Source organism: Cryptomeria japonica, chromosome 3 (genome assembly GCF_030272615.1).
Source record: "Cryptomeria japonica chromosome 3, Sugi_1.0, whole genome shotgun sequence".
NCBI classification, from domain to species: Eukaryota; Viridiplantae; Streptophyta; class Pinopsida; order Cupressales; family Cupressaceae; genus Cryptomeria; species Cryptomeria japonica.
Genome location: NC_081407.1, coordinates 338,425,254 through 338,497,342, shown reverse-complemented (window position 1 = coordinate 338,497,342; position 72,089 = coordinate 338,425,254). Strand labels below are relative to the sequence as shown.

The following is a 72,089-nucleotide window of genomic DNA, read 5'->3' as shown; positions in this document are numbered from 1 at the left end:
TTGAGAACTTTGAGAAGGACAAGAACCTTGAACTGTGAAGAGGAGTTTATTAGGTGTTTCATTCACATGTATCAAATTTATTGAAGATGTTTTAGGAATATAAAAGGTGTCCTTATGAATTTTAGAAGAAGAATGGACAAGATTGTTGGAAGAATTTTTTATAGTCTCTTCTTGCACTATAATATTATCCTAGATAAGATCAATTTTATGAGGTAGACTAGGAGTAGGTATTGATGTTTAAGAAGGAAGATTATTAGTAGGAAAGGTCATATTATCCTCTATCATCAAAGGATTTGCATGGGTAATAGACTCTCTAGGACAAAGATAAACAATACTCTCTAAAGTTTCACCTTTGAGAGGGAGATCTTTGAAAGAAATGTTAACAGTCTCTTCTTGAACTAAGGTATCCTTATCAGTAGAACCTAGTTGGGGAGAAGGAGATTTCTTACCTTTAGAGGAAAAATGATTAAGATTCATGGAAGGTGAGATGCTATCAAGAGAGTATCAATCATGATTTCATCCTCTTTGGCTAGGGTTTTCTCATGGGGTAGAGAATAATCAACACCTTCTTCTAATTGTTCATCCCAAATAGTAAGGTCATTGAAGAAAGAATTAAAAATATCTTGCACAAAGATGTCCTTATTGTTATTTCCAATTTTGGGAGAAGGGATAACATTGTTCATTAATTCTTCATCCTTAGTAGGGAGAGCATCACTACATGTGTTTAAATAATCCTCTTGCCTCAAAGTGCATTCAATAGGATGTTTAGGGGAGAGAGAATTAAGGAAATTGATTATGATTTCACCTTCTTTTTCTAAGGAATCTTTATGGGTAAGACAAGCTTCAGGGAAAGGAGAAGCATTTCTCATTAATGAAACATCTCTAGTGGGAATTTTGTTGAAGTCAAAAGAGAAAATGCCATCACTAGGAAAAGTAGGGACAATACGATCTTCTTTCACATAATGATCCTCATGAGGGGAGTAATGCTTGGGCAGGAGATGAACATCATTCTCCAAAGATTCATGCTTAGGAAGGAGATCTTTGAAAGAATCTCATAACCTCTTGTTGCACTAACATGCCCCCATTGATAAGACTAAATTTAGGAGAAGATAAATCAATATCCGTCAATGACTTTTCACTTAGAGAGGCATAATGTAAAGAAGGTAAAGTAATACTAAGAAAGGTGTTTATGATATCATCTTCTTCCTCTCAGATAGCTAGATGGGAAGGGTACATTTTAGGAGAATTGTCAAGATCACTTTTCAAATATTCATCCCTAGAGAATGGGAGAGTTTTGAAGGGGTTGGTAAGAAATCTTTTAGGTACTAAAATGTTGTCATAGATAGGAGCAGGTTCTTTACGAGATGGAAAATTTTAAGAAAAGGAAGCTAACCCACTATCACATTTATGAAATGAATGCATCATGACAATAATTTTTCTCTTTCAAATGATAACATATGCAAAATAGAAGTAAAATGTTCAATTTTAACAAATGCAATCACTCTAAATATTGATTGAGAAAAAAAAAATTATGAGTGAAATGTGTTCATAAATCAGATCTGAAATTAATGATCCAAATTAAGCTATTCATAAGTTCAATGTTTGAATTAAAAAATTAGGTTTTTAAAGAAATTGACCTCTAAATTTTTGAAATTTGTAAGGAATAAAAAATTATAAATGTAAATAAATGAATTTGAAATAGAAAAAAGAACTCATATCTGAGAATATAAATTACAATTAAAGAAGAATGGATTTACATTAGGTTCGGCAAAATGTGTAGGGGAAAAAGCGAGACCAGGTGACTAGGACCTTATCCTACTTTTGCCAACACATTGGGAATACAAAAGAGCCTAGGGAGATAGATCACTTTGGCTACTTATTGTAAGAAAGAGGGAGCCAAGGATTATATCTTAGGGTTTCTATTCCTCTTGTTTTATATGAAAAGAAGATGTGAAAAATAGGGTGTGATTGATCAACTAGACTGTGCGATGAACAATGAAGCATATATGAATTGAAATTGCAAAAACTTGCAGATCTCAAATTGAGATTCTGAAAGAAGCAAAGGGAGGGGAAATTGGATATGTAACTAGTGTTGAAAAATTAGCTAAACTAACCTCGACAAGGGTGCCACGCCCTGGTCCTATTTTGTTTGATAGGAAGCTGCAACTCAAGATCTACAAACTTGAATTTTTGAGCCCTTAACTTGCCAAATTTCACCTGAAAGTGGGAGGACCAGGGTGCCACGCCCTTCTCCTAGGTAGGACCATGGCTCCACACCCCTATCCTTGATGATTTTAGGACATATTTGAGGCCTTAAGACAATCCTTGTGCCTTTTAGTAGTCTTTAAAGTCTTCCGAGTACCTGTACCTGCACCTGCAACTGAAAAATAGGGTTTTAGGTGGCTATATGGGGTTTTGCCTTAGTCAAACCCCTATTTTTCTGATTTACACCTCAACAAATAGCCAAATAATGTGTGTGGGAATCTTGTGTGTGTGCAAGACCCTAAAATGATGAATGCAAATAATCTAGAGTAACTCTATGTTTTAAAGAGTAAAACCTAAATGCTTGTAATTGACAAAGTAAATGCTCTAAACCAATGATGAAAATTCATCTAAAGAATGAATATAAATGTGTAAATTGATGTAATGAAGCTCATACAAAGACATGAAAACAACATGAAACCATAGCCAACCCCAAGGGAGGGGTACAAGCTAATCGTCAGTTGGTGATCTCCTATTGCTTTCCTACATCTTCAAAATCCCCCAGTTGATGAAAGAATGCTTGATGAATGATTGATAGGTGTTGTTGAATGTTGTTGAAGACTCCAAAATACCTACTCTTTCATTGGATAGAAGGCTCCTTATGATTACTAGAAAACTTTGCCAAAAGCTTTTCCTTCTTTTCTGCTTTCAAATGAAGAAATAGATCTCTTATGTATGAAACCCTAGATCTTAATTTTTTATTTAGGTCGACCTAGGATTTGAATTTTCTACCAATTTCTTGGGATTAAGCATTATAATATCATAGAATTATGCTCTCAAAATTATTGGAAAAATGTCGAGGACCGTGCATAACTTACACATGGTTCAACCAAATTTTCACCAAATTTTTAGGGCCATTAGATATGATAATATTAGAGTGAATCCCAAATTTATGTCTGATTTAGAGATGTTTTGATATATGAAATCGAGCCTTAAAGATCGAAATAAGACATAATTAGAGTTTATGATTTAATGATTTATTGGAGGAATAAAATAAAAAAGGAGCACACTTAGGGTAAAGGACCCAATTTTATGATGTGGGGAGTGATCAAATATGACTTTAGATTTAATTAAATTAACTAATTAAAATATTAAAGGGAAATTACAATGCAAGATGCAAACACACTAAGGCGTGTGCTAAACTAAGTGTAGAATTGTTCCACCCTTAGAAAGGGTGTGCAATTTACAATGCTACATTTAGCCCCCACTTTAGTGATCATATGACATTGCATGCATATGCAAGATAGAGTAAAGAAAATTCAACATTCATGAAAAAGGATATATTCAGAAGCTGTCGGATGAAACCCTCACCGGTATCTGCAATACAGAGTTATGAACCACACCCTACAAAACCACTTGTTAGATAAAATCACAAAATTATGTAAATGCTTACTAAGGAAGGTGATGAAAATTTGAGGGTAGCTATATGCCCCCTGTTTCGGCTTGCTAATTTAGTGAGTTGAAACAAGGTATCATGTTTACCACGTCAAATTGTGAAAGAAGATTGATGACAAATGACAAATACTCACAAGAAGATTTGATACAAACCCTAAATGCTTGTAATTGACAAAGTAAATGCTCTAAACAATTGATGAAAAGTGATCTAAAGCATAAATATAAATATGTAAATTTATGTAATGAAGCTCCTACAAAGACATTAAAATAACATGAAACCATACCCAACCCCAAGGGAGGGGTACAAGCTAATCATTAGTCAGCGATCTCCTATTGCTTTCCTACATCTTCTAAAGCCCCCAGTTGATGAAAGAATGTTTGATGAATGATTGATAGATGTTACATTGAATGTTGTTGAAGAATCCAAAATACCTACTCTTTGGCTATGGTTCTGTCATGGGGTAGAGAATAATCAACACCTTCTTCTAATTGTTCATCCCAAATAGTGAGGTCATTGAAAAATGTATTAGAAATATCTTCCACAAATATTTACTTATTGTTATTGCCAATTTTGGGAGAATGTATAACATTTTTCATTAATTGTTCATCCTTAGCAGGGAGAAAATCACTACATGCGTTTAAATCATCCTCTTGCCTCAAAATGTGTTCAATAGGATGTTTAGGGGAGAGAATTAAGGAAATTGATTATGATTTCATCTTCTTTTTGTAAGGCATCTTTATGGGTAAGACAAGCTTCCAAGCAAGGAGAAGCATTTCTCATTAATGTGTCATCTCTAGTGGGAATTTTGTTGAAGTCAAAAGAGGAAATGCTAGCACTAGGAAAAGTAGGGACAATACCATCTTCTTGCACAAAATGATCATCATGAGGGGATTATTCTTTAGGAGGGAGATGAAAATCTTTCTCCAAAGATTCATGTTTAGGAAGGAGATCTTTGAAATAAGTTCTGATAACCTCTTGTTGCACTAACATTCCGCCATTGGTAAGACCAAAATTATGAGAAGAAAATTCAATGTCCATCAATGCCTTTTCACTTAGAGAGGCATCATGTAAAGAAGGTAAAGTAACACTAAGAAAAGTGTTTATGATATCATCCTATTCCTCTAAGATAGCTATATGGGAAGGGCACATTTTAGGATAATTGTCAAGATCACTCTTCATATCTTCATCCTTAGAGCTGGGAGAGTTTTGATGGGGTTGGTAACAACTCTTTTAGGCACTTAAATCTTCTCAGAGATAGGAGGAGGTTCTTCAAGAGATGGAAATATTGAAGCAAGGGAATCTAACCCATTATCACATTTATAAAATAAATGCATCATAACAATAATTTTTCTCTTTCAAATGATAACATATGCAAAATAGAAGGAAATATTTAATTTTAACCAATGCAAGAACTCTAAATGTTGATTTAGAAAATAAAATCTATGAGTGAATGTGTTCCTAAATCAGATCTAAAATTAATGATCCAAATTAAACTATCCACAAGTTCAATTTTTGAATTGAAAAATTAGGGTTTAACAAAATTGACATCCCAATTATTTTTATTTGCAAGAAATCAAAACTTTTAAATGTAAATTTTAATTTGAAATAGAAAAAAATGCTAATATATGAGAACATAAATGAGTATCAAAGAATATTGGATCCACGTCGGGTTTTAAAAAATGTGGAGGGGAAAAAGTGAGACTGGGTGACTAGGACCTAATCCCACTTTTACCAACACATTGGGAATACGAAAGATCCTAGGGAGATAGCTCATTTTCGCTATTTCTTGTGAGAAAGTGAGAGCCAAGGATTATCACTTAGGGTTTCTAATTAGGGTTTCTATTCCCCTTTTTGTATATCAAGAGAAGATGTAAAAAATAGGGTGTGATTGATCAATTAGAATAGGCAATGAACAATGAAGCATATATGAACTAAAATTGCAAAAACTTGCAGATCTAAAACTGAGATTCTGAAAGTAGAGAAGGGAGAGGAAATTGGATGTGTACCTGGTGTTGAAAAATGAGCCAAACTATCCTGGATAGGAGAGCCACACCTTGGTCCTATTTCGTTTGACAGGATGCTACAACTGAGGGTCTAAAAACTTGATGTTTTGAGCCCTTAATCTACCCAATTTCACCTGAAAGTGGGGAGACTAGAGTGCCATGCCCCTATCCTAGGGAGGACTAGGGTTCCACATGCCTTTCCCTAATTATTTGGGAACAAATATGAGGCCTTAAGATAGTTCTTGTGCCTTTTAGTAGTCTTGAAAGTCTTTCGGGTACCTATACCTGCACCTACAACTGAAAAATAGGGTTTTGTGTGGCTATATGGGGTTTTACCTTAGTCAAACCCATATTTTGGTTATTTCCACCTCAACAAATAGATGAATAGTGTGTGCAGGAATCTTGTGTGTGTGCAAGACCCTAAAATGATGAAAGCAAACAATCTAGAGTCACCCTATGGTTTGAAGAGTAAACCCTAAATGCTTGTAATTGACAAAGTAAATGCTCTAAATCAATAATGCAAAGTGATCTACAAAATGAATGTAAATATGAAAATTGATGTAATGAAGCTCATACAAAGACATGAAAACAATATGAAACCATACCCAAACCTAAGGGAGGGGTACAAGCCAATCTTCAGTCTGTGATCTCCTATTGCTTTCCTACATCTTCAAAATCCCCCAGTTGATGAACAAATACATGATGAATGCTTGATAGATGTTGTTTAATGTTGTTAAAGACTCCAAAAGACTCATTCTTTCACTGTATAGAAGGCTCCTTATGATTGCTAGAAAACTTCGCCAAAATCTTTTCCTTCTTTTTTGCCTTCAAATGAAGAAAGAGAGCTCTTATGTTGGAAACCCTAGCTATTAATTTTATCTTCAAGCTGACCTAGGATTTGAATTTTTTATTGATTTCTTGGAGTTAAGCATTATAATATCATAGAATTATGCTCCCAAAATTTTGGGAAAAATGTCGAGGACCATGCATAACTTACACATAGTACTACCAACTTTTCACCAAATTTTTTGGGTTGTTAGATATGATGATATTAGATTGAATCCAAAAGTTACAATGGATTTCAAGATATTTTGATATGAAAAATTGGGCCTTAAAGGTCAAAAAAGGACATAATTAGGGTTTATAATTTAATGATTTATTGGAAGAATAAAATAAAAAGGGGTACATTTAGGATAAAGGGTCCAATTTTATGATGTGGTGAGTGATGAAGTGTGACTTTATATTTAATTAAATTAATTAATTAAATGCTTAAAGGGAAATGACAATGCAAGATGCAAACACTCTAAGCCAAGTGCTAAACTAACCATAGAATTGTATCACCCTAGCAAGGGTGTACAATTTTTGAGGCCACATTGGTTATCAAATGACTTCTTTCATTTTTATGTGGCTATTAAAAAAATCAATAGACTAAAGGTAGTGGAAAAGGTGAGGGCTAGAGCAGACAAATGGGTCATCAACTTAAAGGATAAATGTGTCTAGAAAGAAGCAAGCAATATGACTAAGAACCTCAAAAATTGAGAAAAGATGGAAGGGAAGATAAAGGAGCTCATAGATAAGGTGCTATAGAAGAAAAAAGATATGATGATTTTGGATTTAAGGGTAAATCAGGAGTTCTTGAAAGGAAAAATTGTAGAGATGTATAATCCAAGCCAAGAGATGGTTCTCAACAATCTAGTTTCCCTAAAATTTATATAGAACAAGACTGACCACATGAAAGCCAAACAAAAGAGACACACTCTTTCCCCTTTTGTGTCTACAAAGCCCCCTATGTTTGTGGTTAAAGAGAATTCTCATTCAAGTACCCCAATATCTACTAATGATTCCAACAAAAGTATCTTTTCTAATAAAGTTCTTAGTTTATGTAAGGATTGGGAAGAAGGTAATGCCTTCAACCAATAAGCCATTTCTTTGTGTCTATGTTAGTTGGCTAGTATTCATGTAGTTGTAGTTAGTTTTTCTTTTGGTTTTTGTCTCTAGTCCTTTTTGTGCATGGAGTTTTTCTGCTATTTTCTATTTTTTGGTCTCTTTCTTAGATAGATGTGCACTTCTCATGTGCCTTAGGTGGCAATTTTTTAGCAGATATGTAATGGTATGAGCCTACACTAATTTTTATTAATCAGAACAATATATAATTGTGTTGTTTAAAAATTAGTGTCAATTATACAAAACAACCGCATAGATGAGACAACAAATGAAATTAAGAAGAAAATGAAAAAATAAATAAAATAAAACCAATGGTCTCCTTTAAGATCTCACACCATCCTGTATTTTTGAGGACCTTGAAGGTGTATTTAGGTGGTTCTCAACAAGCAATGACCTTCAAAGTGACAACTAAAAAGATGAGTAGCTACATGGTCATGATTATGCAAATGCAGAAGGCGAGTATGATTTGATACAAGATTAGAAATAAGATGATTATACTACATGCTTGAAATAGAGACTAGATTATCATGATGAAAACTATGCTAAACGTGCTAGAATTCTTCTAATGATCAACTATTCTAAAATTCTCAAAAGGATGCAATTGACTATAAAAACTATGCAGAAAGCTAGATTGCAAGCATCCTTATTGGTCCAAAAAGGGATATTTATAGGAATTCCTAGGCCCAGGCTAAGGTGGCAAAAATTGATGGTCATGATTCTATCTGAAGATATCAAGGGTCAAGATTGAGGAAGTTGGAGAAGAGGTTGGAGGGAGGGATACATGTCATCTTTGTGGTGACAAGTGTCAAGGAATCCTCCTCATGAGAGGACAAGTGTCCAAGGGGAGAGGACATGTGGAAAAGGTGCCAAGTCTCTCCAAGAGGGATTATCCAACCTATAAGAGGTTAGGATAAGGAAGTTAGGAGGTGCAAGAAGGGATAGGGTTACTTAAATGCATGGTTGAATGGATGAGTTAGGTTAGGGAGTGGTTAGGCTAGGCGGTTAGAGGTTAGGAGCCATGTGACATATTTGAATTTAGAAATTCAAATAATTAGGAAAATGATAATTAAACTCAACAAGTTAATATTTTTTTCTTTAATTAAATGGATTAGAAGAATGAATTAAGTGGGGAAGAATTTAAATACACAAATTAATTAATTTGTATGTTTAATTGGGAAAATTTAAGAAAATGATTAAAGTGGGAAGAATAAGAATTAATGAACCATATAAAAAAATTATTGAATAAATTTATATAGTAGAGGAATAAAGGTCATATTAATTAAATAATTTTATATTTAATTAATTCTTTTTCGAGACAAATTTTTAGTGTATACAATAATATTTGATGTAAATTACATTAATGTGTTATTAATATGTTATAATAATAATCATAATATATTCAATGAAGTAAAATGTAAAATAATAATATTTTTTTATATAAATAATTATAATTTCAGATATTAAATTATTATTATATTTTTTAACTTTATATATTTATCTAATATTTCTTTTACTTTAATATAGCTACCCAAAAAAGGTTCTGTAGACAAAGTATCTTAAATATTCAATATGTTTTAATTTATTTACTTCATATTTATTAGAAAGAGGTTCCAATACATAATATTATGTATAATTTGTTCTAAAAATATTAAACTGGTAGAGGCTCGAGCCTTACATATTCATAGCAAACCATAGCAAAACTAAGGGATTAGGTGGAGTGAGAAACCACTACCAAAAAGTGGATCCAACAACAACCACCAAAAAGTGGTCCCGAAAAAAGAACATGTGCAAGTACCATGAAGAAGCAAAACCAAAGTAGGGACATTCAAGATATCAAGAGGACTGCTATGACAATGGAGCAATTGGACTTGGAAGCTGTTGAATTGATAAAGAAATTCACCTAGGCTTGGTTGTTCTTCTTTGCTTTTTCTGCTATCTTGGTGTTTAGTTTCTTTGTGGTGTGTCTTTCTGTTGTTGGCTTTTTGTTTTTGGCTAGTTGTCTTTTCTATGACTAGTATCTTTTGTTATTTTGGTGGACTCTAATGTCTATCTTTTGAATATTTGATGTAAAGGGTTTCAAGGGCCCTTCAAAACCTGTTTTCCCTAATCAAAAACACTAACAAACCCATAAAATGGAACTAGAAACTAGACACAACAAACAAAAGCAACAAACAAACAAAAACACTCTCCCAATGAAATCACGAACCAATAGCTTTCGAGTGGGAGAGAACTTCAAATTTCTTTCCAAGAAGATATCTTTACTTTTCTTAACCATGGACTCTTGTGTGACTTTCACCCTTGAAATTGATGCTTCAATCCCTATCATGGTTGAGGATTCTAGGTGTCTTCTTTTCTTGGCCTACCTCCTCACATTCCCATTTTGAATGTCATGAAGAGTAGTAGAGTTCTATATAATCTCCCTTTTTTGATCAAACATGCTCTCCATATTCCTCCTCATTTTGTATAGATAAGTTAAAAGTTTGTAAAATACAAACATAATCAAAATAAAGACCAATAATATCACTTCTAAATAAAAATTGTGAAAAATGTATATCTACAAAAGATTATAAAACACATTTTTTATATTTTAATTTCAATTATAATTTATCATAAAAAAAGAAAAAAGCTAAAACAAAAGATTGTGTATGTTGTTTTGGGTGCTTCTTATGTAGAAGTTTTGCTTTAAGTATTTTGTGGATAGTTTCTTGTGTAATTTATGTTTATGTTGTAACTTGGCTTGAATTTTTTTATTAAAATTTACCCAATTATTGTTTAAGACTCTAATTTTTTTACTCCTCAATCTTAATACATTTTAAAAAATATATTTTAATTTTTTATTTATTTATCAAATTAATATATATTCATTATTTAATAATATATTATAGCTTTTATTAAAACCAAATCAAATAAAATTAAAATTATTTCAAAACATTTAATTTTATGAAAAAAATAAATAAATAAATAAATAAATAAAAATAAAATAAAAATTAAGCTATCTATGAAAATATAATATATTTAAAAATTGGTTTAAACATTTTAATTTTTTATTATTTGATTATCTATTAAAGATTTAATAGTTAAAAACTAAAGCACCAAAAACTAATTTACTGCTCATCTGTAGTTTAATAATTAGAAAATCAAATGTAATCGACTATTGACATATAGAAGTACTAAAAAAATAAACTTGTTGGGCAATGCAAAAACACGGCGTGCTCTATTGTCACTAAGATAAAGATGAGGTACTGTAAAAAATAGTGAGGATGACATAAATAGTTATTTAATCAAGGGTTTGACCAATATTAGAAGTCACTAATGCATTGCGAATCTTGGGAGCTGAAGGAAACGGTCAAAAATATCGGAAGAAATGGAAGGAGAATTGGTTACAGCATTTGAAGGAGATCAAGAAGGAATTGGTATATCTAAGCTGCCTCATGATATGAAGGAATTGGTATTTGCAAAGCTTCTTTTTGAATCAATCGGCTGCTCTTGTATTGTCAGTAAGGAATGGAATTATATTTTGTCTTCTAACAGTTTTCTATCTTCATTGTCGACCCAAAATCCATGGCTTCTTATGAGTTGGCTATAAAACAATGGAAATTGGAACTGTGTGGCATACAGCTTTTCGACAAAAAAGTGGAGAACTTTGTCTCTCTTTTATCCCAAATCTACAATTATTTGTTTTTAATCTCTACTACGCAGCAAAGGTGGACACTCCCTCTTTCTTTTAAGGATTATAAAACATCGGGCAGGGATTACTGCTCTTTCGAGAAATTTTCACTAGACAATTAATTGTTTGCAATCCTCTTATCAGATCTTATGCAATGATAGAAATGGACGTTACTCCCCAATATATGCATATACTAAAGGGAGGAAACCAAGAGCCTTTTTCGGTAGTTTGGTCCAATTCTAAGTGTCAGTTTATAGGGGAAACACTAGAGTATAATATATTAGCTTAAGAAATGGTTGATTGCATTGGTATTCTTTTCTGGAGGGGAATCTTGGCTATGACTATTGTAGGTTACAATATCAAAGATGAGGGTTTCATTAAGCCTATTACAATAGGTCCATTACCCACCAAAACGGTTCAAGATCTCAATCTAAATGATCTATCGTTTAGGTTTTTATGGTTTCATATGTTTTCTTTGTTCTCGTGGTGGGGACCTTCCTAGACTCTCAAGAGTCCTCTTTAGGTACAATCAACATTGCCCCAATTCACCCATTGCTTGGTGGAATAATTGACAATATCAACCCAAGGAGGGGTATTGTTCTTTGGGATTTGTTTGAGAATGAGGAAGATGAATTGGTTTGGAAGTGGAAAGAGCTTACAAAAATGCCTCCACATTCGCTACCTCAATATGTTAATGAATGTTTCCATGAATATCGGTTGTATCCAAAGTGTGTTTGTGTGAGAGATTATATGTGCTTCAACAGTCTAAGTGTTGTTAAAACTCCAAAGTTGTTTGCATATAATTTGAAGGAAGGATTTTGGCAACGTCTTCCTCCACGTATAATTCAGTACAATATGCAGATGATGATCGGGAAAATATGGTCGTTTGAAAGGAAGCTTCATCATTATTAGTTTTTAGGAAAATCGAGAGAATGAGGGATTACATCATTATGGATGATAAGTACTCCTAAATCCCCCATTATGGATGATAAGTACTCCTGCTTCCACTGAAATGAATTGATACACAACAATCCACATCATGTTCATGTTAGTTTAAAAACGAGAAGAGAAAACACATAATAATGAACAAAAAACAACAGAAAGAACATTAGATACAACAAAGAACTCAATACACAAGATTAATGTTGTTCACCACTAAGTGGCTACATCCACCAGAAACGCAAGGAGAATTCTTATTAACCAATATCCAATTACATAGTACATCATGTATGAGCTGCACACATCTATTTACATTAACATATCAAATATGAAATGAAGAGTCTTCTGGGGAAGACAAACAATCATGTGACTATTGGGCTTCATATACCCAACAATCTCCCTTGTGAAGACATTCCTTGCATCTCCATTCCAAATCTCATACTACAACCAACTCTTGAGAAGATTTTAATATCACCAAACTCAGTTCATGAATAGTGCAAATTAATCTTCTCCAATTCAGATCAGAGTTAAAAATATATTCTCTAACTACTTCATCCGGTAATCCATAATCAGGAACACTACTATCAACAGATGCATAATACACTCCTCCTTCAAATTCTCTTGCTCTTGTGCTCCCCCGTAATAGAATATCTAGAAGATCACCATTATTAGATTTTAATACCCAAATATAAAACTCTCATACAAGTGTGAATAGCCTACAAACATCATTCCCAATTCTCATAGTTGCCTCACTACCCACATCTGGAACACACCAACTCTCATTCGGCCCCATGACATCCAACATAAACAAATAAAATGAATCATTACCACTACCATCAAACTAGCCAGATTGGAACCCATGTTCTCTCTTCATTTGACCAACACCGGATGCAATATTCTTATTCAATTGGGCTACCATGAGATCTGATTTTAAGCTTCCAGCTACAGACCTTGCACCAACGGGCTCCATATCAAATGAGTTTGTTGTATTTTGTGCAGAAACTTGTGCAGTACCTACAATCAATGCATTCCACTCCGCCTCTATTTCTGCAATCTAGAGCAATAAATCATCACTCTTTTGTTCTTTTTGAAATTCAATTTCCTCAAAGACCTTATCCTTAGCCTTTCCGAAGTCTTCTAGATCTTGCACAGCCTTGAGCCAGAGGCTCTCTACCACCTCTATGAGCTCTATAATCCCTATGCTCCTGGGATATTCAATCTCCAGGCACCCCAAATCCTCTTGTGGATTTTTTCCACCAAAGAAAGGCTTTCCTATCAACAAGGCATGCATTTTAGTGAGGAAAGAGTACTTTGTTAAGAGCTTCCCATCACTTTCCTCTTTCTCAAATACAGTCTCTTCAGAAAATCCCCATTCTTTCTCAAAGTTATCTTTTCCAATATTCATGATGCGACACAAAACCATCAACTTCCGGTCCATACAAATTAGTTTGTCGGTGAGTAGGAGATTCTCTTCCTACAACCTCATCAACATCATCCTCACTTGCTTCAACGTCCTCCTCTTCAGCATCATCTTCTTCAGTCGAATCAAGAAAATATTCAAACAATGAATACTTCGAATCCTCCTCTTCTTCAGCCAAAGTCTCCTCCTTTTTCCAGCCATCCCACCAATGAACATGGCATTTTGTTTTAAATTTTTCTTGCACAATTTTATTCTCCACTGAGTCTAAATTTGTAAGAAAATGTTTGATGATTGAATTGGTGTCTTCATCTTTTGGCTGCCTTTTAACCTTCTTGAGAAACCAACAATTTCTTTTTACGTGGCCTCACTTGCCACAATACTAGCAACTAATTTCTCTAACTTTGAACTTTTGCATCTTCTCGAGAATTTTCAATCCTTTATCTATCTACCTTTCCATCTCTACTCAATCACTTCACCTAAGCTCTAATACTAATTGTTAGTTAAAAAATGAGCAGACAAAACACATAAGATAAATAGAAAAGAGCAGAAAGAATAATAGATACAACAAAGAACTCAAGAAATAAGATTAACTTGGTTCACCACTAAGTGGCTATGTCCACCAGAAATGCAGGGAAAATTATTATTAACCAATATCCAATTACACAGTACATCATGTATGGGCTGCACATATCCATTTATATAAACATATCAAATATGAAATGAAGAGTCTTCAGGGGAAGACAAACATCCATGTGATTGTTGGGCTTCATATACCCAACAGTTTGATGGTCTCAAAGTTAGGGCTTGAGAGGGTTTGTAAGGAAGGTTTGTCATATGATGTATTATATACATTTATATTTTTATTACTTAGATATGATATTGATTATTTTATGTAATTGATACTGTAAATTATCCTTTTTACAAAGTGTTTACTTGTGTATCTGATGAAATTAGATAATTATTAAAAAAAAAATTAGCAAACTGTTGATTCATATTATTTTAAAAAAAATAACTGTTTCTTTAAAATTGTAATATGTATGCAAAAATATTTATTTAGTCTTATATTTATAATCAATTCAAAATTCAAAATAAATGCCCTAGTCCTAAATGCTCTATTAGACATGCATGTAAAATGTGGATGCATGCACAAAAGGACTGTGTTGAAATGGCCTCAGAAATTTTTATGCGAATGCAAAAATGGGTCCTTTAGAAGTAGGTATGAATATCCATAAAACCATAATCCACCAAATGGAATGTAATGAATTCTTTGGAAATGCCTTAGAATATGTAAGAAAATGCAATTGGGAGGTGTAAAGTTAGAAATACATTCTTGGATTAGGTGGGTTTCTTTGGTTATAGTTGTCTTTCATCATATATCCTCTGAGTTTATCTTCTAAAACCTAATAGTGGATTTCCTCTCAATTATTACAATTTGTTTGTGCATGGTACAATTTTAAGTGCAAACCTCCCTTTGAGAACCCAATCTAACCATTTTGCGGAGGTCAGCGCTGCCCATTTTGGGTTACACATGGCTAAAAGGGAAGATTTTAGAAAGGTTTGGCTGGAATTTGACTCACTCAACATTATCAATTGTTTGAATGGATGTACAAATCCTAGTTGGACTATCACCAACTTAATCAAAGATTGATGTGATATGATTATAGAGTTGGATGCATTCAAAACTTTTCACATTTTTCAGGAAGGCAATAAAGTGGTAGACTTATTGGCCAATATGGCGGTGGGCTACGTGGTGGCAAAATGGTGGAGCAATTGACACTCTTTCCAAAAAATCATGTGCAACCTGGCTTATAATGACACCATCCACTTGTGGTAACCATTGAAGAACAATCATGACTTGATCAATTTGTTAGGGAAATGGTTTCCTTTCAATTTCTCTATCCGAAGATCTAGAAACTTCCCTTGTGCCTCGATTTTCTATCTTCTTGTGCGGCCAATGTCTTGCTTCTGTTTGGAGACTTGTCTGGTGTGGCCCATTTCTTGTTTTTGTTTGGTGACCTAGACCATTATGGGTGGGGATAAGAATAGGCATCACTTTTGATAAATGGAAGAAAAATAAGGAAGTGTGGCAAGAAATTATTGATGGGGGAATGGTTCCCTTCTTGGAAAGACTCCATGGCCTTTCTCCTTTGCTCACAGAAACATTTGTCAATGGGTGGAAGAAAGGGGTTTTGAGGGCCTATGGTGCTGAATATCAACTGGATGAAACCCTGGTGGCTATGGTTATGGGTTTGTCTATGAATAGCAGAAGGTTTCATAGAGATAGAAAAACAGGGGAGGAAGACATGATGAATTTTTTTGATAAAGATAAGGAGCATCCAAGAGTTAATAAAATGGCTGATGGTGGCTACAATAGAAAGGATCTTATGGCTCCCTGGGTGGACATGGTCGAGTTCATCATGAGGTACATTACGCTTGATGGTAGATATGTCAGTATCTTTTATTATCATTTCACCATCTTGAATCACTTTAGGCATGGCAAAGTTATTTCGATTCCCTTCTATCTGGTTTCTTCTTTGGAGAATAGTCTTGAAAAACATGCTGAGAATCCCAATAATCCAGTCCTCATTATGGACTATGCCAAAGACCTTGAATTTGTGCCATCTCTCTCTAAGAAAGGCCAAATCCCTAATACTAATGTTCAAGATGTCTCTGATTCGGATATAGAGATGGAGGATAGTGGGTGCACCAAACCCCTTGTTGACCTTGATTATAAGCCGGTTGAAGAGGGTGAGATGTTGGTCACACCTAGAACCCATAGTAGCAAGAACCCCCCTAGATGGGTTGCAAGTAAATATAAATCGACTAGCAAGATGATTTCTAAAACTCAGCCTTATTCCAAAAAGAAGAAATTGGTTGCTAAAGACTATGCTCCCAATACCTTGGACCAGGAAATCAAATTGGACATTCCTCTTAATGTCCTGAAGGAGAAGTAGGGGACTCTACCTAAAGATGTGGATAGTCATTTACATAAGGATAGTTATCTGATGAATCTGGTGATGGAAGCGACTAGAAGCTAGGAGAATTGTTGTAAGTGGGTGGGGAACGAGATTGATACCCTCAAAGAGGGGATTAAGGAGATAATTGATATCTTCACTGATTCACCTCAAACTACAAAATTTGAGAAGCTCATGATCATGACCCAGAATCTTTCCCATGATGTCGAGGTTATGAAATGTAAACATGAGAAAAGAATTGAGAAGGTTGAGCAGTCTACGGAGAAGATCAAGAATAATCTTAATAATCTAGTTGACATAAGTAAGGAGGCCATGAATAATAGTATGGAAGGGATGGAAAAGATCAATGCCATGGTGGCGGAGTATAGATCCAATCTTATTCACAGTGACCTTGAAGATAGTAACAAAAAGAAAGATCAGGACAGTGAAGACTCTATTGTTGGTGGCAATTAAACTATGGGCCCTAGTTCTAGGACCAGAAGCAGGAGTAGCAATAAGGGTATGTCCAAGTTCATTATGGAAGAATTGGAGGCAATCAACAAGGCTACCATCCAGAAGAACAAGAAGTTGGTGCACTTGCTTAACTGAGTGTTTGTCTATGTTTTATTTTGTTGGTTGTTGTTTCAATTTTCTTTTGTGTTCGGTCTAGGGTGTTCCCCTATTTTGTTGTTGGTTTCTATTTTTTTCAAAAATAATTTTAAGTGCAAACTTTAAATTTTATTGTATAAGTATATTGTTTGAAAAAAATTATTTGTTGAAAAGACCCAATTAGAATTTTATTTTAAAGATATTGCATTTAATTGTGGTAAAAAAGTACACATAGAAAGATAATTGATTGTATTTGATTAAAAAATTGCAAAATAAAGTAAAAAAAGTATATTTATTTAATTAGCAAAATAATTTTGATTATCTAAAATTGAGAACTTTGTTTTTTTAGCAAATTGTATATTATTAATATCTTAAAAATAATCAAATTATATAGAATATTGATTTGATTTCCTTTTTTTGATATAACAAATTATAATATCATGGTCCATGGGAGAAGCTATTTTATAATGAAACTTAAGAAATATAAAAAGTTCAATAATTTTTTACGTTGTAAGATAATTATTATTTTTTAAATATGTTTAAATTTATTTATAAAATGGAATATATTATAATAACAAATTACATGATAAAGATTAATATAATAAAAAATATATTTGTTTAAATAATTTTTCTTTTTTAAAAAAGAATTTCAAGATATAAAATTGAGTTCTCTATCTTTTTATATTAATTTGTAATATTATTAATAATATTAGGGAAATAGTTAGATAAGAAAGAAGATAAATTCATTTATAAAATGCCTTGTTTGATAAGGATCATAAAGTTAGAATAATTCTAAATTATGAAGCTAGAAACAAATATCCTTAAATATAAGAAAAATAATATATTAAAAATTAATAATTAAAGAAAAACATATTGATAATATTATTTTCGTGAATTAATGATTTAGAGAGCGTTCATTGCTTTGTTGAATTTATTTGAAATAATGTGTTTTATTAAATTTGTGGTTTGAATATATTTTATTATCGACGTAATCATTGCACTTCCTTTTAATACTAATACTAAATAAATATTTATTTAATCAAGAGTTCGAACAATATTAGAAATCATTAATACATTGAGAAGCCTGAGAGCTGAAGGAAATCGTGAGAGAATTAGACAAAATGGAGGGAGAATCCATTACAGCATATCAACAACAACATGGTATATCTAAGCTGTCTCAGGATATGAAGGAATTGGTATTTTATCAGTTAGGTATGGATTATTTTATGTAATTGGTAAATTAAATAATTATCTTTTACTAGTGTTTGGTTATGTATTTGATGAATTTAGATAATTATATAGAATTTTTTTAAGCAAACTGTTCATTCATATTATTTTTCAGAAAAATAAAACTTTTAAAAAATCTCAATTTTTAATATGTATGTAAAGATAATTATTTAATCTTATATTTATTATTAATTTAAAAATATAAATAAATATTTTAATTAAATTAAAAATAATAAAAAGATACGTTTTAAATATTAAAATTAAAAAAAAATGTTGTAAATCTATCAATTCATAAATTTGAATCTCATTAAGGTCGTACATAAGATAAATGTAATATATCACACTTAAAAAGTTTGGAAATCGAGATATATCAAGATTTAGAAGTTGAAGATGATTTCTAACCTTAATCATTCTTCTATAAACATTTATACAGTAATTAAAATTATATATTATGTTTTTATTTTCATTGATAAGAAGATAATTTAATAATAAGAAGAAAATTATCCTTAGAGGAGGATACCTCTTTAAAAGTAAATGCTAACTATCCATATCCAAATGGTGATACTCTTAACATAAACTATCATAGGCAAGCACACCTCTACTCACAAGCACTTAAAGGTTCCAAAATTGTTGTTGGACATGACTAATAATACTAACTGCATAAGAAAGTAATCTAGAATGTATGTATTTATAAGGCTTCGATATTTTTTTTGGTAAATGAATTTTCTAAATTAAAAAATGTACATAAAAAATATTTTAGATTTTGGTTATTTATCAGGTAATTCTTCTATATTTTGGTAGCTTCTTTGATGAAGATGGTATACATAATATTTTATTTTATACTTTTTATCTACTTGATGGCATGTCTATTAGATCTTATTTTTATGGTTTGAATGGAATGAACATATTTTCTAATATTTTGAAAAATATGTTTTTAAGGTTTATTCTTAACATTCTCAACCAGTATTTTCCCATCCTTTTTATTTAAAAAACTTATCACAATACTAATTTCAGATTTGATTTATAGTTCTACACTTATACTAGTATAAATTCCTTCCTTTTATGTAACTCTTTTTAATTTGAAATTATACATTTTTATTAAGAATTGGCAACCTGAGAACATACCTTGAGATTGGATAGTACAAAATAAATGTGTTCTGAAAATATATATATAAGATAAACAAAAATTCTTCCTGCTTATATCAATAAATGTTTCAATCAAAATCCCATGCCTTCTTTACATCTTTCTGTTATAAATCTAGAACCACTCCTTACAACATCTTTGAACCTAATCATTCTCATATGACATAATATAATTCTAAGCTAAAGAAAATATTTCAATCACCGCTTTACTTTGCTGCCTCAACCAATCTAACCAAGGCTTAATCGCCATTCAAGGCACTATAAATAAGCCAAATTTGATAAAACTTGCAGGAAAGTGAAGTGGTAGGGTCTTTGCGGAATGATTTAATCTTATGTAGGTCGTTTGTTTCTCTTTTGTTTACCCGACACTTCTTTTCAAATATCTGTTTTATCATATTGTGAGTCGCAGCGCCTATGAAAATAATGGTGCCGAGGAATTGTATGGCGTTCAGATTTATAGTGGTGCCGAGGAATTGTATGGCGTTCAGATTTATAGTGGAAGTCTGATTAACCATGTTTATATATAGCATAGACATGGCAAAGTTGTTCAAGATGATCATCCGGCTACATTTTCCACTCTTTCATCAATTGTATAAATTGAAGAAATAAAATATTGTGAATATGCTGCTTGATTGACTTAGGAATGAATACAATATATTATATAAAGCAAAGATAAACCCTCTAAAATGGCAACAGCCAACTAGAAAATGGCTAGGTGACCCTGCAGGATTCATTAGAAAGTCGGGTAGATTGTACCCTGTGAAAAAATTCGTTGTGGAATGTATGTAACATTGCTTACAGTAATACAAAGAAGACGCTTGATTTTTGGTGTGGGTTTTTTTTCCAAAAAAGTTTTCCCGTGTAAAATTTAATATTTATCTCTGTCTTGTGTGTTTGTTGTTTTTCCTATGCTCTTGTTTTCCTGTTTAAATGCACATCTTAATATTCTAAAATAGATTTAAAAGTTGCTCTTGCTTACATCCTCTGTAAATTTGGCATTTAGAAGGCATTTCCACACTGTAGCTTTCCTTACATCTTCACTATTGAAATCTGACATACTTGACCTCTTCTGCCTAGCTGTCAAACAATTCAAGTGCATGGTGTATGATTCCACAATTTGCATAGATGTCAAGTGCGTTGTGTATGATTCCACATTTTGCATGCATGTCTACCGGATTATTTTCATCTATAATATATGATAAAAATCTCCCTATCGTTATGCTTTAATGTATGTCCATATCCTATTCCAAAGCTCCCATTTTGGGAGATGCAGAGAGGACACGGTAAAAAAAAATTGTCTTTATACCTGCCAATTGCATTTGTTTGAAATTTTCTAAATTTTTCTGCAAATCTTGTGATCTTGCGATCATTGCATTTGATGAAAATGTGCCAACATCTCTTTGAGGCATTTTGTCCAACAATTGACCTGCCTTGTTTGTGCTTCCATATTTTGCGTGCATATCTACTTGAGCATTTCCAACCATAATATTTAAAACAATCCACCTTTATCATACTTTGGTGGATGTCCATACCCTGTTCCAAAGCCCCCATTTTATCACAAGCAAGGAGGATGCCGCCAAAGATTGTTGAATCTGGCGTTACACGTGCCCATTCGATTTGCTTGAAAGTTTTTGAAGTTTTTCAACAAATCTTGAAACCAATGCACAACTTTGCTTAATACCTACCAATTGCATATGGTATAAAATCTCTATGACATTATTTACAAGACAATATGATGTCTATTACAAGGACAAGTGAACAAATGAATCAAGCAATACCCCATGGCCTATTTGAATCTCAATGAATTCTGAATTACCATTTGGAAAATACCTGCATTTTCAGCAACTAAATTTAATAAAATTATAAAGAAACTTCTTCATGTGTTGTTTTGTACCTTTTGCCCATGAAGTCTTTGGATTTCATCAAACAAATTTTGTTTCTACAAATCATAAAAACCCCAATTCTGTTTTGAAGAAGCTTCTCAAAACGAGACTACATATAAATGTGTACCATAACAGCATAAATTTTCTCCAAATCCTGCTTCTTTAATAATCAAAATTTCCAGTTAACCAGTTCACCCTTGGAAATAAAAATATGTAAATTCAACCATAATAAAATGGCTTCAAGTAAGAATTCATTACATTATAGTTTATACAATGTTTCTGCATCTCATTCAAGAGATATCTAAGAGAGCGTCATTGCCTCAGATATTTGATGTCCATATAATGTGCTTGTTCCTCCTACATGGTAGCTTGCAGAATCCGTTTTTGCATAAAAATGAGGGTAATTCCAAACATAAATGGATATCATTATAATGGTATAAAAAATAGCGAATGTGGAGAGTTGAGAAACCTAGAGTAAAATAACAGAATTTGCATTGCAACATGCCAAACAACTTCAAGAAATATTTCTTTTGCAACCATGTGTCTCCAAGGAACTAAACAAAGAAAGTGAATTGTAGAGTGAAACGAGTGTCCACAAAGTCCAATTTGTAAATACTAAATACCTTTACTCGACGATTGTTTTCAATTAGATTTTTGTTCTGTATAATACACACAAAAAATTTCACATGTAGGCAAACACTAACAATTTATCATATGAAGCTGAAGAACACCATGCCTGAATTGCCATTCACATTATGCTGAAAAACACCATGCCTCAATTGCCACTCACATTACAATTTTATAATATTAAAATAGATTTACTCATTCAAAAATGCGAAATTCAATCATTCATAAGGGATAATGGGAAGTCAAGAATATTATCCCCATTACAATTTTTATAAAATCATCTCATTTACAACCTCCCAATCCACTTATGCATCTATTAAAGAAAATGGTGTAACAGTTTAGGGTTGTATCATCTATGTGTCAGGGGGAATGTTGCAAAATCAATGTATAAATGTGGCTGAATAAACAAAAAATATTAGAATGGAAGGTAGTTACCCTCTCTAAATTTGTAAATGTCTTGTATACTTATAAAATATTCAGAAAGAGCATCAGTGTCAATTTTTTGACATAGTTGCTGAAAAAAAGTTTCCCAAATTGTTGCATATTATGACAATGACATTAGTTTTCTCTAAAATCTTACCTTGAGTCATCATCCAACAAGAAAGAGTTTCCTAGAGTGCCATACTTATCATCCCAGTACGTGGTGTTGATTCTATATAGTTTCTTGAGCAACAATTATTTAAAAAACAAGATAATGAGGAAAATAGTAAACAATCTAGACAATGACGCAAGAGAAAAAAAAAAATACAACCACTCGACAAAGATCATGGGTAACTTTATTCAGAGATTTCTTTGGTTTTTGATGAATAACCTGAAGGATAAAGCAAATTCAAGTATCAAATTAAAGTTGTTGGCACCAATGTGTGAATCCTTTTAGTAAAGGATTTATGTTAACAAGTATCTAACTATCTTTACGGAGATGAAAAATATGTAAATAGAATTTAACATAATAATGGTAATGTATGCCTAGTAACTATCAACTATAAAAAAAATTAAAAAAATTATTTTAAATGATCTTCGAATTTATGGGAAAACAATATATTCCCAAAAACATTTATCACTTGTTGCTTACCAAAAATCTCATAACAAAAATCCCATTACTTGTGTGATATGCATGATTTTATCCCAAGTTAAACCAGCATACTGCAGTGTTACAAACTTTAAACTTTCAGTAAGATATGGCAAGTCCAAAAATACAAAATAACATACAATAAACCAGGTCAGCCCATATTCAAAGGTTAAGTAAAATTGCAAGCAAACCTCTTCACAGCACCAAAGCTCCAGATCAGCTAATCCTGCTTTGACATACTCTCCATTGATGTCCTATGCAGATATATTCTAACTTGTTGAAAAGTTTTACATTGATGAATGCAAATATTTGAATGAAAATTTTATTGACCAAAACCGATGACACCTGCAAGATAAACAAACCCTGAGCAATATGCCCAAATATTCTTGTTCCTACAGAAATTTTTGGATTTCATAAGAAATAAAGTTACTCAGCTACTGAAATGTACATAATTTGCACGCATTGTTTGGAGAAGACTGGTTAGGCCCTTGGTAATGCTTTGCCAGTGGTTGGGAACCTGTTGTGCATTTGCATTTGCCTGCAATCTAGATGCCTTTACCATACTTTCCCTTGATATCCTTGGAGCTTGAATATGTAATACATGATCATTTTTATGTTCATACAAGATGAAACATGAGCATTGAATTATAATTTGGTACGAAATAGAAAATTGTTTAGTTAAAATGGAGTTGAAAGTACATGAAGTCTAACAATCATCTAAAACTAGCTAAACAGATGCAAGCTTTTTGTTGGTTGCAATATATAATATTGCTAAGATATTTGCCAAATAGTGAGACAAATCCTGATAGTGAAATAAAAATGGGAAGGGAAACACAAACTTTGGACTAACTGACAACTTCAAATTATTGTCGAGTCTGCTAACCAAGGTACAATCTTTATATGTTAAGCCCTATCTCTTATTTTATATCTAGATCTGATTTGATGGCTGCCAAATGTTCTCTCACAGAAAAATTTCTATATACCTATATACACAGGCAGATATGTCCTCCTTCAGATTATCATGAATAATCCCATATATCTTCTCCACGTATGCTGTAAGTTGTTGCTTAAATAATAAAGCCACGTATGCTGTAAGTTGTTGCTTAAATAATAAAGCTGGATATTTTGCTTCCACTTGACGCACGTCATCTAATCCACCAATGCTTTGCTTCCACTCGTCCCACGTCATCTAATCCACCAATGCCGAAAGAAAGGCCCTTGGCAAGATGAATTTGTTTATAACTTATTGAGACAACCATATATAAATCAATAGCATTAAATTGAATATACCCAATTTGCTCTAGCCTAATAAATTAACCTTTCTAAAATATTAAGCTAAAGTTTTAACTTGTTTTCTTTGCTGAAAAATTAAAATGAACGCTGTCTTCTTCTTACTTGAGTCATTCTTCCAAGTAAAGTAGAAGATGATCTTCGCTTCTGTCGAGTTACTCCAGCTCCAGTTGCCTTCAATGTACGTTGTAAGAAGAAAAGAAAAGTTTATATATTTGACAACCAATAGGCCAAAACATCGTTGTTTTTCTTGATTCTACAATAAAAAATTAAAGACTTTATGTTAGATGTAGGCATATGTTCAAAAGAATGCATAAATATGAAAAAGGCAATAGAGCATGGAAAAATAATATAAAAATTTAAATAAAAAAGATGAAAGTGCATTGTTATATACTTAATATTAAGTAAATATGGGTGGTAATTCAAAATAATTTTTCTTTAACCAAAAGTTGATTTCTACTAATTCATTAAATATTTCTAGTTGAGTGAGGAGATGATATTATTTTAATTTAATGCATTCTAAGTTAGAAATAAAATGAGATTTTACTTCTCCAACTAGTATAATAGATCATCACATACTAGAACATGGATTTCAAAAAGAACCAAGAAGAGAAGCAAGATTTTAGAGTTAAGTAAATGCTTTCTAGAAAAATGAGCTTGTGAAACAAAAAAAAAAGACAAGCCAGAAATAATCAAATCTCAGCTTGTGAAACCAAAAAAAAGACAAGCCAGAAATAATCAACTCTGAGATTGAACTGTTCTCCAAAAAAAAGAGGTTTTGGCTACTTAAATAGATAATATCTTGACAAATGACACATAAATAGAACTGAACCAATGATCTTGCAAGTAAAAAAGGCATGATCCACTAATAATCAACGGCTTTAAGATTGTAACTATAAAGATTTTTGTTAACCTCAATTGTGGATCCAATCATCTGAATAATACGATCAAACACACTAGTTCTTTCAGCTTCAAATAATCACTAATGAAAAAGTGTCTTGTAATTAATGCATGCTGCAACAGGCCTGCCTTGGTGAATCCAATATCTTGGGAGGCACACTTAATAAGTGTGTCTATGCTTTCCTGAATTGGAATAATAGAAGATATTAGATTTAAAGAAATAACTACTTCAAATCCAATTCAATGTATGGTAGATGATTGCAATTGCAATGCAGTTAAAAGAGGCTCAAGAATTTTTAGGGAATTGAACTGAGTACATGTATATCATTAAGTGGCCTTGGTGGCTTGGTATCTATGTCATTGAGAGGCCTTGGTGGCTTATTCTCAATTTCAGCAGGCTCCTTGATTAAAGGTACATCACTGGCAACAGTAACCTGCAAAAAATGTTGCTTAATCTATTTGTAACTAACTTGTAAGGATCAATATATGACAATGGTCATATAAAAAATGGAACAAAAAATCATTAGATTAAAAACAGATAGAAATGATACTCAAAAACTCACTTTTATAGTATCAGGTTCCTATAGTATCAAGTTCCTCAAGTATAGTATCAGGCTCCTATAGTATCAAGTTCCTCAAGTATAGTATCAGGTTCCTCAAGCTCATGATAGCCATTTTCAAGAGTCTGGCAAAAATAAAATAACGGAAATGTTCAGAAAACCAGGTACAATTACATTCGACTTTTAAAAACAAGGATTGAAATAGAATAAAAGAAATATCCCAACTATAAAAGGCCCTTATAGGTGACTTGACCAATGTTTGGTGACGAATAACTTTACCCTCGGATTCGGCATTTGAAAGTTTAGCTTCAAACCTATTTATGTTTTGTAAACTTCTAGTTAGCAAAGTCATAAAATAAGAATATGAACTACATACAAAAAAATGTGGTTCTTCAGTAACAAAGAGAGCATAATGATATTAAAGAATATTTTAAACCTTTGTAATGTATTCTTGACCTTATCAATTTTTGACTCTGCCTCCTTGGCCTTTCTAAGCCGTTCTTCACTCAGCAACATATTTCTGCTCAACCTCTTCTGCTTTCTTTTCAGCTTCATCTGCTTTTTGCTCAAGTGAACTTATCAAAACCTGCACAATGAAAAAAACCAATAACTACAATGCTTCAAGAAATAAAACAGAATATTGTCCAACAAAAAGCTCAAATACTTCAACAAATTCTCTAAAAGTTCAGCTATTTGTTGCATCAAATCAATAGGGTTAATTCACTTTTCTGCAACCTTCACTATTCAAAGGCATCATTTTTATGTCAAACTACAATCCTCCATTTAAAAGAAAACAGAAGCACAATTACTTCCATATTCTAAAAAAAAAACAAAAAAAAAACTTGTAAAAACATTACCAAAAAATATTCAATAGCCATGATTCAGCAAAAATTCAAAATCAGATTTATATATTTGATTTAGAAAACAAAAGCTGACAGTTTAATAGAAAGCAACAGAACCTATAAACTTAAAACCATACGAACAGCTCATAAACAAAAACTAAAAATATATACAACTAGAATAAAGAAAAAAAACTTCAATTTTCATAATAAAAACCTATAAACTTATCTGATTCTATCTACTACGAGAGAAGGGCTTTCCAGCAACTCTACCCACACAAGAATAGGCAAACAATATAATCAAGATCTAACAACAAAAATGAAACCACCACGACACTGAAAACTCCTGTTATAGTTTTCAGCAAATTAAAATAGTTTTCAGGCAAGTTTTCCTGTGGCGGTGTACCCCCACAGGGGATTGCCTATCGGCAAATTACATAGATGAATTGCTCACCAATCTTTTGTTTTTCATAATACTTTAGCTCTCATCATATTAACATTATACTCATTAAATCAATTTAACAACGCCCTAACACCATGGTAAAATTTAATATAAATCAAATTTCTTGGACTAAATGTAAATAATATTCAGCATTCACATAATTGAAAGGTTTAGCATTAAACAATCAAAACACATCTTGAAGGTAAAACTTGATTATAAATAACCATTATTTGAAAAAAAAAAAAATTTTAATTACAATTGTGAGTACAATTTACCCTTTTCTATAATGCTAGTATTTTATTGCATTGCTTATAATGCAAAATAATTTTAGACTATCTATTTGATATTCTACATAAACAACATATACATTATATATTGTGTAACATATACATTATATATTGTGTAAATAACTCTTCTACATTCTTCAATGATTTGATAAGATTGAAGAAGAATACAACTTATCATTTTTCTCAAGCATGCTTCAAGAACAAAATTCATACAATCATACATAAATTGAACTCAAACAAAAGGTACAAATATGGAGATTAAAAATACATGCAATTAGCATTTTATAGAAGACTAAAAGTAGGAAGGAATAAAATTTGGTGACATTTAACAGGGGTACAAAATGCTATGCTGCAATTCAAATAGAAAGGGCTAATGAAGTTTGCAATAGAATATGAAATTGTTGGCTTACCTATTAGATTTGTGAAAAGTCTTTAAATGAAGAAGCAATAATTTTCTATAATAAACATGCACAAGAAAGTTCAAGATTTCATAGTATATTAGTTGAAAAACTCAAACAGAAAAATGGCTAAAAAAATGTGAGGAGCAATGCTATAGCTATAGAGACATATGCAAGCATAGTGAATAAATATATAGTAGGCTCTAAAATTTTAGACAACATCACAATCTGATATACTCTTGGTTTTGCTTCTTGTTTTTGTTTAGTCTCATTAGTTGTAAGGATAATTTAGAAATTAAAATTGTACACAATGTTTTTACAACATAAAATATTTTTACAATGTATGAATATGAGTAATTTGAGAAATTGCTTATATTGAATATATTTTCTCTTGGTTATTGTTCTTTGTTGTTATTGATGTCGATTTTTTAAAGATGAGTGAGTTGATTTCTTCAAAGTATATTTTACTATCAATGTAACCATTTCACTTCTTTTTGGTGCAAGTTTTAGTAAATATTAAAAAAATGAATTACTCTATAAAATATTTAACTTTTCAGTTCTTGGGGACACTAGATCTTGCATACACTTAACATGAGTACTAATTTTTACCTAAAATACAAAACATAAACAAAATAAAGATCAAGAATATCACTTTTAATTATAAAACATATTTTTATATTTTAATTTTAATTCTAATTTATAATAAAAATAAAAATATTAAAACAACAATAATAAACATTATATATATTTTAATATAATTTAATTTATTTTTTATTTATAAATAATATATCTTATAAATTATTTAATAATATATTATATTTTTCATTAAAACAGAATCTAATAAAAAAAATTAAAAAAATTAAAATATGTATTTTTATATGACGATAACAAAACTATTTGTAAAAAATATAAATAAAAAATCAAATTTTAAATTCCATAATGTTTATAAATAATACTGTTGTTTTTATAAAATTAATAATACTAAAAGAACTCTTTTAGTTTAGTTTTTTATTTTTTCAAATATTTCTCTTCATAAAATATAATAGAATCTCTATTTTAATGTTTGTAAAATAAAAAAAATATTTGTTTTATAAAATTAATAAAAGAATAGAAATATTTTACCTTTTTATTTTTAGAAAATCTATTCTGTCTTAATTTTGCTTTTTTTGTTTCTAAAATTATCATCTCCATTTAAAACTAATAAAACATTAATTTTATAAAATCAATAGAAAAGTATATTGTTTTGTTTTAGTTCTACGTTTTTAGTTTTGCTTTTTATTTTTATTGGTCAGGTTCTTTTCTTCATCTGACTGCAATGCTTAGAAACCCGTTTGGCAACATAGACCCAAGAACTCCATCTCAGACTCTTATAAAAAGGAGCGAGGATAAAACAAATGGATGAATAATCAAGAATAGACCCGTTTGGCATCAATATACTTGGGAGCTCAAACAAAGGGTAAGACTAGAATAAATGGAGGGAGCATCTGGTACAGCAGTAGCACCGTGTTATATCTAAGTTACCTCAAGATATGAAGGAATTGTTATTTGCAAAGCTTCCCTTTAAATCAATCTGTGGCTCTCGCATCGTCTGTAAGGAATGAAAATATATTTTATCTTCCAACAGTTTTTTATCTTCATTGCCAATGAAGATTCCATGGCTTCTTATGTGTTGTCTAGAAAACAATGGAAATTGGAACTGTATGGCCTACTGCTTTATCGCACAGAAGTGGAGGACTCTGTCTCTCTCTTTTCTCCCATATTCACAATTATTTGTTTGTAATCTCTGGTACACAGAAACGGAGCAGAGTCTCTCCGGCTTTTAAGATTTATCCAGCATAGGGCAGTAACTTTTTCGAGAAATCCCCAATGGACAATTAATTGTTTCAGTGATAAAAACAAATGTGACTCTCCAATATGTGCATATCTTAAAGGGAGGAAACCATGAGCCCTTTTTGATAGTTTGGTCCAATTCTGAAAAAATTTCCTTCAGAATCTACCACTGTTTTCAAGATTCGTGGAGGATTAAGTTTCAGTTTGCGTGGAAAAGGTTGTCAAATATTTTAGGTAATAAAGTGGTTGATTGCAATGATGTTCTTTTCTGGAGGGGAATGTGTCCTGCGACTATTGTAGGTTACAATATCAAAGATGAGGGTTTTACTAAGCCTGTTACAGTAGCTCCATCACCTCCCAAAATGGTTCTTGATCTGAATGATCTATCTATACTTCCACATCTGAAAAAGTTCATATGGTTCATCCGTTCTTGTGGTGGGGACCTTCAAATACATTCGGGAGCCGTCTGTAGTTGCAATCAACAGTGCCGGAATTCACCCGTTGCTTGGTGGAATGATTCACCAATCTAATGATGATAAAAATTCAATGAGGGGTATTGTTATCTGGGAGTTGTTTGAGGACGAGGAAGATGAGTTGGTTTGGAAGTGGAAAGAATTTGCAAGAATGCCTCCACAGTGGCTACCTCAATATGTTAATGAATATGTTTATGAGTGTTTCCATGAACATTGGCCGCAATGGGAGTGTGTTTGTGTGGGAGATTATCTGTGCTTCAGCAGTCTAAATGCTGCTAAAAGTCCAAAGCTGTTTGCATATAATCTGAAAGAAGGGTTTTGGCGACGCCTTTCTCCGTGTATAATTCAGCACAATAGGCGGGTGATGATAGGGTGATTCGAACCGAAGCTCAAACTAGGGATAACATTATCATTTAATAAGTCTCATGTAATGATTATTATTATTGTTATAGGCATATGGAACTGCTGCTTCCACCGATTGCCCCATATCAATCCACTGGATCTTCGATGATTTCAAAATTTGGGCTTAAGAGGGTTTGTGAGGAAGGGCCGCGGAACGCTTGTTATATATTTATAATATATTATAATGTATCAGTTATATATGGTATGAATTATTTTATGAAATTGAAAAATTAAATTTTTTTTTTTTAAGGAGTGTTTGATTATGTATTTGATGAAATTAGAAAATTACAGTTTTTTTTAATAAACAGTTTGATTTATATTATTTAAGAAAACAATTAACCTTTTTTTAAAAATTGTTTGTTCTCACTATATATACAAAAATAGTTATTCAATCTTATATTTATTATTAATTTAAAATTACAAATAAATATTTTTATTAAATTAAAAATAAGAAAAAGCTACATTTTAAATATTCAAATAAAAAAAAATTGTAAATATATCAATTCATAAATACAAATCTGATTAGGGTTTTACATAAGATGCATGTGATAAGTTGAATATAATTTAGTCACTTAAAATATTAATTATTTAAATTGAACTAAAAAGAAACATATGAAAAAAATTATCAATTAAAATACATATTCTACTATTAGTACTTACCTTAATCATTGCTATGTGATTAGTTTTAAGGTTTCTTCTTTTCAAAATGAACTTTCATAATATTTTAATAATTTAAAAATGTGGGGATTTTAGAAAGCACCTACACTAAACAACAATTCAAAATTTTCTCACGAAAATAAAATAAAATAATAAATATTATATGAGGCTATAGCAAATAAATAGTAGTTTTACCAATGGGTTGTTTAAGAGTTGGGGTAAAGTAATAATTGTTAAAAATACCACAAGTTTAAGAGTTGGGTTTTGGATAAAAAGCTTTAGAAAGCATTCAAAGTCTTGATCATAGAAAAGAGGAGAAATAATTATTTTAGGTAACATAGGAATTGACAAAATCTTTCTAATAGATGTGTTATTTTATATTTACTTAAAATTATCATATAAGTGAATCCATACCTTTAAAAAGGTATAGCTTATATTTTCATTTTAAATATATGAAAAGTGAAGGTTGAATTCTCATATTATTAAAAATATAAGTCTATATTTTTTAAAATTACGAATAAATATTTTTATTAAGTTTGAAATAAGGAAAAGATACATTTTAAATATTCAAATGAAAAAAATATATTGTAAATCTATAAATTCATAAATTTGAATCTGATTAAGTTTTACATAAGATAAATGTGATACATCACATTCAAAAATTTGAAAATCTATATTTATCAAGTTTTCGAAGTACTTATCTATATGTACTACTAGTACTTACCTTAATCATTGCTATGTGATTAGGTTTAATGTTTCTTCTTTTCAAAATGAAATTGAAAGTTCTTATTCATAATATTTTATTAATTTAAAAATGTGGGGATTTTAGAAAGCATCTACACTAAAGAACAACTCAAAATTTTCTGACGAAAATAAAATAAAATAATGAATATTATATGAGGCTATAGCAATCAAAAAGCACTTAAAGTCTTGGTCATAGAAAAGAGGAGAAATAATTATTTTAGGTCACATAGGAATCGATAAAATCTTTCTAATAGATGTGTTATTTTATATTTACTTAAAATTATCATATAAGTGAATCCATACCTTTAAAAAAAGTATAGCTTATATTTTAATTTTAAATATATGAAAAGTGAAGGTTGAATTCTCATATTATTAAAAATATAAGTCTATATTTTTTAGAATTACGAATAAATATTTTTATTAAGTTTGAAATAAGGAAAAGCTACATTTTAAATATTCAAATGAAAAAAATATATTGTAAATCTATCAATTCATAAATATGAATTTGATTAAGGTTTTACATAAGATGAATGTGATACATCACATTCAAAAATTTGAAAATCTATATTTATCAAGTTTTAGAAGTTGAATATAATCTAGTCACTTAAAATATTAATTATTTAAATTGAATAAAAAAGAAACATATGAAAAAAAATTATCAATTAAATTATATATTCTACTATTTGTACTTACCTTAATCATTGCTATGTGATTAGGGTTGAGGTTTCTTCTTTTCAAAATAAACTTGAAAGTTCTTTTTCATAATATTTTATTAATTTCGAAAATGTGGGTATTTCGAAAGAACCTACACTAAAATAATAATAAATATTATATGAGGTGTAGCAAGTTTAAGAGTTGGGTTTCAGATAAAAAGCTTGTAGAAATCACTTAAAGTCTTGATCATAGAAAAGAGGAGAACTATGCTTATTAATAGTCATTCCCCGCAATTATTTTAGGTCACATAGGGATCGAAAAAATCTCTCTTAAAATGATAGATGTGTTTACTTAAATCTATTGTATAAGTGAATTCATATGTTAAAAAAAGGTATATCTTATATTTTCTTTTAAATATATGAAAAGAAAAGGATTGAATTCTCATACTATTAAAAAGATAAGTGTATATTTTTTATTTAAATAATTAAAAGCATGTCCTTAAATAAAAGAGATGATAAAATTAGAATAACATTAGTATAGCATACAAAATACTCTTAAATTTTGGATGGATTATCTATTTTTAAGAATTATAGAATACTAGTATACCTATCTTTAAAGAAATATGGGTAAAGTATGTCGAATATTTTTTTATGATTATTTTATGATTAAAGTGAGTGGTAGATGCCTTTCAACATAATAAAAAACAAAATATTAATGTAAAAACAACCATCTTAGATAAAATTCATAATTAGAATCAATTGATATCATAAAATGAATACCACTCACCTAATTCTAATAAATATGTTTATGAATATATTTATTAAGATGCTTATGAATATGTTTATTAAGATGGGAAAATTAAAAGTTAACCAATCACTCTTTCCATATCTAATTAAATTGATAATGAATCCTTTTAAAATGTGACACATTATGTCAAACTTTGTTTTTCCTTTACTATGCATGCACATTCCCATCACAAATAATTATTCTATTGGAACTTTGATTTCACCCTCACTTTTTAAAAATGCAACAATGCATATTTGTTCAACTTTGCACCTTATCTACCATACGAATATAATATCATACTCTAGCAATATCTATTATATTAGCAATATATAATTTTTTGGAACCTAGGTCAGGTGGATGGGGGTGGTGTGGTTTGCGACCGTAGGGGTAATTTGGTGCTACTTATGAATGTTTATGTTTATCAATATGTTTATGAATGTTTCCATGAACATTGGCTGTAATTCACTCAAACTTCAAGGAGTTGTTTGTAGTTACAATCAACATTGCCCTCAATTCACTCGTTGATTGGTTGAATAATTTACGATAATAATCTAACGAGGGGTATTTTTATCTGGGAGTTGTTTAAGGATGAGGAAGATAAGTTTGTTTGTAAGTAGAAAAATTTTGCAAATCCTATCTAGTGTGATAAAATTTAAAGTTAACCAAATTACTCTTTAAATATTTATTTAAATTTATTTAAATTGGTAATGAATCTTGTAAGAGTGTTTCTCTTAAAATATGACAAATTATGTCAAACTTTGTTTTTCCTTTATTATGCATGTTCATTCCTATAGAAATTATTAATCTATTAGAACTTTGATTTTTCCTCGCTTTTTAAAATTGCAATGATGCATATTTGTTCCACTTTGCACCTTATATACCATAAAATATAATATTCTATTCTAGAAATATCTATTATATTAACAATATATAATGTTTTGGGACCTAGGTCAGGTGGGTGGGGTGGGGGTGGTGTAGATTGCAACCATAGGGGTAATTTTGTGGTAGCTTATGTGGTCAACTTGGGTTTCCAAACATTGATCTTTGCGTAAGTGGATACCATCTATTACAGTTTAATTATTAACAATGAAAGGAAGTACAACCGAATCATAATAGAAGGCGATTCAAGAAATGTGATCTTTTTTTTTTAAGAATGAAGCAATGTCAAACTGGAAATGTGAAGACATAGTGGCCAAGTATAAGTCCCTCATTCGTGGAATAAGGCATGTCAACCCGTGTCACATGAGATGGGAAGACAACAAAGTTGTGGATAGGATGGCATCTATAGAACCATTCTTCAAGAATTTAGAAATATGGACAAATATCTATGATTATACTTGATTTGGTTCATATGACAACCTTTGAGGGGAAATAGTTAATGATGGAGCATAAATCTAAAATCCCTTGTTGATATTTTTGTCACTCTTGAAGCCATTAGTTACAATCAGTATAAGAGATGATCAATGGATTAAACCTCCCTCTAGGCTACCCCATTAGGACCTAAACCTTAACCCCTCAAGAATTCTTTCCTTTGTCTTTTTAACCTTGTTATTTTCCTCTATTGATCAACGTGGGTTGTCATGTCAGTTAAGTGTCATTGGTTGAAGTGTCCTTTATTCATTGTAGAACCAACCCTATCATACCCATTACTGACAAATGGAAAGATTGCATCTTCGTAGTGTCAGGGTTAACCATTTGTTAACCTTGTGATGTTATGATGAACCATTGGTAGGTATTGTCTCATGTTGGCCACAATGTTTGTAGCAGTCAAAAACTAAGTCTATTTTAGGTTATGATGTTGTGATGGATCCTTGACAGTTATGTGGAGATGTTAGATCAGGGGTTCATGGTGGTTAAGGTAAATCATTGGTTAGCCTTGCACTATTTCGATGGACTATTAAAGGATACCATGGATGCTAGGTCGCATCATCTTAGTGGTCAAGACACATGTGCTATTTTCTGTTGTGATCTTGAGATTGATGGCTAACAGTTAAGTGGATGTCAAGTCACATCATCGTGACTTCTTTGTAACCATTTTGGGCTAAGTTTTGAGTCTTGATTGAGGGGTTCAACTTAGTTGGATGAGCCTATATAATTTCATAGAGAAATAGTGGTCATTTAATTTTTCTTAGGGGCATGATCAATGGATGTGTTTTATTTGATCATTGAAGGCCTTTAGGGGGTCTTCTAATCACATATCAGTCATTTATTCATGCGTGAAAGGATGATCTAGAGCCCAAGATTCAAATTTTGGTGATGAACATCAGAACTCAAATAGTGCCATGGTGGTAGGTGACATATCAAGTCAAATTGAATGCATGTTCCATTCATATGCCATACTAGATTATGTTGTGCTACAATCACTTCCAGATTCGTGAGACGATCATTATTACAATTTCTAATCTCTACAGACATTTTCAAGGGGTTCTCATTCCCATTTATGACATGCAGAAGACTTTTTCACCTGACATAGGACATTAGATGCCATCCAAAGGCAGGGCCTTCCTGATTTTTATGATATTGTTATTTTTTTTCTAGGTACAATTGTGTCGCATGGCTCCTCCCTAGCTCTACAAAATATTTTCAGATAGGCTGAAATCATATCCAATTTGATTTACTTTCTTTTGTAACCTAACCCTAGCCGATTAAGGTTTTTGAACCCAACGTAAGTCATAGTTATGGTTGACCTATCAAGGAAAGGTTGTAACATATTTTTTGTGTCCTCTCCTTGTTTCTCTTATGGAAATTCATACTTTTTGTAACTATAATATTTGTCTTTCCTTTACATCAGTAAAATTGCCTGTTTTACCTCTTTCTAATTCAAACATTCTATATAACATATCATACCTCTCTATATGAATGCATTCTTTTCTATTCTTAGATTATGTAATTGTATTAACACCCATGTAGATGTTGTCTATGAATTGCCTTCATTCCTCTCTTCATCTTACAAGAATCTAGCCTTTTCATGTTATTTGGGGGCTAATTAAAATAGGAAATTGTGCATATCTTTGGCTAGTTTCTATTCTAGTGCCTTGTGAAATTTTGGGTAGGGATAATCAATCTTGAATCTTGGTGTATCATGTGTCATTTTCCTTTTAGCGTTTCTTTTCACTTACGCTCTACAACTGAATAAATGAGGCTTCAGAGTAGGTATTAAAGTATTGGGAGAGTTTAATGTTGCACCCTAATTGGAAAAGAAGCCAACCTTCTGTAAAGATTCAATGTCACATGTGCAAGGTGCCACACTTGGAGGTTTTTTCCATGTTTCATAAGGTTGTTGAGCATTAGTGATCAATAAGGGTGTAAACTTTTGTGAAAACATTAGCTTTTTTCCTTTTTTAGTTGTCCTTTTAGCGAGTCATGTCTTCTGCTAAGGTGGTTGATGTCTTTTTTTTAAAAGAAGTTTCACTACCCTTCTTCCTTGAAACTGTTATTGTTTGAATCAAACTTTTTTTGACATTTTCGACCTAGTTTATTCTTAAAAAATCTCTATATTTTAGATAGGGGGACTTAATTCAAGTGGAACTTGATAGCCATGAATAATTCAAGAGGAAGCAAAAGCTTTGGCAAAAGTTAGTTAAAGGTAATATGGATAGCTATGTCAAGGGAATGTAGGGTTTTGACCAATAGATTTCCAAGAACTTTGCCCAAGCTTGGCCAAAAAGGTGAGGTGAATATTTGAAAGGTTGCCTTTGAAGTCACCAAAGAGTTGATTTCAGCCATTACTGGGCTTCCATAGGATGGTATAACCTTCCCTAAGAAGCTAAAGGGATCTCACAAGGAGTAATTCAAGTGATTATTCAAGGTGGGTGAAGGTGTGTCTATACTATGAAATGGGTATAACTAAGAGGAACTCCTCCAAAAATAGAAGGATGTGGCCATGTTGTTGATGAAATAGTTTACCTTCGATGGGTGCTTCAAAAGATTTGACTCTCATATTTTCCCTATGTTAAACCACCTAAGATATCTAGATAAACTTTTCTTATTGGGTTTCCTCTTCTTTATCCCAATTTATTGCTAGGGCTAAGGCTAAAAACTCATTGCCACCTCATTAGGGTTTTATTCTTAAACTTGATCATTTTCACCTTGCCTTAACACCTCTCAATGGGTCTCTAAAAAATTATACTAACCCTCTGCCAGACCCAAATTTGGTAATTGAGAATTTTAGAGCCCTCATGGCAAAAACTAACCGTATAATTTCTTCCCTTTCTAAACATAAACTAGTCCTCACCCATTTTAATCCCTTAAGAGAAGCTAAGAAGAAGCCTTCCACTCCACCTCCTAAGAAGGTGAAGCTACTTGAGTTAAGTTATGAGGAGGAGGTGGAGGTTTTGAAGTCCTCTTACAATTCAAAATCTAATTGGTCCCTGACAACTTCTAACGAGACTACCCCTCTTCTCTCTACATTAGAGATTCTTGACCATGAAAAGAGTTTCATTAATTTGGAATCCATTATATTAAATGTGGAAGAGAATGTCGAACACCAAGAATTGGTTATCAAATGACTTATTTTAGTTTTATTTGGCTATTAGAAAAATTAATAGACTCGAGGTAGTGGAAAAGGTGAGGGCTAGAGTTGGAAAATGGGTTATGGACTTAAAGGATAAATGTGCCTAGAAAGTGGCAAGAAATATGGCTAAGAAGCTCAAAAATTCAAAAAAGGTGGAAGGGAAGATAAAGTAGCTCTTAGATAAGGTGATATAGAAGAACAAAGACATGATGATTTCAGATTTAAAGGTAAATCAGGAGATATTGAAAGGAAAAATTAAGGAGATGTATAATCCAAGCCAAGAGATGGTTCTCAAAAATCTCGTTTCCCTAAAAGTTATATAGAATGAGATCAAACACAAGAAAACCCCAAAAAGAGACACACTCTTTCCCCTTTTTTGTCTATGGAGCCCCCTATGTTTGTGGTTAAAGATAATTCTAATTCAAGTACCCCAATCTGTACAAATGATTCCAACAAAAGTATATTTTCTAATAAAGTTCTTAGATTATGTAAGGATTGGGAAGAATGTAATGCCTTCAACCAATAAGCCATGTCTTTGTGTCGATGTTAGCTGGCTAGTTTTCATGTAGTTCTAGTTAGTTTTTGCTTTAATTTTTGTCTCTAGTCCTTTTTGTGTGTAGTGGTTTTTTGCTATTTTTTATTTCTTGATCTCTTTCTTAGATAGGTGTGCACTTCTCATGTGCCATAGGTGGCACCTTATTAGTAGATAAGTAATGGTAATATCCCTACCTATTTTTTATTAATCAAAACAATATATAATTGTGTTTTTTAAAAATTAGTGTCAATTATAAAAAATAAACACATAGATGAGACAACAAATTAAATTAAGAAGAAAATGGAAAACTAAACAAAAGAAAACCAATGAACTCCTTTAAGATGTCCCATCCTCCTCTATTTTTTAGGACCTTGAAGGTATATTTAGGTGGCTCTCAGCAAGCAAGTACCTCCAAAGTGATAACTAAGAAGTCAAAAGTAGCTACATGATTATGATTATGAAAATGCAAAAGGTGAGTATGATTTGAAGAAAGATTAGAACTAAGATGATTATGCTACATGCTTGAAATAAAAACTAGATTATCATGATGAAAACTATGTTAAAGATGCTAGAATTTCTATAATGATAAACTATTCTAAAATGCTCAAAAGGATGCAATTGACTATAATAAATATGCAAAAATCTTGAATGCAAGGATCCTTATTTGTCCAAAATGTGGGATATTTATAGGAATTCCTAGGCTCACGCTAAGGTGGTAGGAATCAACAGCCAAGATTTGATCTGGAGATATCAAGGGACAAGATTGAGGAAGTTGGAGAAGAGGTTGGAGGGAGGGACACATGTCAGATCTCTATGGTGACATGTGTAAGTGAATCCTACTCATGAGAGGGCAAGTGTCCAAGGGGAGAGGACATGTGGCAAAGGTGTCATGTGTCTCCAAGAGGGAATAAACAACCCACATGAGGTTAGGAAAAGGAAGTTAGGATTCACAAGAAGGGATAGGGTTAGTTAAACCCATGGTTGAATTGATGGGTTAGGTTAGGGGGTTGTTTGGCTAGGTGGTTAGAGGTTAGGAGCCATGTGACATATTTGAATTTATAAATTCAAATATTTAGGAAAATGATAATTAAACTCAACAAATTAAGAATTTGTTAACTTTAATTAAATGGATTAGAATAAATAATTAAGTGGGGAAGAATTTAAATAAACAAATTAATTAATTTTCATATTTAATTAGGAAAATGGAAGAAAATGATTAAAGTGCAAAGAATAGAAATTAATGAACCATATAAATAAATTATTGAATTTATTTATATAGTAGAGGAATAAAGGGAATATTAAAAAATAATTTTTATATTTAATTAATTCTTTCTCCAAGTGATTTTTAGTGTATACAATAACATTTGATGTATATTACATTAATGTGTTATTAATATATTCTATTAATAATCATAATATATTTAGCAAAATTAATAATCATAATATATTCAATGAATTAAAATGTAATATTATAATAATTTTGTATATAAATAATTATAATTTTAGATATTAAATTATTATAATATTTTTTATTTAAATATTTTTTAACTTTATATATTTATCTAATATTTCTTTTAATTTAATATAGTTACACAAAAAGGGGTTGGTAGACAAAGTATTTTAAAATTTCAATGTTTTAATTTCTTTACTTAATATTTATTAGAAAGAGGTTCCAATACATACTATTATGTATAATTTGTTCTAAAAATATTAAACCAATAGAGGCTTGAATCTTACATATTGGTAGAAAATGACAACATGGAAGCCACAAACAAAAACTTACTATCAAAAAGTGGACCCAACAACAACCACTAACACTAACAAACCCATAACTAGAACTAGAAACTAGACACATAAAATAAAAGAAACAAACAAACAGAAACACTCTCCCATTGAAATAACGAACCAATAGCTTCCCACGTGAGAGAGAACTCCAACTTTATTTCCAGGAAGATATCTTTACTTTTCTCTAGCACATTGAGCTTTTTAGAGAAATCAACCAGAGACTCTTGTGTGACTTTCACCCTTGAAATTGATGCTTCAAGCCTTGTCATGGTTGAGGACTCTAGGTGCCTTCTTTTCTTGGCCTACCTCCTCGCATTCCCATTTTGATCAAACATACTCTCCATATTCCTCCTCATTTTGTATATATAAGTTAAAAGTTTGTAAAATACAAACATAATAAAAAATAACACTCCTAAACAACAATTGTGAAAAATTTATATCTACAAAAGATTATAAAACACATTTTTATATTTTAATTTTAATTATAATTTATGACAAAAATAGAAAAAAAGTAAAACAAAACATTGTGTATGCAATTTTGGGTGCTTTTGTTATGTACATGATTTGATTTTAGTAATTTGTGAATAGTCTCCTGTGTAATTTTTGTTTATGTTGTAACATGGTTTGAATTTTTTGGTGTAGATTTCTCCAATTATTGCTTAAGACTCAATTTTTTACTCTTGACTTTTAACAAATTTTTTGAAAAAAATTTGTTTTTTTATTTATTAATCAAATAATATATATTGATTATTTAATAATATATTATATTTTTTATTAAAACCAAATCAAATAGAATCAAAATTATTTTAAAATATTTAATTTAATGGAAAAATAATAAAGCTATCTATTAAAATATAATATATGTAAAACTTGCTTTAAATATTTAAATTTTTAATATTTGATTATCTATTAAAAATTTAATAATTAATAACTAAAGTGCCCAAAACTAATTTACTACTCATCTATAGTTTAATAATTAGAAAATCAAATGTAATCGGCCATTGTCATATAGAAGTAGTAAAAAACCAAACTCTTTTGACTAAAATGTTAATAAAATTTATGTATGTATATATAAATATATATAAACATACATGTGTGTGTCTAATGGAAGGTATATATACAAAGTACAGGGTCTGTCTAATCATAATGAAAAATCAGCACGAAAAACATATAATCTAATAGGAATACAATATTTTAGATGAAAATCTGATCAATTTAGTATGAAATATCTCGAAATAGAAACATTACTTCGAACTGTATATAAAAAACCTTGTAACGACTTTTGTCTTTAGGGTTCTAGTAGTTACAAATTTAACCTAGATAAACCAAAAGAAAGGACTAAGTCTTATTATAACAAAGCTAGATTACTAAAATCTATAGCTAGCTAAGTTTAACCAGTTGGGAACTCCGTTTAAACTCTAAGGGTCAAAGGAAGTGAACCTCCCCTCTATTCAAGCGTTACCCTTCTTGGGACATGTATAAGTTGATGACTCTCCCTAGAAGGACACTGGGGTGCTAGGAATCTCCTCATTGTCCACCAAAATTGCAATTCCTTCTTCTTTCAAGTAATTTGCAAATGAATTATTTCCATTTGGTGCATTATTGGTCTGTAAAAAGTAAAGGCGTTCTTGTCATCTATTTCCAATATTGGGAATCTCAGAACCGGTTTGTTTTTCCACATAAATTGGTCATAGTGCTTAGGTTTTGGAACTATTAGGTCATCAGTCACATTGATGACCACCCTATCCCGTTTGCCCAGAAGATCCTTCTTAGAAACTTTGTGGCACAACTTCTTCACCACCTCCCTATCCCTCTCAAAATGCATGGCCATGACTAAAAACATAGTTGCAATTTGAGAGTTTTCCCTTGTTCGAATATCTTTGTGACCACTCTAATAAGTAGTTCATGAGGAAAGAGAAGGATTCCCTTCAGCGTATCATCTTTTATTTTCCTTTGTGAATACCATTTGTCTATTCAAACTCACTAACCTCAAAGGTGCATCCATACCATGAAAACAACACAAACCAAACTTGGCAAAACTCAAGAAATTCACATACATTTGAGTTTGTTAATTGCAAAAATATGCCCATTTGAAAGGAGGTTGCCTCAACATACGTGCGAGCTGAATTTGCCATCAATATTTCTACCACTTGACAAGAAATCCTATGGCTAAATCAACTCTAAGTGTCAAAAACATTAGTAAATATGACGAATATGCCAAGATTATTGTGACAAGAACATCCTTCAAAGCCTTCCCATTAATACTGACGACTCAAAAATTCATCTAGCTAGGCTCTCGATACATATGATAATCATTTAGAGGCACTATGTAAGGTGCACACATACCCAAAGTGTGTTTGCGTGGTGTTGCCCCACATTTGCAATACCTAAACTTTGACCTTCAAATTGGTCCCAATGTTTAATGAAGGCCCAAATATGTATCTTTGTGAAATGAGGGAGCATCTTATCCAAGGTTGTCGTTCATAACCTAAATTATTGTCAATTACAAATATGTCAGTCAAAATGTGAAAAATGGATGATTTTTGGAAAATTACAAATAATTGATGAAAATAATTTTATGAACATGTCCTCAGCATCTTTTTATGCCATATGGCAAATTTTTGCCTGAACCCAATTCATAGTTTGCCATATTTTAAATTTTTAAAATTTTGATGTCCCTCGCTCTAAAACAATTAAAATCCCTCACCCTAGGTTTCTTCATGAGGACTTAAAGGTGGTGTATTCTCATTTTCCTACCTTGAAGGCATTTTCGAATTTTGGAGCCAAACTCCTAACCAATTGAAATTTGTTACCATTTTCCTAAAACAAGGCATTAAAGTCTAATAAGAAATATTTGAATTCTTCTTTTAAATATAATTCAAATATTTTAAATTGTTTTCAAAATATTTCCCATTTTGATATTTTTAAAGAGAAAGAGAAATCAAAAGTCCTTATGTAAGTTTGGATGGAATAGTTGCAAGTGATCATTTTTTCAATGCCCTTTGTTGCTCTTAAATTTCATATTTCTAACCTCAAAAGTTAAAAATGTTCAAAAAGTGAATCATCATAACCTATTTCTCTTAAAATTCATAATCCTAACCTTAGAAGATTAAAAATGCTCAAAAAGTGAGCAATCCTAGCCTAAATGCTCAGTTTCTCAAAAACCTTAACTTTGTAACCTCTATTCGAGCATTTGAAAGAAAGTTAGTTCTGTCCATCTATTTAGCAAAAGTAATACACGGTTTTTTTCGAATGGGTTGTTGTTGTGCTGGTAAACAAACTTACAAAATGGAGAATTAGAGATAGAGTGCGTGCATTGTTTGATAACATGCCTTAGGAGAGGTCATCTCCAGGAATTGAAATGAAATGTTTACTATGGGTGCAGAAAAAGGAAAAGTTGTCTGAAAACTTCCTTCCTGCCTGTATAACCATCGAAGATTTGAAACAGTTATTCAAACACATTGAAGCATCATAGGAAGGGGACTTGTCAAATTTTACAATTAGAAATACTATTTTCGATACACACTCAAGTGTGAAAGCATAAGGGAAGTCGAGTGAATTATTTAACAAATGCAATTGGCAGGCGAAGGCTAATTTCATAGTGTACTATCACTATCCTCACCATGGTGCAAAATGGGAGCTGTCGAATGAGTTACAGTCATGCATCGAAATATATCAACTCCACTTAAAAGAAATATGGATCTCACAGCATGCATAATTGTGGCATAAGCAGAAAATTTATCTGCTACAAGTCTTTAGTAACTTCCAAACAAATGCAGAATACGGTTCACCATCGCGGCTTATAAAGACAATCAATTTGGAACAATTCATAGGCGTCTATCTAGACATCAAGGATAGATAATTTTGTCAAATGCTACAGTTGCAAGTGCCCGCGTTGACATGTATGCAAAAGGTGGAAGCATTGACAGGCACGTGACCTATTTGTCGAAATGCCTCGAGGAAGAGTGATGTCATCTCAAGGAAATGAAATGATTGCAAGTTATGCACGAAATGTATTTGTCAAACAAGTTTTTACTTATCGAGAAAACGCAATCATGTGAATTGTTTGACACACTGCCTCAGATATATGTTATCTCAACGAACACAATGACAGTAGGGATCTCACAAAATATATTTATCAAAGAGCTTTACAAGCTTTGAAACAAAAGCAATTGGTAGGCTTGAAATCAATTCTACCATATTTACAAGTAATGGAGAGAACATTATGAATTTTTTCACGTTTATAGTTGGGAAATGCTCTGACAATCATGTCTGCAAAACGTCGAAGCATGGTCAAGGCACAAGAACCGATTCGGAAAGATGTCTTCACATGAAATACATTGATTGCAAGATGTGCCCAAACTTTATGTGTTGAAAATGGCGTTAAGGACCCTCACGACTTCTGCAAAATATGGAGTCATAGACAATGTGCATGAATTGTTTGACAAAAATTATTCAAAGAGATGTCATTCTGAAATGAAATAATTGTAGATTATACAAAAAAAAATAGATTTCAAGAGGAATGAGTGTTGTCGGTACTCCAACCAGTTGAATGCATTGCATATATAGTTGGTCAATGGATATTCTTGGTTCACTTTCGCGCCCATGGCGGCTACCTTGAGGATACAATAAATCTTGCGATTATGATACCTGTCAAGTTTGTGGATACTATGTGGGTGTGTGTTCCTGGTGCATGCAAACGTAATAGAACAGTATGGTTTTATCGAATATTGAAGCTACAAATGCCCACGAATATAAATTTGGAACCATGGATGAGGCACGCAAATTATTTGCTAAAATGCTTTAACGGAATGCCATATCTTGGAATGCAATGATTTGGCAATGTTGGAGGTTACTATAAAATATGATATTGATCGGGTGGGATAGTATATTTAATCAAATCCTATTTTACCTACCTCTTTTGGAATTCAAGGCATCGGTGATAATGCTTATGGTAATCAAGAATGGGATGTTCATAAAGAAGGACATTCAAACCTTCAAAATGTTTTTGAATTGGTTCATAAAGAAGAGGAGTTGCTCGATGGATTCAATTAAAGTGTATGTTTACAATGATCAAGTTGTTATCAATGAATGTCTTCACTTCAATGAATTTAATATCGTGTTCTTCTTTAGGTGTAATGAGGTTTAAGTTATCATTTTGTAAAATTGATTTATGTTGCCAATTGTAATTAAAGTTAGCTTTTTGGCTTACTTTTGTAAAAGTTAGGTAAATCATAACTTGTCTCCAAAAAGCTAGTTACTAGGAATGGTTACCTTGGGTAATTATCGCAACTGGCTAACCTAAGTGGTTATTCTAAGTAGTTATGGATTGTTAGCCTATAAATGCAAGGCTTTTTCATTTAGAGAGAGACTTTTATAGGGTCTGTAGAATTTTGTAGAGAATCTATGTGATAACTTTGATGTTTATACCTTTGTACTTAAGGTTTTTTTTTTAATCTGTATATTTTTAAAAGAATGATGAAGAATACATTGATTTCATATGTCTTGAATGTATTTGTGAGTTATTATTACTAATTTATCATATGTTAAATTAGTAATCCCTTTATGCGTTTGTATAATCCATTGGTTTTCAGTTCCATGACCTATGTAATTGATTTGATGAAACACATCATTTCCTGGTATCTTGACTTGCATGTGACAGTACAGCTCATCTATTCGTATGTTGAGGTTTATTGTACTTCTTTCACCATTTTTGCATGTTTCAACCTATTTGCTAATAAACCCCTTTTGTAATCGTTATTAGTTATGGAATTGTTGGTAAACAGATTTGTCACTATGAACTATCCTTCAAACTTGATCCCATTCACCTAAAAAGCAATGACAATCATCCTAACAGTTGGAGAGATTGTGGTGAGGCAATAATCTTCCTTTACGTTTGAGAGGGGTAGCTCCCTTGTATGATGGGAGTATTTAGGATTTTTGTGTACTTTTAACCCGGAAGTACATAAAGGAGAAAACATAAAACTAAAGAAAGATAAATAATAGAAATCCCAACAATTGAGACATGTGAATACCAACTGAGATTTCACAATAGATAACACTTACAAAGGGGATAAAGTTTTAGACATGCTCTGATGATGAAAGAAGGACAACAAACCTCAACATACGAAGAAATAAGTTGTACTAACACATACAATTCAAGATACCAAGAAATGATATGCTTAATCAATTGCATTGGTTACTAATGATTTGCATGATTACATAAAGGGATTACCGATTCAACATACAAGAAATCAGAAAATAACAACATAAGAGTGAATTTAGAATATACAAACTGAAATGAATTCTTGATTATTCTTTTGAAAATGTACAAGTCGAAAAACCCTTATGTGTGAAGTGTTAAACCAAAAACCATTACAATTTTCACCCTCTATTTCTCTAGAGTTTCTCTCTTTTCAAAAAAAAAAAACCCTTTACAAATGAATTGGCCTTGTATTTATAGGCATCCTGCAATAACTACCTTGATAACCAACTCATAACCATTTTGGGTAACCACTTAATCTAACCACTTTGTGTAACTACTTAGAATAACTTCCTAAATAGCCACTTAGGAAAACCACCTAGGCCAATGCTTAGAATAACTACTTAAGTTAATCACTTGGGATAATTACCTTTTAGAAGCAAGTTAGAAGGTACCTAACTTTTACAAAATTGAAGTCCAAATTATAACATGTGGTTACATGAGTGACATAGTCACTTTTACAAATGAGAATAACTAACAAGATACAACTTTGAAGAAAGACCAAATTGTTGATCTTGTTAAGGTAGTTTTCTATCTTCATCTACTTCATTTGTAACTTCAATCATCTTGCTCTCCATTTTCAAGAGGACAAAAAAAATAACTATATCTTCTTCGGAGGATCTTCATAAACATGAAAGGATTGTACATTGAAAAATATTTATCAATTGGCATCTTCATCATTGGCACAAAAAAATCATCCACGAGCATCTTGCTTGCAATAATGTAGTTTTCAACTACATTAACTAAACATTCTTCATTCGCACTTTACATGCTAGGTGATTGTCTTTGAAAGATATTTTCCATTGTAATATATTGCATGAGTTGTTCAATCTTCCTTGTAATTCCTTCTAGTTTTCTCGATGCATTTTTCAATGTCCCTTCTTTCCTTGCAAGAGATTATTGTCATCCCCAAGGATATGACTATATTTTCATATTTTTGAGCCATTTCTTGAGAGATGTAATTGGACCGATATTATAATTTTCATTCCAAGACTATACACTGAGATTTGATGAATGACATAACCTATTACAAAGCTCCCATTCTTCACAACCAAGAAGGATGCTTGAGCAAAGTTGTAGAATTTCACTTTACTCCTGTTAATTGCATTTGCCTTAAATTTTGTTAAGTCTTCTTTAACACACCATTTTGTGCACAACCTGCAACCATTCTATCCCCTTTCTTGAGGTGACCTCTCTTAACTGCATTTTTAAAAAAAAATTATCCATGAGCCATAGAAATGTGAATAGAGAAAATAGTTGTAAGCTTGAGGAGTCTTCTTTCATTCCTACCAATTTCATTTTCATGAAAATTATAAATCCTCTTCATTAAACCCATTCTGTTTATAAGCTACCACGACCACCTGCTGTGAGAGAAAGAGTTTCTTTGAGGTATTTTGACAAAAAAATTATGCATGTTCTTGATGCTTTAGTTGTCCCTACCATAATATTTGATAAAATTTCTCCTTGCACTATATTTTGATCGATGCACATAACTTGCATTCAAAAGCTCCCATGATAGCAGGTAGGGGGTGTGGCTTACATGAGTCAATTGCATCTGAATCAATGTTTCTAAATCCGATTTGACAAATCTATTTTGTGCAGAGACTATAATCATTTCGCTTTGATTCTCGGGAGGATATCTCTTTGAGGGATCCTATCAAATAGTTCAAGTACCTTATCAATGATTCTGCATCTTCCAGACTTGTCTATAAGAACATTTCCCACTTAAAATTATTATAAAATCCTCCCTCTGTTATTCTTTTATGGATTTTATATGTCATATTTTTTGCTCATAGAGAAAATGTGGGAAGAGACTATAGAGTTGAGCTTACACCTATGCCTTTATTCTAAAGCTGCAATTGTCGACATAGACATAGATGATGCAAGAAAAGGATGTGGAATTAAGCTATACACCAACCAATCACATTTTCTTTAAATTTTCGAATGTTCATACCTTGCAATCATTGCGTTTTATATGATGACCTTCTCTAACACATTTTTTGTCAAAAGATTGGTGTTTTGGCTATGATTATTGATTTTAGAAGAATGTGCCATGAAACAAAGCCAATATCCTTGTATCCATTGCTTTGATGCATGCCCATAACCTATTCAAGAGCACCCATTTTGCATAGACAGGGAGACCATTGGCATGGTTTTCTTGAAACTTTCTAAAGCCTTTTGTGCGAATCATTGTAACAGACTTGAAAAGCACTGTGAGGATGGGGAGGTGAATCAGTGACACCAAAAATGAAACTACTTCAGCTAGTAATCGGTAGATGAACTTAACAAAGCTTTTAACTTAAATGCATATAATCCAAAATGATATAATAGCATTCACAATAAGTAACACATCCACCATAGCACAAATATTTATACGTGGAAAACCCAAATAGGTAAAAACCACAATGAGATGGAACTCACAACTTAAATATCTGCATTAATCGATAACTGATCAGTTAGGGTCTACAATGTGCTCTACTAAGAGCAAATCTGGTTAAAGATCCCAAAGCTTGATTACAAGCTCATACCCTATTATAGGTAGTACTCTGTTAGGAGAAACCTTGCTGGAGGATTTAAGAATCCAAGTTAATGGATCACCCTATTAGAGGATTTATACATTGAATCTTGTTAGAGCTTACCCGATTAAGGGATTTGATTGTGCTGTAATTGTTAGAAAACAATAGGATTGGTTTGATCTATTTTGAGTAGCACAATACTTGCTTGATTAGATCCTTCTAAACAATCTCAACACTACTATACAACACACTCTTTGTCTTAACATTTATCTCTCTTCAACATCATAATCTTTCCCTCTTCATGCATACCATTATCCTGTTCCATATCAAAATGATTTTCTAAGTTGTCATTGTATAGACATTTAGTTTTCATGATGGCCTAAGGAAATCATAGCACAATTTCCTAGGTGCAGTGTATCTAGACAAGTGATCATAACGCATCACAAAAATTACTGCTGAAATTTTGTCGGTGGGATAACTCATCATGATCTGTGGTAACTCATCACAAACTTATCGAATACCAGTTGGAACAATCAAGTACTAGTTTTAGGGAAACAAATAAACCATTATCCTCGAATCTTTGGTCATGATCTCTGATTGATGTCCATCTTTATCTTCATCTTGATGTCGACTTATTATAACCACAGGTTGTCTCTCATGCACATACCAGTTGACACAAAGTACTGGTTAGAGATTAACCACTAAGTATACCAGTTGATAGTGTAAACAATTGAAGTTAATCCAGTAGTCAATACAATCATGCGTGTGTGTGAGTGTTTCATTAATGATAACATATGATGAATACATTACAATCATCATCATGCCAACAATCTCCCCCTTTGGCATTGATGACAATACTTAGAAAATTTAATAGTAATACTGCTAAGTGTTTACACATTTACTCATGCTCTCCTTAATGCATACATTATACAAAATTTTCAAAAACACACATACATATTTCTACTCCCCCTTTGACAACAATGCCAAATTGAAAAAGCAATATATATGTATATATATAAATTGTATCAAAGTATTTAGCATACACAATAATAACTAAAAAAATTGAATCAAAGTTCAAGCATAAGTAATTCTCATAAAAATAAAATTGTATCTCTTCTTCAATTGTGACAAGGCATTTGTCCATGACTCCAACACATTCTTAGTATACTCAAATGTTGACATTAGCTGTGAACATAATTCTTCCATGTAATCCAGTATGCAGGTTTCAGGGGTTGCAAGGATAGCTTCTGTATTGGAGTTGGTTCTCTGAAGTATGTCTACTTGTGACGTGAGTAGACTTTTGAGTTCCTTTAGAGACCAGAGTCTTTTATCTTTCTCATTATCATAGATATCTAACTGGTTGTGCAAATCATCTACAAATTTGTTTAAGGAAAAAATAGAATCCTTAAGAGGAGCATATGCATTGCATACTCATTCAAGCTCTTGTTCTATTTCAATACACCTTTTTGTAAGATCAGTATAAAATAATGAAACATTAGAGGTGGATGCAAGAAACTTTCCTCCTATTTCAATAGCTTCACTCAAAAAATATTTATTGTGTGATAAAGCCATCTTTCCATTATGAATATCCTTTTCCATTTTTTCATCATATTTCTTCTTGTGACTCTTCTCGACATAGGTTTGAGTAGTCTCTTCCAGTGACTTGATTTTATCAGATGCATCTGCAACTAACTAACCAAGTTTGATAATAGGTGTAGATAGATGTGCGGTAGATGTTTTTGATAGTAGACAAGATAAAATATCTACTGCAGACTGAATTATCTCTACCTCAATCCTTTACTCTTTCAATCACTTCTTATCCACCCTAGATTGCATGACACTTGGAATCTTCATCATTTCTGATCCGCTCATATTGTCCACATCAATAGTTATTGAAATACTTAAAGAATCATCATCATCCTCATCAATTTGATTTTGCTTTGTCGGTTCAGAGGATACAACCTTAATGATTGCTTACTCTGTATTCTTCTCCATTTATTTTTTAGAGGACTATGTGACAATATTTTTCAGTAGATTCCATCTGAGTAACTTGAATGGCCAGTGGAGATTGGGGTTTCTCTAGTTGTTCTGTGACCACTTTTAGTTTAGTTGTTGGTTGCTCAACTATCTTGACCTGTGAATCTATGAATTTTGGAGGCTCCATATTTGGTGCAGTGACATCTCCAAATATATCATCATCAATCACATGAATAGTGGTGTCATCCTTGATAGGATAGACCACATATTCTTGAATAATATCTTCTTCATCCATTTCCAATTTATTGACAGTAACATTTTCTGCATTTTTTGAAGATAGTAAAAGTTCTTCCATCCTTTTGATATTGCAGGAAATATGGTGGGTTTCAGTTTCAATAATTGACCTTTTTCCACTAAGAAGCTTCAATATTCTTGCTTTAAACATAAACTAAGCTTTATATTGTTCCACTAAAGTAGTAATTGAATCTTTTGAAAGTTCAGGAAAATATTGTACAAATACTTCATCAATGATTTCTTTTCTATTTTTACAACTTCTTCCCATTTATTTAAAGGAATAGAATATAAATAATTTAAAACATCCTTCTCAATATCATGAGGAAATCTACTATAATGGCATAAATGAGTGATTATGTATTGAACAACTTGTTATTTCTCATCTTTATTAAAGGAATCAAAATATTCTTTAACATTTTCAAATCTATTTCTCCCCAATGTCTTCTTTGTTCTTTCAAAATGGCTCCCAGGTTTGAAAGTAGAGATATCAAGAGGTATAGTTGCCTTCGATACTTTGTTAACCTTCTTGGATACTCTGCCAATTTCCTTTACCTTCTTTGGTTCTTCATCATAGTTAATTCCCTCAGACTCTTCTTGCAAGATTAACTTTCTGCCTCTCTTCCTTGTCTCCTTCTTTACATATACCTTGGGTTCTGGTTCCTTCTTAGTTTGGATACTTCCTTCTTAGTTTGGATACTCCGGGTAACCCTAGTAATCTTTATAGCTAGAGGTGCTTCATCAGACTTCTTATTTTTTCCTTTCACACTTTTAACAGGAGGAGTACCGGTTTCTGTTGTTGTACCTTGGACTGCTACAATGTCTAATTTTTCCTTCTTTTTGTCTTTTGGAGATGCTAACAAGTTATTAGCATATCCAATCAGTAAGTCATAATTGACCTCATAACTCATGTATTACATCTCTTCTTTCCTAGGCTCAATTGCTTACATCAATCAAAAATTAGTGGTAACAGTAAAGATTATATCTTTTGTAAAATGTTTTACCACATCTTTTGGTAATCTCATTCTCAGGCTCATTTTCTTTTGAAAATCATTAAAATATTTATTCATTGCTGCAGGGAAAGTATTTCTTACAACCTTAATGATGTTCTTGATCTGTGTCATGACCAGTAGGTCCTTTGACCATCCAGTGTCTCCAATTCCAGGTAGAAAATTCTTAAAATAAAACAATAAACCAACCAATAGCTAACCATATTTGAACTTTTGACTGCTATCCCTTTTAATAGATTGCAAGTTTGTAAATAATTGCCTTCTGATAGCTTCACAGAGATCATAATTTAAATTATCAATAATCATTCTATGAGCAATATGAATTGCTACGGAAGGAACACTGTTAAGTCTACTAGAGTAAAATAATTAGTAGCCTATCACCATTGCTGCTAGTTTCGCTCCAGGGTCTCTAATATTGTTGATAGAAAAGGCACACTTATAAGATATAGAACCAGTTAAAGAGAATACAATATCCTTATAAATTCTCCAACTTCGGTACTTCATTGGTTGAGAAATAATGAGTTACAGCCTGAATGGCTTCCTTGCTAATTGTGTGAGTTCTCTCCAAATACATATTCTCTCCATGAACTCTACTCAAAATAATTTTGATGTGTTCTTCCTTCAAATCTTCAAGAAAGTAAGCGGCATTATGAAAACCTTTTTCGAAAACCCTAGCATATTCTAATTGAATTTTAACATTCTCAGCACAAAGTGATTTCAACTGAGTATAAATATATAGAGATCCTAGATCTTCTACTTTGGAGTCAATATAACTAGATAAATCACCTTTGACTAAAATTCTACTCGGAACTTGTGACAACGCATTGTATGACACAATTTGTTTAGCAACTATAGCTTCCATAGGCTCAGAAGTAATCATTAAATTTCCTAAAGATTATGAAGCTGATGCCATTGCAAATGAACAAGACTTCAAAGCAATATTTTCAAAGAAATACATTTTCTTACGCACGTTGCTTCGTTTTACCGGTAGTATGCCCAAGTGCATAACAATTTAACTTTTTGCAAACTTCAATTTAGCTTGTTTACACAAATCACAAAGCAATTCAGCAAATGACAACAAACAATCTTTCTCAGCTTAGCAAGCGCTCCAATTTTCTCTATCAAATGCGTTAGGATAAAAATTGTTGGCTTGATGATGATTGTAATGTATTCATAATTTGTTGCCATTGATAAAACACTCACACACATATTTGACTATATTGACTACTGGTATAACTTCAATTTTTTACACTGTCAATCAGTATACTTAGTTGTTTATCTCTAACTGGTACTCAACGTTAACCAGTATATGCATAAGGGACAACCTATGGTTATACCTAGTTAGCATCAAGATGAAGATCAAGATGGAGATCAAGCAAAGACTCAAGGACAACTGTTCATATGCTTTATTCAAACTAGTATAAATTATTCCAACCGGTACTTATTATTTTTTATGATAAGTTAGCAACACCGACTACTTGGCAGCAACTTTTGTGATGAGTTGCAGCTAGTTGACTAGATACACTGCACCTAGGAAATTGTGTTTTGATTTCCTTGGACCAACATAAGATTTGAGTATCTATTTAAAGACATCTTAGTGAATAATTTGATAGATGTTATGTATGAAGAGCGAAAGCTTTTGTTGAAGAGTGATAAGTGTTAAGATGAAGAGTGTGTTGAAGAACAGTGTTGAATATGCTTAACATGATCAAATCAAGCAAGTATTGTGCTACTTACAATAGATCAAACCGTTCTTGTTGTTTTCTAACCATTACAATAGAATCAAAATCCCTTTACTAGGTAAGCTCTAACAAGCTTCTATGTATAAATCCTTTAACAGGGTGATCCATTAGTTTGGATTATTAAATCCTCTAGCGAGGTTAATCCTAACAGGGTACTACCTTTAATAGGGTACAAGCTTCTAATTCAAGCTTTGGGATCTCTAACAAGATTCTCTCCTAGAAGAGCACTTTGTAGACGTTAAGAGATCAATTATCTATTACTACAGATAGTTAGCTTGTGAGTTCCATCTCATCGTGGTTTTTACCTATTTGTGTTTTCCATATACAAACACTTTGTTATGGTGGATCCTTTACTTTTTGTGAATGTTGTTATATCATTTTGGATTACATCCATTGTGTTTATAAGACTTATTAAGTTCATCTACCAGTTAGTGTTTAAAGCAGTTTTTTTTTGGTGTCGTTGATTCACCCCCCCTCTTAGTGCTTTTCAATCCATAAATTGGTATTAGAGCCTAACTTATTTGAAGCTTAACTGCTTAGAAGGGAGCCTTGAAACCATCATGGGGGACATGAGCTACTTTGATATGGCTAGAGAGCTAGAAGCTAGCAGAGATGAACTTGAATCCCTTAGGGTCAAACTAAAAGCTTCTCAAGCCAAAAGGAGAGAGTTCACTGAATAAATGTTAGAGTTAACTGATAACAGATCTTTAGATGAAGCCAATATTGATGCTTTATTAGAGGAAGTTGAAAAGTTAAATGGTGAGAAATAGAATCTGAGGAGAGAGCTGGAAGGTTTTACTATCCATATGAGTCATGAACTAGAAGCCAAAAGAGCTGCTGAAGATCTTATCAGAGAAAGAGATCAAGAGATTATTAAGATCAAGCGAGAAAAAGACACCATGCATGAAGATCTAATTGTTGAAAGAGAAGAAAAGGAGAACCTGTAGCTAGATCTTGAACTTGCATCACCCTTGAAAGAGAACCTGTCTAAACATAATGAAGATCTCACAAAACAACTTACTAAAGCCAATGAGAAATTGGAGAAGTTTAGGCAGAAGTTCCAAAATGCTGCAAGAACAAATTCAATCACAAAGAATGAAGGGTAATATCTCTAGCCTTGGTTTTCACACAACTGAAAAGGGTGAATCCTCTAGTACAAAGAGCAAAAATACTAAGAATAAATCTACTCCTAAGATGAACAAGCCTACCAGTAAGAAGGTCTTTAAACCTATTTGTTTTGTTTTCCATAAACTCGGTCACACTGCAAATATTTGTAAACCCAAACCTAATAGAAATGCAAGTTACAATACTAACGCTAGGTATGTGTCCAATAAATTTGAAGTTCATTGCTTCACATGTGGAATGTATGGACATAGATCTGTTGGGTGTAGATATGGAGTAGACAATCTTGTGCCACACATGCATTCAAGACTAAATGGTGATCGAATAAGAAACTTTAAAAATTGGGTAAACCTGAATTGGAAGAGATCATACAACAACTAGTTTAGTCCATTTGACATGGAAAAGGTAAAAAATGTTATTTGCACCATCTGTAATAACATTGGTCATGTGGATATGAACTACAAAAGAAGAATAGGAAGAGGAAATGTAGGACCTTGGAGATCATCAAGTATGGCCTGTTATCACTGTAACAAACTGGGGCACTTAGCAAAATTTTGTAGATATAGAAACATCAAACTGGTCAACTCTTCTAAAGATCAGAAAGGAAAGAAGAAAGTTGATGTTGAAGAAACTAGAGAGGAAATGAATCAGATGTGGAAGAAGAAAAGTGATGACTCATCTAGAGAAGAAACTGTTCCTTCACCTAGTGAAGAGAACCCTACTTCGGTGACTTAAGACTTTCTAAAATTGCTAAGGGAAGCTTAATGGTTAAATTACCTCTGGACCCCTTGTGAAAAATGAGCAGGAAAAGAATTTGAAAACATGAAAATTTGGTAACTTTTTGGCGATATGTTATCAACCAGTTTTTCTCTTGAGTGGTAAAATTAGGGTTTGTAACCCTAAACAGGCGAGCATTTAATGCAGTAGGTAAAAAGGATAAAATTGAGTTTTACTTTGTCAATTTTACCCTAACTCATTCAAGATAAAAATTTGAAGTGTTTTCTAAGCTAAGAATGATTGTCTTGATGATTATTGCCGAGTTGTTTCATGATTTGAGAAACTAAGTTGAATTGAAGGTTGCAGAAGGTCGAACTGGTGTGCACTTGGGCATTTCAACCGGTAAATGGAGTGACTTGCACGAAACAAGGTATTTTATTTGAACATACTGCTTCAAATCTTGTTCATCTAGAATGGAATCTACTTCAAAGTCTATAGAGAGGTTGATGATCACTTATGAGCTTGTGGAAGCTATAAAGGCAGATGAGATTGTGTCATATAATGCATTGTTGCAAGTTTTGAGCAGAGTTGTGGTAAAAGGTGATTTGTCTAGTTATATTGACTACAAGTTAGAAGACTTAGGGTCACTTTACATCTACACACAAATGAAATCACTTTGTGGTGAGAATGGCAAGATTAAGACGCAATATGCTAGGTTTTTTGAAAAGGGTTTTCATAATGCCTCTTATTTCCTTGAAGATTTTGAGGAAGCACATATCAGAATAATATTGACTCGGGTTCATGGAGAAAACATGCACCTAGAAAGAACTCATAGAATTACCAAGGAAGCCATTCAGGTTGTGACTGGCTATTTTGCAACCAGTAAAGTACCTGAGCTAAGGAAAATTTCTAAGGATATTACCTTTGACTTAACCAGTTCTACATCTAATAGGCATGCTTTTTTTTGTCAACAACATCAAGGATCTTGTAGTGATATTAGCAGCAATGGTGATAGGCTACCGAGTATTTTACTCCAGTAGACTTAACAATGTTCAATAGATGCAGCAATCCACATAGCTCACAGAATGATTGTGGATAATGCAAATTATGATATTTGTGAAGCTATCAAGAGACAACTGATTTTGAATTTTAAATCTATCAAAAAGGATAAAAGTTTGGTCAGCTTTTAGTCGATCTATTCTTTTACTTTCAGAACTATCTACCAACGATAGGAGACATTGAGTGGTCAAAGGACTCACCGGTCTCAGCACAAATCAAGAACATCATCAAAGTTGTACATAATACTTTCCATGCTATCCTGAACAAGTATTTCAATGAGTTTCAGAAGAAAATGAGTATGAGAAGGAGACTACCAAAAGAGGTGGTAAAGAACTTTGAGAAGGATATAATCTTCACCATTACCACTAATTTTTGTCTGATGCAAGATATTGAGCCAAGAGAGGAAGAAATGGAAGACATGAGTTATGAAGTAAACTATGATCTTCTGGTTGGCTATGCTAACATTTTACTAGCATCACCGATAGGTAAAGAGAAAAGAAAATTGGACATTAAGGCAGTCCAAAATGAACTTGCACAAACCAGTATTGCACCTATAAAAAGTGCAAGAGGAAAGAGTAAAAAGTCTGGTGAAGCATCTCCAACAACAAAGAGTACTAGGGTTACTAGAAGTGTCCTAACTAAAAAGGAATAAGAACCCAAAGTACATACCAAGAAGGAGATGAAGGAGAGAGGCAGGAAATTAATCTTGCAACCAAAGTCTGAGGGAATGGATTATAATGAAGAACCAAAGAAGGTTAAAGCAACCAACACAACATCCAAGAAGGAAAAGGTAGTGCCAAAGGCAACTACACCTATAGATATATCTACTTACAAACCCGACACACATTTTGAGAGAACAATGAAGACACTAGGGAGGAATAGGTTTGACAATATCAAAGAACATTTTGATTCTTTCACTGAAGATGAGAAAAAGCAAGTCATTCAATAGGCAATCACTTATTTGGGTCATTACAATAAATCTCTGCATTATTTGGAAAAGGTTATTTCAATCTCTCTCTATAATATTCTTTTAGATAAATGGGAGGAAGTTGTACAAAGCACAATTTTCTTATAAAGAAAGAAGATTGAAACTTCTTAATGGTAAAAGGGAAATTATTGAATCTAAGACACATCAGATAGCCTGTGAAATCAAAAAGATGGAAGAACTCATCCATTCTTCTAAGAATGAGGCTAATACTATCGATGATGTTAATCTACCAGGAATGGATGAAGAGGAGATTATTCAACCTGATGATGTATATCCCCTCAAGAAAAAGGATGATTTCATTATTCGTGTTGAGGATGATGTTCAAGACACAATGGACCTATCTAGAGACAACACTACACTAGATATTGAGCCCCCAACAATCACTGATGTATAGGTTACACCAGTTGAGCAACTGACAACTCAAATAAAATTAGACATTCCATTGGCAACATAACAGTTCTAGAGAAACCCCTCCACCGATCATTCAAGAAAGTCAAAAAGAGCCTGCTAAAAATGTTGCTACATAGTCACTTGAGAAGGAAACAAAGAAGAATATTGAGAGATCAATCATTAAGCTCATAGCCTCTGAACCCGCAAAACAAAAGCAAATAAATGAGGATGATGATGAGTCTTTGAGTATTTCAGGAACCATTGATGTGGATAGTATGAGCGCCTCTAAAATGATGAAGATTGCTAATGTGATGCAATCTAGAGCACATAAGAAGAGACTGAAAGAGGAAAAGATTACAATAGAGACAATTCAAACTGGAGTAGAATTTTTTTTTGGTCTACTACCGGAAACATCTATAGCACATATTTCTACACCCATTAGCAAACTTGGCTAGTTAGTTATAGATAAATCTAATCAAATTAAGTCATTAGAAGATGCTGCTCAACTGTATGCTGAAATGAGCCACAAGAAGAAATATGGAGAAAAACTGGCAAAGCATATTGATAGTGGCAAAATGACTCTATGTCACAATAAAGTTCTTTTGAGAAAAGATATTGAAATGGGAGGAAAGTATCTTGCTTCTACCTCCAATATTACTTTCTTTTATTCTGACCTTTCAAAAAGTCAAGTTGAAATAGAGAAAGAACTAGAACGGATATGCAAGGCATATGTCCCACTTCAGGATTCCATACATGCCTTTAACAAGACTGTAGATGATTTGCATAACATACTCGATAGCTATGATAATGAGAAGGCAAAGAGACACTGATATCTTAAAGAGCTCAAAAGTCTTCTCGTATCACAAGTAGACATTCTTCAAAGAGCCTACTCTAGTGCAAAAGCTATTCTTGCAATCCCTGAAACCTGCACATTGGACTCAATGGAAGAACACCACTCACAGCTAATGTCTACATTTGAGTATTTTGCAAACATATTGGAATCATGGGAAAATGCTTGTCACAGATGAAGAACTTCAATGATATTTTTTTGATATTAGATAATGCATGAACTATTTTTTAAAGTTATCGTTATATATGCTGAAAACTTTGATACAAATTATATATATATATACATATATATATACATATGTATATATACATATATATATATATATATATGTATATATACATATATATATATATATATATATATGCATATATATACATATATATATATATACATATATATATATATACATATATATATATATATGTATATATATATATATATGTGTGGGGGAAAAAAGTGACGCTAAGCAAACATGCCCTAATCTCACTTTCAACCACACACTTGTGGAATACGAAAGAGCCTAGAGGTATCACACAATTGGCTACTTCTTTTTGTGGAAGAGAGAGCCACAAGCTACCTATTAGGATTTCTATTCCTCTGTTGTAATTGAAAGATAAAATGATGCAAGTTCAATTCTTAACCCCAAAATGCAAGTATGAACTAATGAAAAGATTGCAGAATTGAACTTAAACAATGGAAAGCTGTAAATACAAGGATAAGAAAAGAATGCAAATGCGTACCCAGAGTTAAAATCTGACTGAAAATGTTCGGGACGGGGGCACGGGCGCCACTATCCTGATTCTGCCCCTGAAACTGCTCTGAAAACTGCTATTTTTGCACTCTGAAAAGCTGTCAAAATGCTGAAACTTGCTGTCTGCCAGAAGGACCAAGGCGCCCAGCGCCCCTGTCCTAGTAGGACCAGGGCGCCCCACGCCCCTGTCCTAGCTTTCTGGGCTGGAATTTGGTGTGTTGTTCTGTCTCGGTCTGCTTCTTTCGGATCTGCAACTTGCGGCGTCGTCTGAATCCCGAAATCTGCACTTATATCTGAAAAGGTGTTTTGGGAGGCTATATAGGGTTTTGCCTTAGTCAAACCCCCGCTTCGGTGATTTCCACCTCCACGAATAGCCAAGTTGTATTGTAAAATGTATTGTGTGTGCAGACCTAGTGTGTGTGCAAGGTCCTTAAATGCAAGAAAGCAAACTAGAGCAACCTAGAAAGTAAACCCTAATTGCTTGTAAATGATAATGTAAATGCTCTAAACCAAGATGAAAAGTGATCTAAAGCATGAATAAATGATATATTGAAGCTTATGCAAAGACATGAAAACAACATGAAATCATACCCAACCCCCAAGGGAGGGGTACAAGCCAATCTTCAGTCGGTAATCTCCTATTGTTTTTCAATGTCTTCCAAGCCCTAAATGGATGAATGGAATTGATAAATGCTTGATAGAGGGATGTTGAATGTTATTGAAGTCTTCAAAGATCTGCTCTTTCGCTGCATAGAAGGTCCTCCAAAGCCAAAATTCCCATCCTTTCAAATGAAGAAAGAGAGCTCTTATGTATGAAACCCTAGGTCGTAATTTCATCTTTTGGCCGACCTAGAGATTGAATATCCCGCCAATTTCTTGGGGTTAAGCTTTATTTTATGATTGGATCGCGCTCCTAAAATTTTGGGAAAAATGTCCGGGACCATGTTGCACTCTGGGCGCCATGGTCCCGACAACTTTTCACCAAATTTTCAGGGCCGTCGGATATGATGATTTTAGAGAGAATCCCGAAGTTACAGGTGATTTCGAGATGTTTTGACCCCCAAAACCAAGCCCCCAAGTTCAAAATAGGACCTAATTAGGGTTTTTGATTAAATGATGTATTGGAAGAATAAAATGAAAGGGGCACACTTTAATGAAAAGGGCCCAACTTTATGATATGGGAGATGATAAAATAAGACCCTAGACCTAATTAATTTAATTAATTAAGTGCTAAAGGGGAAATGCAATGCAAAATGCAAAATGCGCCAAGGCGGGTGCTAAACTAGGTGTGAAATTGTACCACCCTAGCAAGTGCGTAAAATTTACGATGCTACATTTAGCCCCCACTTTAGCGGTCATATGAACACTACGTGCATATGCAAGCTAAAGTACAGAAAAGTAAACATTATTTGAAAAAGGATATATCCATAAGTCTATCGAACGAAGCCCCCAGTGGTATCTGCAGTACACAGTTAGGAACCACAACCTACAAAACCACATGTTAGATCACAAAATCACCTAATTCTTACTAAGGAAGGTGATGAAAATGTTCGGGATGGGGGCGCGAGCGCCACTGTCCTGATTCTGCCCCTGAAACTGCTCCGGAAACTGCTGTTTTTGCAACCTGAAAAGCTGTCAGAAAGTTGCTGAAAGTTGCTGTCTGACAGAAGGACCAGGGTGCCCAGCGCCCCTGTCCTGGCAGGACCAGGGCACCCCACGCCCCTGTCCTGGTCTTTTGCTCTGAGATTTGGTGTGAAGTTCGATCTCCGTCTGCTTCTTCCGGATCTGCAACTTGCGGCGTCATCTGAATCCCGAAATCTACACTTATATCTGAAAAGGTGTTTTGGGTGGCTATATAGGGTTTTGCCTTAGTCAAACCCCTGCTTCAGTGATTTCCACCTCCATGAATAACCAAGTTGTATTGTAAAATGTATTGTGTGTGCAGACCTAGTGTGTGTGCAAGGTCCTTAAATGCAAGAAAGCAAACTAGAGCAACCTAGAAAGTAAACCCTAATTGCTTGTAAATGATAATTTAAATGCTCTAAACCAAGATGCAAAGTGATCTAAAGCATGAATAAATGATATATTGAAGCTTATGCAAAGACATGAAAACAACATGAAATCATACCCAACCCCCAAGGGAGGGGTACAAGCCAATCTTCAGTCGGTAATCTCCTATTGTTCTTCAATGTCTTCCAAGCCCTAAATGGATGAATGGAATTGATAAATGCTTGATAGAGGGATGTTGAATGTTATTGAAGTCTTCAAAGATCTGCTCTTTCGCTGCATAGAAGGTCCTCCAAAGCCAAAATTCCCATCCTTTCAAATGAAGAAAGAGAGCTCTTATGTATGAAACCCTAGGTCGTAATTTCGTCTTTTGGCCAACCTAGAGATTGAATATCCCACCAATTTCTTGGGGTTAAGCTTTGTTTTATGATTGGATCGCGCTCCTAAAATTTTGGGAAAAATGTCCGGGACCATGTTGCACTCCGGGCGCCATGGTCCCGAGAACTTTTCACCAAATTTTCAGGGCCATCGGATATGATGATTTTAGAGAGAATCTCGAAGTTACAGGTGATTTCGAGATGTTTTGACCCCCAAAACCAAGCCCCCAAGTTCAAAATAGGACCTAATTAGGGTTTTTGATTAAATGATGTATTGGAAGAATAAAATGAAAGGGGCACACTTTAATGAAAAGGGCCCAACTTTATGATATGGGAGATGATAAAATAAGACCCTAGACCTAATTAATTTAATTAATTAAGTGCTAAAGGGGAAATGCAATGCAAAATGCAAAATGCGCCAAGGCGGGTGCTAAACTAGGTGTGAAATTGTACCACCCTAGCAAGTGCATACAATTTACGACGCTACATTGAGCCCCCACTTTAGCGGTCATATGAATACTACGTGCATATGCAAGCTAAAGTACAGAAAAGTAAACATTATTTGAAAAAGGATATATCCATAAGTCTATCAAACGAAGCCCCCAGCGGTATCTGCAGTACACAGTTAGGAACCACAACCTACAAAACCACATGTTAGATCACAAAATCACCTAATGCTTACTAAGGAAGGTGATGAAAATTCAAGGGTAGCTATATGCCCCCCCTGTTTCGTCTTGCTAATTTTAGTGAGTTGAAACAGGGTATCATGTTTACCACTTCGAATTGTTAAAGAATATTGATGACAAATGCTCACAAGAAGATTTGATATGAGATCAAAAACTAATGGAGAATCATTTGGTAAGAAAGAGGACTAAATCTCAATTCCAACACAACAAAGAGTGTGAGGATTTGAGAGTTCTCTAACACAAGATGAAGGATGTAAATGGAAACAAAATGCAAAGAGAAGAAAAGAAAGGAAAAAAGCATGAATACACACATTGGTGATCCATGAGAAGAATAGTGAGAGAGAAAACATGGACTTCTCGCCCCTAGATCTTGTCTAGGTGATCCATGGGAAAAAGGGACATGGAAAACTAGCCCCTAGAGTCTGTCTAGGTGATCCATGTAAGGGAGGAGAGTGAGAATGTCTAGCCTTATGCCGCTAGTTCCACTCAACCTCGTGCATGTGTGTGTAAGGGAGGTTAGAAGCACCTCATAGGAGTCTATGCCCGAGTATGCTACAACCTGTATATGTATAGTACAAAAGCGTGACATCTCGCTCTAAGAGTCTGTGCTCTGGTTCCGAGAATAATCACCTTGCATAAAATAAAAATGGACACATCTCACTCTAAGAGTCTGTGCTCTGGTTCCGAGAATGACCCATTGCTCAAAAAAGTGTAAGTTTTATGTCATAAGAAAAGTAGAACAAGGATACCTACCTTCATCACACAAGAAGATACCCCAAAAATGCAACAATGTCATAGATCCAAGCAAGAGAGTTCTGCACTCCTTAAGCAAGGATAAGATAGTTGAAAAGGGATATCCTGTAGTATGTGTAAAGGAGATCCTTAGAGGAGAAGAGATCTTTGTACAAAAGACACCTATCCCTGAGAGAAATTGTCTTAGACAAATATAACATCTTCTAGAATAAGACAAAGAAGAGAATAAGAATGCAATACTTCCTTCTTTTGCGAGGTGAAAGTGATTTCTTAATGAAGGATGACGCTCTTTTTAACCCAATTGGGAGAGTGAATTCATTATGGATGTATTTTACCAAGTGCAAAAGAGGTTGTAGTCAAGGAATTATACCTCTTGTAAGAGAGAATCCTTGAACAAACAACAACAAATGCATACAAGGAATAACATCAAATAATAAAGTTCACACCGTCCACGAAATAGGAAAAAGTGGATCCTTAGATAAAAATAAGAAAAGATCATTGCCTCCCAAGGATAAGGACAATGAGAAGGACTTACACAATCTTCTAGGGAGAGATTTGGACATAAGCAAAAGAAGAGATGTATGAAATCACTCTTGTCCCCATAGGAACAAGAAAATTAGGCTATTATGTTGCTTCAAAAAAATATGATTGCACTTGAAATTGTACCATCATGAATGACAATGAGCCCCCAGTAAATGAGCTACCAATGTCACATAATGATGAGCAACATAATAGCCATTAATGTTATTTAAAGACATGATAGACTAAATGAGGTATTTGAATATGACATGCTAAATGCTCAACTATAAGTGAGATCAAGAACATGTATAAAATGATAAAGATTGAAGAAGAAAAGTCACATGAAATCTTAGAAGAGGGATGAGTGTAATTTATTAGAGCCTTATCCCTAGAGGAAAGGACTTTATGATGAATAGGAGATAAAGATTCATAAGTGGATTTAGAAATTTGAGGGGATTCATAAAGAGATTTGTTCATCGCCAAGATTTCCTTATGAGGGGAATGAGAGTTGATAGAAGTAGAAGATGATTTAGTTGAAGTGAGATCATCATCACTACTAAATATAGCATTCACATTGAGACGTGGTCTTTTAGATGCTTTGGTACGTTTGCAGGGATTATAGCCGAGTCCAAAGGCATAATTGTGAAAATTAGTCTCTAGAGGAACTTTTATCCCTTGTTCATGAGCGCCACAACCATTTCCATGATACCCATGCTTAGCAAAAATGCGAAAACCACGACCATAACGATCAACCATTTCAGGAAGAGAAGGTGGTTTTTCATAAGACAAAGAATCAAACTCTTCATAATTAGAGGTGTGAGGAGAAGAAGTTTGAGAAGCGGCCACAAAATTATTGCTCATAGGTTCAGGTAAGATTGATTGATTTTTAGTTTCCTCCTTCTTTTTAACTTTAGACTCTCTAGGAGGAACCCTATACTCACCTACAAAGGTGGGATTAAAGTCAAGAGATCCCCAATCGTCATCTGCGAGAACCTTCTCAGGATCAAAAGCCTTTTTATGCGTATATTCAAGTCGAGAAGGATCTTCTTTAGGAGCTTCAGACTCATCCAAAGAATTTTGATTATCAGAGGGTAAGGATTCATCCATAGGTATCTTGTTTAAAGAGTCATTACTAGAAGAGGAAGGCTTAGATGTTTGCAAACAAGCTTGAAAATTAGTATCACCTATCAAGGTATATGTCTTATTGTTATAAATAAATTTAACTTGTCTATGCAATGTAGAGGGGATAGCTTGCATACTGTGAATCCAAGGTCTCCCTAATAACAAGTTGTATGTTAGATTTCCCGACATAACATGGATAGGAGTAGGCAAAGTAATAGGTCCCACTGTGATGGGTAAGGTGATAATACCTAATGAAGACTTAGCCACATTATCAAAGCCTCGAATGGGATGAGAGTCAGGCTCAATAAGGGATGTATCCACATCCATCTTATGCAATAGATTAATGCTACACACATTAAGGCTAGATCCATTATCTACCAGTGTTCATCTTATAGCAGTGTCATTTATGATAACCACAATCATCAAGGGATCATATTGATGTTGAATTTCACTAGTAGGCAACTCATCTTGGGTAAACACAATTTGAGTTTTAGGATTCATCACAGAGTTAACCAAAGACACTATATTACTAGATGTATTAGGTGGAGGAACATTCAAATCTTTCAAGGCATCTTGTAACATTCCATGATGAGCAGAAGAAGTTTGGATCAAATCCCAAAGGGATATCTTAGCAGGGGTAGTTTTAAGTTGTTCTATGAGATCATAGTCCTTACTAAGCATTTGTGAAATACAAGGAGCTTGAGGAAGAATAGGTTGGGAAGGAGGAAGTGAAGTTGGGATAACTGGAGGAGGATTAGGTTGCCTATTGTTTCTAGTAGTAACCGCATGATAACTCTCTCTAGTCAATTGCTTAGCATACTCATAAGGGCTCTTAGAAGAATAACCTCCTTGCACAGTAATAACAGGTTTCTTAGGAGTGCAAAAAGAATCATTAGCATAACCACCTTGAACCACTAAGATAGGCTTATTTAAAGGTTGAGAATTTTGAGAAGGACAAGCACCTTGGACAGTGAAGAGAGGTTTGTTAGGTGTTTCATTCACATGTATCAAATTGATTGAGGATGTTTTAGAGGAATGAACAAAAGTGTTGGAAGAATTATTGATAGTCTTCTCTTGCACTAAAATCTTATCACGGATTAAATCAATTTTAGGAGAGAGACAAGGGGTAAGCATTGATGTTCTAGTAGGAAGGGTAATACTAGGAAAGGTCATATCATCCTCTATCAAAGGATCTACATGGGGAATAAACTCTCTAGGAGAAGGATCAACATTACTCTCTAAAGTCTCACTTTTGAGAGGGAGATCTTTGAAAGAGATGTTAACCATCTTGCTTTGAACTAGGGTTTCCTTATGAGTAGAATCAAGTTGAGGAGAGGGAGATGCTTTATTTTTAGAGGGAGAATAATTAAGATTCAAGGAAGGTGAGAAACTATCAAGGGAGTTTCCAATCTTGATTTCATCCCCTTTGGCTAGGGGTAGAGAATAATCTATACCTTCTTCTAATGGTTCATCCCAAATAGTGAGGTTGTTGAAAGGAATGTTTGAAGTATTGTCAATTTCGGGAGAGGAGATAACATTGTTTATTAATTCCTCATCCTTAGGAGGGAGAGCATCAATAGATGTGTTAAACTCATCCTCTTTCCTCAAAATATGTTCAATATGATCATTAGGGGAGAGAGAATTAAGGAAATTGCTTATTATTTCATCTTCTTTCTCTAAGGGATGCTTATGGGTAAGACCAACTTTAGGAGAAGGGTAAGCATTTATCATTAATTCATCATCTCTAGTGGGAATTTTGTTGGAAAAGGAAAGGCCATCACTAGGAAATGTAGGGATAATGTCATCTTCTTGCACAAAAGGATCCTCATGAAGGGAGTGTTTTTTAGGAGACACAAAGGCATCAAGGGCATCATTCAACAAAGCATGATCATATCTATTAAAAGGTTTATCTTTTGATTCAAAAGGAGATATCTCTTCATAGAGGGGATCATTGAAAACAACCATTTTACTAGATTTAGTGGAAGAGCTGATAGGAATGTACCCTTGAGAGGAATCATTCGACTTATCTTTCTCATCACAATGAAATGGCATAGTAACAATGTTTATGAGTTTTTGGTAAAATGAAGGTTTGGTATATTTAGGTTTCAAAAATTCATCTAAAGATTCATCTAACTCATAATCATCACAAATATGAACATCTTGCAAATAAAAATCTGACATTTTGAAATTGCATAAAATTTAAACACACAATGCAAAGAAACACACTTTTTTTTTTCTTTTTTTCTTTTTAATGAAAATGAAATGAAAACACACTAAATCTAGATCTAGATCTAACAAATGCAATGCAAGAGGAAGCAATGATAGATTCACGTAGGGTTCACCAAAATGTGTGGGGGAAAAAAGTGACGCTAAGCAAACATGCCCTAATCTCACTTTCAACCACACACTTGTGGAATACGAAAGAGCCTAGAGGTATCACACAATTGGCTACTTCTTTTTGTGGAAGAGAGAGCCACGGGCTACCTATTAGGATTTCTATTCCTTTGTTGTAATTGAAAGATAAAATGATGCAAGTTCAATTCTTAACCCCAAAATGCAAGCATGAACTAATGACAAGATTGCAGAATTGAACTTAAACAATGGAAAGCTGTAAATACAAGAATAAGACAAGAATGCAAGTGCGCACCCGGAGTTAAAATCTGACTGAAAATGTTCAGGACGGGGGCGCGGCCGCCACTGTCCTGATTCTGCCCCTGAAACTGCTCCGAAAACTGCTATTTTTGCACTCTGAAAAGATGTCAAAATGCTGAAACTTGCTGTCTGCCCGAAGGACCAGGGCACCCAACGCCCCTGTCCCAGGGACCAGGGCACCCAGCGCCCCTGTCTCGGCAGGACTAGGGTGCCCCACGCCCCTGTCCTAGCTTTCTGGGCTGGAATTTGGTGTGTTGTTCTGTCTCGGTCTGCTTCTTTCGGATCTGCAACTTGCGGCATTGTCTGAATCCCGAAATCTGCACTTATATCTGAAAAGGTGTTTTGGGCGGCTATATAGGGTTTTGCCTTAGTCAAACCCCTGCTTTGGTGATTTCCACCTCCACGAATAGCCAAGTTGTATTGTAAAATGTATTGTGTGTGCAGACCTAGTGTGTGTGCAAGGTCCTTAAATGCAAGAAAGCAAACTAGAGCAACCTAGAAAGTAAACCCTAATTGCTTGTAAATGATAATGTAAATGCTCTAAACCAAGATGCAAAGTGATCTAAATCATGAATAAATGATATATTGAAGCTTATGCAAAGACATGAAAACAACATGAAATCATACCCAACCCTTAAGGGAGGAGTACAAGCCAATCTTCAGTCGGTAATCTCCTATTGTTCTTCAATGTCTCCCAAGACCTAAATGAATGAAATTGATGAATGCTTGATGGATGGATGTTGAATGTTATTGAAGTCTTCAAAGATCTGCTCTTTCGCTGCATAGAAGGTCCTCCAAAGCCAAAATTCCCATCCTTTCAAATGAAGAAAGAGAGCTCTTATGTATGAAACCCTAGGTCGTAATTTCATCTTTTGGCCGACCTAAAGATTGAATATCCCACCAATTTCTTGGGGTTAAGCTTTATTTTATGATTGGATCGCGCTCCTAAAATTTCGGGAAAAATGTCCGGGACCATGTTGCACTCTGGGCGCCATGGTCCCGACAACTTTTCACCAAATTTTCAGGGCCATCGGATATGATGATTTTAGAGAGAATCCCGAAGTTATAGGTGATTTCAAGATGTTTTGACCCCCAAAACCAAGCCCCCAAGTTCAAAATAGGACCTAATTAGGGTTTTTGATTAAATGATGTATTGGAAGAATAAAATGAAAGGGGCACACTTTAATGAAAAGGGCCCAACTTTATGATATGGGAGATGATAAAATAAGACCCTAGACCTAATTAATTTAATTAATTAAGTGCTAAAGGGGAAATGCAATGCAAAATGCAAAATGCACCAAGGCGGGTGCTAAACTAGGTGTGAAATTGTACCACCCTAGCAAGTGCGTACAATTTACGACGCTACAATATATAACCTTTTCAATTTGGCATTGTTGTCAAAGGGGGAGTATGAATGATGTGTATGCACACACAACAGTATTACTATAAAATTTTCTAAGTGTTGCCATCAATGCCAAAGGGGGAGATTGTTGGCTTGATGATGATTGTAATGTATCCATCATTTGTTGTCATTGTTGAAATACTCACACACACATTTGACTATATTGACTAATAGTGTAACTTTAATTGTTTACATTGTCAATCAATATAATTTGTGGTTTATCTCTAACTGATACTCTATGTTAACCGGTATATGCATAAGGGACAACCTATGGTTATACCTAGTCAACATCAAGATGGAGATCAAGTGAAGAGTCAAGGACAACGGTTCATGCACTTTGTTTAAACAAGTATAAATTGTTCCAACTAGTACTTGTTAGTTTTGTGATGAGTTACCAACACCGACTACTTGGAGACAACTTTTATGTTGAGTTATGGTTAGTTGACTAGATACACTACACCTAGGAAATTGTGCTTTGATTTCCTTGGACCGACATAAGATTTGAGTATCTATTTAAAGACATAGTAGACAATCATTTGATAGATGTTATGTATGAAGAACAAAATTTTTTGTTGAAGAGTGATAAGTATTAAGATGAAGAGTGTGTTGAAGAAAAGTGTTGAATATGCTTAACAGGATCTGATCAAGCAAGTATTGTGCTACTCAAAACAGATCAAACCATTCTTGTTGTTTTCTAACCATTACTACAAAATCAAAATTCCTCTATCGGGTAACCTCTAACAAGCTTCTATGTATAAATCCTTTAACATGGTGACCATTAGTTTGGATACTTAAATCCTCCAACAAGGTTACTCCTAATAGGGTACTACCTTTAATAGGGTACAAGCTTCTAATCAAGCTTTGGGATCTCTAACAAGATTCGCTCCTAGCAAAACACTTTGTAGACCTTAACCAATCAATTATCTATTATTGTAGATTGGTAACTTTTGAGTTCCATCTCACTGTGGTTTTTACCTATTTGGGTTTTCCATGTACAAATACTTGTGTTATGGTGGATGCTTTACTTTTTGTGAATAATGTTATATCATTTTGGATTACATGCATTGTGTTTATAAGCTCTGTTAAGTTCATATACCGGTTAGTGTTTGAAGTAATTTGGTTTTTGATGTCATTGATTCACCCCCCCCTCTCAGTTCTTTTCAAGTCCATAAAAAATATTAAAGTAAAAACTCACTTTTATCCTTTTTACCTCTTGCATTAAATGCTCTCCCATTAGGGTCGCAAACCCTAATTTCACTGCTCAAGGAGTAAATATGTTGATAATACATCAACAAAAATTTACCAAAATCTCAAACTCAAAATTTCTTACCACTCATTCATCTCAAGGGGTCCGGAGGTGGATTTATCATTTATGTTCCCTTTAGCCATATGACAAGGCTTAGTTCATCGGTGTAGAGTTCTCTTCACTAGATGAAGGAACAGTTTCCTCTGTCAGTGATTCATCATTCATTTTATTCCATATGTAGTTCATTTCATCTCTTGTTTCTTCAACATTTACTTTTTGTTTAACTTTTTGATCTTTTGAAGAATTGACCGGTTTGCTATTTCTGGATCTGCAGAATTTTGCTAAGTGCCTCGATTTATTGCAATTATAGCAGGCCATACTAGATGATCTCCAAGGTCTTGAATTTTCTCTTCTTGTTCTTCTTCTACAATTCATAGCCACATGAACAAAGTTATTACAGATGGTGCAAATGACATTTGTTACCTTTTCCTTCTCAAATGGACTAAACCAGTTGTTGTAGGGTCTTTGCTAGTTCAAGTTGACCCGGTTGTCATAAATCCTCATCCAATTGCCATTTGGTCTTGATGCATATATGGTACAGGATTATTAGCTCCGTATCTGCACTCAATAGATCTATCTCCATACATTCCACAAGTGAAGCAATACCTTCAAACATTTTGGATATGAATCTAGTATTAGTATTAAAGCTTGTATTCCTATTAGATTTTTCTTTGCAAACATTTGCAGTGTGAATAGGTTTATGGAAAACAAAACAAATAGGTTTAAAGACCTTCTTACCGGCAGGCTTTCTGACCTTGGGAGCACATTGGTTCTTAGGAATGTTTCTCTTGGTACTGGAGGATTCACCTTTTTCTGATGTGTGAAAACCAAGTCCATAGGTATCACCTTTCATCCTTTGTGATTGAATTTTCTCTTCCAGCATGGTAGAAATTTTGACAAACTTGTCCAACTTCTCATTTGTTTTAGCAAGCTATTTAGTGAGACCTTCATTATGCTTAGACAGGTTCTCTTTCAGAGATGATGCTAAATCAAGATTTAACTGTAGATTTTCCTTTTCTTCTCTTTTAGTATTCAAATGCTCATGCAAGGTAGCATTTTCTTCCTTTATCTTGGCAATGTCATGATCTCTCTCCTTGATAAGACCCTTAGCTACTCTTCTGGCTTCCAATTCCTGACTCATGTAGATAGTAAGACTTTCTAGCTCTCTCCTTAGGTTCAACTTCACACCATTGAGTTTTTCAACCTCCTCAGCCAAAGCATCTATATTGGCTTCATCCGAAGAACTATTATCAAATATCTCTAATAGTTGTTCAATGAGCTCTCTTCTTTTATTTTGGGAAGCTTTTAGTTTTACCCTTAGGGTTTTTATCTAATTTTTGCTAGCTTCTATC

At 33.1% G+C, this 72,089-nt stretch overlaps 1 pseudogene; it reads right to left on the bottom strand.

The window, feature by feature from the left end:
• Nucleotides 1-20,522: 20,522 nt before the first annotated feature.
• Nucleotides 20,523-26,771, bottom strand: LOC131874158 (myosin-11-like; annotated as a pseudogene).
• Nucleotides 26,772-72,089: the final 45,318 nt, after the last annotated feature.